The sequence below is a fragment of the Trichomycterus rosablanca genome, chromosome 6 (genome assembly GCF_030014385.1).
Source record: "Trichomycterus rosablanca isolate fTriRos1 chromosome 6, fTriRos1.hap1, whole genome shotgun sequence".
NCBI lineage: Eukaryota > Metazoa > Chordata > Actinopteri > Siluriformes > Trichomycteridae > Trichomycterus > Trichomycterus rosablanca.
In genome coordinates this window covers 28,110,176-28,165,493 of record NC_085993.1, presented here as the reverse complement: position 1 = coordinate 28,165,493, position 55,318 = coordinate 28,110,176, and the positions used below count along the sequence as shown (strand labels likewise).

General features: G+C 37.8%; 1 protein-coding gene across 1 annotated transcript; it reads right to left on the bottom strand.

Annotated features, from left to right (window-relative positions):
• Window positions 1–1,385: 1,385 nt before the first annotated feature.
• spega (striated muscle enriched protein kinase a) lies at window positions 1,386–51,135 on the bottom strand (the record flags this gene model as incomplete). Its single annotated transcript, XM_062997639.1, has 38 exons — window positions 1,386–3,097; window positions 3,877–4,026; window positions 5,296–5,371; window positions 6,681–6,904; window positions 7,010–7,249; window positions 9,446–10,046; window positions 10,185–10,349; window positions 10,459–10,581; window positions 11,917–12,084; window positions 12,159–12,275; window positions 13,475–13,618; window positions 14,716–16,918; window positions 17,006–17,074; window positions 17,982–18,024; window positions 20,186–20,338; window positions 20,458–20,484; window positions 20,574–20,746; window positions 20,830–20,907; window positions 20,988–21,045; window positions 21,128–21,328; window positions 21,428–21,530; window positions 22,805–22,973; window positions 24,961–25,073; window positions 25,591–25,763; window positions 26,671–26,794; window positions 28,722–28,928; window positions 29,553–29,657; window positions 29,742–29,861; window positions 31,314–31,543; window positions 33,516–33,705; window positions 33,800–33,958; window positions 37,591–37,851; window positions 38,218–38,393; window positions 38,540–38,628; window positions 38,771–38,904; window positions 45,299–45,481; window positions 47,510–47,653; window positions 49,815–51,135. Coding segments are annotated over 38 exons (9,261 nt in total), but the record flags the coding sequence as incomplete, so codon positions are not given.
• Between the last annotated feature and the right edge of the window lie 4,183 nt (window positions 51,136–55,318).

Sequence of the window (55,318 nt, the reverse complement as noted above, 5' to 3'; positions counted from 1 at the left end):
ATTGTTGCCACAAATTTCAAAGCATGTAGACCTGTTAACAATGGCCTTGGCCATTGTAGGAAAACACCTGAACTCAATAATTAAAAGAGATGTTCACATACTTTTGGCCATATAGTTATATCCGTGGATACAAAGCCCCTTTTTTGAAAATCTGTTTTCTGTTTTCCTACAGATGTGTGTTACACCTGAACTCAATAATTAAAAGAGATGTTCACATACTTTTGGCCATATAGTTATATCCGTGGATACAAAGCCCCTTTTTTGAAAATCTGTTTTCTGTTTTCCTACAGATGTGTGTTCTCTTGTTGCTAGAAATCATAAATTAGTCTAGTTTACAGAAACATATGCAGTGAAATTGGTTGTTTTGAAGAGCTCAGTGACCTTTAACATGGCACTGCCATACAATACCACCTTTCCAACAAGTAAACTGAATAAATGTCTGCCCTGCTGGGATGGAAAGCTGTTGCTGTAAAGTGGAAAAATCATTATGCACAATACCCCCATCATATGAAGACATGTAAAGCACCCTCACTAAACTGTGAAGCAGAAATAGCTTCTATTGAGTGATGAATTACACTTTACTATCTGGCAGTTTGAGGGATCACTCCTAAGACCAAACAGGCATACAATGTTAATGCTTCAACATTCAAAATTTAATTCCTAATAACTAACGTCAGGTGAAAAGCTGTCCAACAAGAGTGGCAGCTGTTAATGATGTTAAAGTGATGTTTGTGTCCTTTGCTTTGTTTTAGGTTTACCTGAGTGTTTTGTTTAATAATTGTGCCGTCTTGCTAACTGCTTTAATACCCGTAAGATATAAGGCCATTAGCAGGCTAATTAACAAAAAATTAAAAGGTTATGACATTATTACTGTATATCACTCTGTATCGACTTTGACAATTACTAACAAATCAGGCTTTGTTTGATTTGTTTCCAACTTGATTGTAATGTAATTGTGATATTTAAGATTTGGAACAGAAACTTGATTTTAGTCCGGATCCTGCATATTTATTGCAATTAAATTATTTAAAATATGTTAAATTAAGGCAGGAACTATACATGGCTCTGCTTTTAGAAAAAAACAGCACAGACCAGCCTTATCTGTTTGCTTGTTTCTGCTGCTGAATGATCTATTGCTGGTTCAGACTGGGCAGTGCTGCTTTTATGCTGGATTAACTGCTAAGTAAATACCGGTTTATGCTAAAAGAACAGCATAAATGTAGTGAAAAAGTAAGGTCACCAGCAATAAGCAGCAAAAATGTGTGCAAAATACAACAAAACCTAGTCACCATCAACACCAACCAGTGCTTACTTCCCAGTTTTAAGTGTCCAATTAAGGATAAGAGATAAAAAACAAGAGATAAAAATTCAGCACTGAAACCAGCTTTAACCAGCACCAAGAGGGCAAAGCCCTTTTTTAATGCATTTTTCTTATTTAGCACACTCAATTAGTCTTTTGCTGCTGAGGGATACCCGATTGCATCCGAGGAAAGCACGTCGCTGCACACGCCTCTTTCGACACATGCACAGCCCTCCTCTTCTCGTCTGTCTCTTCCGCCAATCAGGGTCTTTACACAGCGTATCAAGACCCACCCCCACCCTGCAGATATGGTGGGCAATTACTATCTGCTGCAGACAGTGGCAATTATGCCCACTAGATAGTGCCCAGCCGACCGGTGGCAACGCCGAGTTTCGAACCGAGGAGTTTAGAATCTGGGCGCCGCAAAGCCCATTTTTAGCAAAGGAGTTAAATTTACCACATATGCACAATCATTTTCTACAGGGATTTGATGTACTATTTAGACCAGTGGTGCACAAATTGGAAACCGCTTTAACTGTTGTAATTACTTTGGGATCCATCTTTAGGAGGCATAAATTGCCTTACAAATTCAGTCCTGCCTTAACAATACTTTGTTCCATCCATCTTTTAAAGACAAACTGCTTTCTACCAGAAAATTTTTTATTAGAGAAGACACACTACAAGACAAGCACCTGGATTATGCTGTTCTGTGCTGTTTACCATCAATGATATGATAAAAGATGGCAATACATTTATAAAACTATATAACATTTTAAGTTGAGTTGTGTACCTGCTTTATATACAGACCTGTTGTACATGTGGTTAAAATGTGTCTTTTTTTTTTTAGCCATAGACTAAATATATATTGTTGTGCCATGAGCTGTAATCACAATCAATTATTTTTGTACTGGAACACATAAACAGCTCTCTCCCAGCTGAGCAGTGTTAGGCTGCAATTACATGGACCCTGTTACCATCCATCAAAAACACACTGCCGCAATTGATTTCAGTGAAAGGTATCTGTTGATAGACAGATTTTTTTTTTAATCAAATTTTTTTGTTAAGTGTTTTTCCCTTTATTTTATCCAATCTAGTCCTGGCCAATTGGAGCTTATTTCTCTCATTGCTGCTGCCACCCCCACTACTGAGGATGGCCGAGGCTATCACACACCCCATCCAGCATGTGTGCAGCTGCCGCTTCTTTTTTTACCTACTGTAATTTTATATCTTATATTCAGTATTTAGGAAAAGCATTGATGGCTGTGTCCAGATCCACATTATTCTGTGCTAAATACGTGACCAGTTAGTAAATACTATTTAGCACTTTCTATGTGATTTAAAACACAAGTTTGCTAGTGACGTGGGGATTAATAAACTTCACCACCAACACACCTGCAATGCACATACTGTATATGCATTTTCTGATAGAAGCCAGTAATGTCCATGTAAATGCAGCCGAAGTTTAATATGCATGATATGTCGATCTTCTGTATTAGCATTTAGCAGATGGTATGGCAAAAAAAAAACATATTAACATGAAATAGGGGCTGTCACTGGGGGATTGATGTGCTGGAAGGATTAGGTTCCTTAGGTGAAGATGGGACTTGAGGTCCACCCTGGTAGACGCGCAGGAGGACCTTGTGTTTCGTAGCAGATTCCGATCGGCGACGCTCATGCTCTCCAAGGAACTCCTTCATTCGAGTAGTTGTGAAAGTCAGGGTCTGCCGACGCAGTTTGGTCAGGTATGAGTCCTGAAGCCACGCCAAGGAGAAGCAGTCTTTAGCAGTGGTCCGTGACCTGGAAAGTACCAAAAACACATAAACAACTATTAGTAACTTATAGAAGAAAAATATCAACACCTATCATCATTATACTGTTGTATGTAAAAAATATATATATAAATATTTCTACATACATTTTCTTACAGTGTGTTTCTGTGGAATCCAATATGAAATAGTTTTTACTTACATGCTGTTCTTTGTAAAATGCAATTAAAACAAAGGTCTGTGATTTTTTCTGTAATGGTTATTTAACAAATAAAAGGTTTTAAGGTTTTTACTGACCAACTTGATTGTATTTTTATTTTTTATTTGATGTCTGCAGCTCAAAATGAGGAAAGTCACAATGAGGGCAAAATAAAGAGTGAAACGTTTATAGAATTTTTAAGATACACTGTTTGAAACATTCCACAATAAGCAGGTGAATTGGTAACAGGTGAGGAAATCATGACTGGGTATTAATGGAGAATCTACCAAAGGCTCTGTCTTTGTCAGCAAAGATGGGTCATGGCTTACCATTTTGTACCAAATAGCCTGAGAGAATCAGTTTCTTCAAACCCAAACCTCAGCTGTGATGGGCTAGCTAGCATAACAGACAATACGAGCAAGGTACTTTGTCCAAATTATTTTCTAATTGAAAAAGGCTCTTGGTATTATAGTCCTAGAACGCCTGAATGTGCCCTCTGGTGGTGAAGCCACTTTGATAAATTTCATCCGTGTGAAATCATAGAAAACCAAATGAACCACATAATGTAAAATTATGTAGGTATGTAAAATAATAAACACATTTTTACTCACCATGGATAGACGTTTAATATTTTAGTGAGAAAAGCCAAGGCACTTTGGGAAACATTCGGGTACAGCTTAGTTGAGTCAAACTTTGCTGCAAGAATTTTGGTCTCTGTCTGCCGTGGGTCTTTTTCTTTAAACGGCAACCTGCCACTGAGCCTGTACGTGTTACAGTCCATCAGACAAAATAATGATCACTTATTTAGAAACTTATTTAGAATTAAATGGAAAAAAAAATGGCTGTTACATAAAATCATGTGGTATGGTGTTTTCCACTATATGGCCAAAATACAGTACACCCTTCCTAAAAACTAAGTTCAGGTGTTTCAGCCACACATACTGCTAACAGATCCAGAAAAATCCATTATATAAATGAAAAATGATATGATTCTAACTATGTGGCAACTGTTTGGGAAAGGCCCTGTTTAAGCATTGTGCTTCTGTGCACAAAAAAAGATTCATAAAGAAATACAGTGGTACCTTGTAACTCGACGTCCCTTAAAGACAAAGTCTTTGAAACTCGATGTTTCCCTTAAACTCGACATGTGTGCAACTGCCATTTTGGTCAGCGCTTGGTTTAAGGGGTGTGGTAAAATGCCATCAAAGTGCGAATATGGAATAAGTATGCATTTGTGTGAAATAACCATCAAATCCACTCTGAAAGCTCCACATGTATCTGTGTTTAGCTGGATTTTCCTACTGTTTCACTTTTAAACTTGTGTTATAGCTCAAGGTGCTAAGAAACGCTAAGAATCAGCTTTTCCGAGAGAGTATAAAATGCTTATAGTTAAAAAAAAAAGGTTAACGTGATGTATTAAAATAACAACATAGAAACACTAAACCGTTCTTAATTATTACTGCTCATAAGTTCTCTCCACTAATGAAATTCCTTGCTTGTTTTTATACTGTTTTTCAATTGTATTTCAGTGTTTTTATATTTTATTTGTGTTGTTTTTAGTGTATAAGTGTCAAAAACAACCCCATTATTTTACATTAGCCTGAAATTAACACATTAACATGTTTCCCATTCTTCCTTATGGGAAAATACACCTTAACACTCAACGCCTTTTAAACTCAACGCCATTCCCAGAACCAACTGACGTTGAGTTTCAAGGTACGACTGTAGTTTAACATGATTAGTATTGGAGAATTTTTAGTAGCCTGCACAAATCACTTTTCAGCCCCTTTTGTTTTAATTAAAGGGGCAAAATCCCCACAAAATCTTGTGGACAGCAGGTGAAAAAAAATGAAAAGGCTGGTAAAGACACAAAGATGGTGCTCAATATTGATAGACATGATTTTGGAATGGGGTGATAATGGTCAAGTAACCACATTTTTCAGGATATACAATGTAATAATGCTGTGCAATGCATATGATTTGTAAGCTGTGAATAAATAAGTAAGCTAACCAGAATAAGTCATACTCACATAAAATAGGTGAGAACTCCTAAACTCCACATATCAGCTGGAGGACCAACAACATCTCCTTTTAGTATCTCTGGAGCTTTAGCATGTAAGAGGCAAGAGAGAGGACAAGCAATGGGCAGTTGCATCAGACAGATATATTAATAAAAAAATTAAGTTTCCATAATTCCACTGACATTTAGTAAAGCAATAAGCCACGAGAGACCATGCGATTTTATCACGGGGAAGGATGTTTTGGCACGACGCAAAGTGTAGTGCCTAAAACGTGTTTCCCTGTGATAAAATCATAGCAGTAACGCACGGTCTCGAGTGGCTTACTGCTTTTATAAAACGCCGGTCAACATAAAATATAATGAAATACAACAATGTTCAATTTATAAATGTTTTTATTTACAAAAACACTTACAAAAAGCATTCTTCCGCATAGTTCATTAACAGTGTTGCTAGGCAACATGAGAGCGAACATAACATTCACTTTTTCTTTTCAGTGGCGTATTAATATGGAATGATGTGAGGTGGTCATAGGTGTGCATTTATCGGGGGTTATACAACAGTTAGTTTCGACCTTACAATCTGATTGGTTGAGAAGCGTTCTAACAAATCACAAATATCAGTACGGTCTTTTCACACCACAACTGTATTACTCTGCTGACACGTTGCCAGTAACAACAAGCTTCATGCACACAATCGCGCACGCAGGCGACAAAGACTTTTTTCCCGATCGCGTTTGAAATCCGTTATCTGATATACAATCTAGCGCACTGTGTAGGGAACATAACCAATTGTCTAATTCACTATCTAGTGCACTATGTAGGGAAGATAAATCCGTGATCTGATACACAATCTAGTGCACTATGTAGAGAACATTAATGTGTTCGTAACGCGAACAGTTAGCTTAATAGCCCAGTTAGCAGCTCCTAAAAGTTCTGTTATCAGTTCTGTTATGAGTTTTTGCAACTTGAGATGTCTGCTTTGTAGTGTTAAACTATATGCCTTTTTTAGCCTACTGTGTTAAGGCAGGGTAGGGAATTTTTACAGTTGCATAGCAGCAACTCATTCGTTGTGGAACTACTTTTTGGCGGAAGGTATTGTCAATATTAAAGCATATTTAATATGAAATTCAGGGCTTCTTTGATTTATTTTCTTTATTTTGTAAAAACTGTTGTATAAAAGCAATAGAACACTTGGGGTCGTATGTTATCGTGAATAACATCACGGCTGTAATGATCACAGCCGTGATGTTATTCGCGATAACACACTCCCTCTCGTGTTCTATTGCTTAATTTTACAACGACTTTCGAATGCGGCTCAGCCAATCAGATTTTAGGACTGGAACTATCCGTTTTATAAATATCATTTTGCAACTAAAGGAAACAAGACTAATATACCTGTGTATTCCAAAGTTCCCAGATCTCTGCTGCAGGGTTTGAGGGAGAGGGGGTTGAACTTCTGAGCACTGCCAAAGTCTATTATCTTAACAATACTTTGGTTGGTGACCATTATATTATCTGGTTTAATGTCGAGATGTAGGATCCGGTGGTTGTGCAAATATTCTAGACCCTGCAGGATCTGGACAAGTAAACCTACCACATCATCCTCGGAGTATCGAAACCTAAAATTGATAAATTCATACACATCACTAAGAACCATTATCATCTAATTACATATATAGATATAATAGAGCTTGAGTAGAATAATGTAAAAATAAGACACTGACCTGTCAGTAAGGCTGTAAAGGATCTCTTTGCCCATGCAATACTCAGTAATGAGCACCAGATAGCGAGGTGTGACGTAAGCTTCGTGTAAAGCTATGATTCTATCGTTATGAAGAGATTTGAAGATCTCATACTCCTGTATCACTGACTGCTTTGTCTCCTGATCATAGCACACTATCTTAGCCATGAACATTTTCCCTGTGGCATTTTCCCTGCAGTCCCGCAGCACGCCAAATCGACCTCTGATAGGAACCAAAAAAATGACACAGTCCACATATTTGCATTAATGTAAGCTTTTATGTTAATATTTCAAATAACAATAGTCTCTTGTACTTTTACATACATCAACATTGTTTATAATCAGTGTTATTTATGTATTTTATGATTTCCTTGAAATAGTATGGTATTGTGATTTATTTTACTTCTAGTTTTACACTGTACAAAAAAAAAATCAAGACAGTAATTTCGATTTTTTAACATACTTATTTCTCTTTTGTTCTTTAGTTTCCTTCCCTGTTCCACCTTAAAAGTAATTGTAAAAAACAAATTCGCTAAAGCAATGAAACATACACTGTCCATTGTGTATATGGTGGGAATTTTATGACAATTGTGGTTCCAAATTGCAACTATTGTCCCAGTTTTTACTACACTGATTTAATTGAATTACCAGTAAAAAAAAAAAAAAAAAAAAAAACTGGTGCATTATAATGCATTAGGATTATTATGCATAAAATGTTTAAGAAAACTTTACCCCATCAGACAGCAGTACATTTTTACTTGCTATGTTTATGCCCGTTGTTTCCATAGTGACAGTGGTCTTGTGTTTATTAAGCCAAGATTTCACCAATAATAATTTTACACATTCCTGTCTTCTGTACCCTATTTTTAAAATCTTACAACCAAATTTACAAACATTATTATTGTACAACTAGACTATATTGCAACAGTTTGTTAATTTGAATTAATCCTATTGTATTAGTCTGATATCAATTGCCCTGTTTTGACTATTATCGTCGATTATGGACTAGTAAAATGTGTTTAAACCTTAATCAAAGTTTATGATAATAACGGACTGCCATATCATAGTGCGTGAAAAAGTATTTGCCCCTTTGCTCTTTTTTATTTCTGCTAATTAAAATGTTTCAGATCTTTCAACAAACTTTAATACAGTAATGTATTCAAAATCTATCTCACCCATGTAAAAAAGTAATTGCCCCTAAACCTAATAGTGTGATGTGTGACTTCTGGCAGTTACAACTGCAACCAAATGTTTGAGATTACATGTGATGAGTCTTACATCGCTGTGGAGTGATTTTGGCCCTCTCCGCTTTACAAATTATTTTAAATTTGGCAATTGCAAAGCAAAGCAGCCCCAGTCCACACTACTGTTGGTATGATGCTCTCATTGTGGAATTCAGTCCACAGAATATTATCACATACGTCATTGGGGTCAGTTAGATGTTTTCTGGCTAATGCAAAACGAGTCCCTGTGTTTGTTATGGTCAGAAGAATAGAATGAAATACCTTTATTTGTCATATATACATATACAGATGTACAGTACAGCAAAATTCTTTCTTCGCATATACCAGCTTGTTTGGAAGCTGGTGTCAGTGCGCAGCATAAACCAACATACGGTGTCTCTGGGGCAGAGAGGGTTAAGGGCCTTGCTCAAGGGCCCAACAGTGGCTGCATTGCAGAGCTGCGATTCAAACTCTCAACCTTTCCCAGCTCTACCTAGCCCAAAGCTCTACCCACCAGGCTACCACTGTCCCAGTTTGCAACTCTCCCACTGATGCCATTTTCCCCAGTGTATTTGTTAGCATGAAATTGTGTACATTGACCCTAACTGATAATTGCTCTCACTGTAGTTTGCTAAAGTCCCAGAGCCTTAGCTATTGCTTTGTAACCCTTTTCAGACAGCTAAATTTCAATTAATTTGCTGTGCATCCTTATTTGAATCTACTTTTCTACTACCTAGCCTGCTTCACATTGCCAGACAGATTCTATTTAATTAAAATTAAGATTCAATTGGTCTGGCAATGATTGTGCCCAGGTGTGGCTATTGAAATCAAACCCAACTGTCAATTGAGTTTGGTTAAGTAGCTAAGGGGGCAATTACTTTTCCAGATAGAGCCATGTCGGGATGAACAAAATTATTCCTTCAGCAGATAAAATCATCATTTAAAAAACATGTTGTGTTAAGTTATCTGTCTAATATTAGTAGAAGTTTGATTATTTATAACATTAGCGTGAAATTTTTTCACAGCATTGTACATGTCACAAGGGTGTATAAAATTTTGAATTCAATTGTATTTTTCTTTGCTAACCCAAAACACACCAGTTATGTGATTTACCCTTTAGTTACTTTTACAGTTCTATAGGTTTGACACTTCCCATATGAACATCATAGTATTGAGCTTTATCAATAGTAGTTCACCTTGCTCTTTCATCCAGAAATGTGTACGGCTTTTGAGGAACTCCCTGTCTCAGAGCTGTCTCACTTCTTCCACTGGGTGTCTCAGATGCTGCTGAGCCTTCACTGTCACCTATAGGACTTATACTGTTAGCTAGAACCACAGTAGGAGTGACTGGGGGAGGAGCTACTTGAGCAGTGGTAACTGGAACGTATGAAGGAACAGAAGGCATTGGTCTTTCCACTGAAGGAGGAGTTGTGGATGGTCTTGGAGTTACAAACTGGATTTGTGTGATAGGAGGCACCACATTTACAGGGCTGTTTGGTTTGGAAGGGACCAAGGGTGGAACTGACTTGACCTTAACGGGTAACTGGGTGACAGAGACTTTAGTATCTTCAGGGATGGAAGAGTTATTAGATGGGAACTGGGGTGAGACTTTTGGGGTAGGGCTGGAAGGTTGACTTGTTGAGGAAGGTATAGTTGGTGTAGTGTTTGTGGCAGATGTTCTCCAAGGGGCTGTGGAGTTTTTAGTAGACATTAAAGGAGCTGTATTTATGCTTAGACTGGTAGCAGGAGGAGAGGAAGACACTGTCTTCACTAAAGCAGGCTGGGGAAGTACCACCTCTGCCAAACACATCAAGCATAACAGACATCCCTTATTAATGAAGTATACAATAACACATAAAAATAGGCCTAAACCTTTGAGGGTAAAGAGCCTAAAACTATTACCACAAAGAACAAAGCAGTAAGGATTAATCATACCTGGAATATCGATGCCAACTCTTTCTGAAACATTGCTGTAAGGGCCCTGTCCAGCTTTATTCACACATGCCACACGAAAACGGAGGTGTATGCCAGAAGGAAGGTCTGTGACATTATAATAACAATCAGCAATTCCTGTAGCTGCAATCAACCATTTGGAATCACCTGATAAAAAAGGAAATGTCATGCAATTTTTGAAAGCAGAAAAATATTGTTTATTAAAAATATATTTAGCTAGTCCATAAATGTTAGTTTATACAAAATATAACAATACCTTCAGTTTTCCTTTCAAGTGTGTAGGTGCAGGGAGTTTTGTTATCTGCTGGTTTCCATACCACCAGGGCTGTATTGTTATATGTTTGAGGAATCTCAGGAGTCCCTGGACATTTAGGAATACCTAAAGCAAAAGCAGTATGAAAAAGCAAAATATGTTTTAAACAAAACCACTTCACAGTTATTGTCACTTCTAAAAAGTCCTTCATCCATCTTCCTGTTTTACTGGGGTGTAAGTATTAAGGCCAAATTCTCTTCATAATTTATCAACAATAGAAAAATGAAAATGTGACAAAAACGACAAAAGAAATTACATATGTAAAAATGCCCAGTTAAAGCTAAAAAAGAAAAAAAGAAAAAAATAGTTAAAAAATAGTTTTTTTTCAGTTGGGAATTTGCAAAAAATAAAAAAATAAAAATAAAAAAAAAGTTAAAAAAGAGTTTTTTTCAGTTGGGAATTTGCAAAAAAAAAGGGGATTTTGGGATTACTATTTACAACTATTTAAAATGCATTTCTTTAAAAAGTGTAAGTGTAAAAGTGGTGAGAATAACCCCCAAGACTCAACACCTGACTGATTCTAGGCCCTGACTACCTTACCGAATGAGTATAAAAAATGACTCAGCACTGCACTGGTGTCTGGGCTTTACCTAAAAAGCCTAAAAATGTCCACTCAGCTGTGACACTATGGTTGTTACTGTTTTATAATCAATGTTTCAATAAATTAAAAAAGAAATAATGGGGTTGTACCATCAGGAACATGTTTAAAAAGCACAGAAAGTAACATGAATAAATAACTAAATATGAAGATCAGAGTCCAGGATTTAGTGTAGAGTCTTGGAAGTGTAGTTCTTAAAACACTACACTTGCGTCTACCCTCGCCTTTTTATTTTGGTGGGAGCGGACATGGCAGGTTGTGATGTTCACACAAAGCTCTAATTATTACTCTGTAAGTCACTTTTTACATGTGAAAACATGTACATGTAATGTTACTTTTCATTTTAATCTAAATAATAAGAAATAAGCCAATTAAAAAGCAAGGTTTTTAGTTTAGAGGTACCTAATTCCCAATGTATCAAATGTATGCATGTAATAGATTATAAGAAAAAAGTCATATTGAGTGATTTTTATAAGCAACAATTGCTTTGTAACTCCAGATCCTTTAAAAATTGCACTAAAGAAAACTAAATCAAATACTTCATTGTAAAATAAAATGATCTGTATCATGCAGGGGTAGAATTTAACTATATTTCTTAGGTGGCATTTTACCTTAGAAATCATGCATCCATTATGCCACAGGCTTTGCCACCACACTGATTCTTAGAGGTTTTTTCTAGCATTATAAAGATACACTAGCCCAGTCTTTTTAGATTTTTTTTTTATTTGGTTTCAATTAATAATAATAATAATAATAATAATAATAACAATATACTGCATGAACATTAATACTGCTGAACTTACTAGCTAATGACAGGGTGCAGGAACTGGTTGCAGAGGCCAGTTTATTTGTTGCTATACATTCATACAACCCAGCATCTTTTTTGCCAGTCTTCATTATCATCAAGAGCTGTCTTCCATCCGGGCTAGCCATCAGGTTCATTCTGTCATCAACTTCTAATGGTTTCTTATCTAAAGACAAAAATGGTGCTTAATACCTAACAACTCTTTAACAGGCAATTAAAGATAATGAGAATATTACTTACCTTTCATCCAGACAATTCCGGGTAGAGGACTGCCAGCTGGCAAACAACTCAGGGTAACTGGATCTCCCTCCAAAAGTATGTGGTCTTTCAATTTTATATGAAAAACTGGGGGGAAATCTAAAAAACAACAACAACAAACATTTAGATATATGGAAATATAAACTATATGACAAAGGTATATGGACATTGCTGCACATCTCTTTCCAAATATGTAGTTACCTGGCCCATTTTGATTTGACTGGAATTAAACCACGACAAGTTGGTTGAATAATTTCTTTTTTTTTTCTCCATTTTTGTCAAGATTTTTAGCGCATCCAATTTTTACCCAATTGCGTCATGCTTCCTCTCTACTGGTGCGGTACCCCGCCCCGATCTGACACATGCCCCTCCGACACGTGAGCAGTAGCCGACTGCATCTTTTCATCTGCACGAGGAGAGTTCATATGCCAATCAGCCTTGTGCACAGAGAGCCACACCCTGATCAACATTATTCCTCTCTGTGTGCAGATGCCATCAATCTCTAAAATCTCTAAAATAGCAAGGAGTGCTTGAAGGCAGCCTTGGTTAATACCTAGTGACAGTAATCCAAAAAGGGACAAACAGCTGGACATGAAGCCTATCACATCTGGTACAGAACAACAGAGAAATTACTGTTTCTGAAATTTCAGATTATTTTATTACAGATGATGAAGTGAATGTGTCATAACACACACTGCATCAAAAATTTCTGTGTAGTTTCTGGGGAGTTGCGTAATTACAGGCTAGTTAAAACTGCCCAGGCCAACTCCAGTTTTCTACTGAAAGTCCCTACAATGATCACACAGACATGAGAATCAGACATAGGAGCAACTGAAAAAGGTCGCCTGGTCTAATGACAATCCACCCCACAATGCACAAGTTAAAATGTCCTGCTGATAATGTCCTGGTACCAGATACCACAGAACATTTTGCCTCAGTGGTCCAGAAATGTTTTGACAGCATATTAGGCAGATGTTTATGATGTTTTGACTGTACAGTGCACATCTGTTAGCACTTTGTGTGACTAAAGTACCTGAGCTCAATAATAAGAATACATATTATATACATGCAGGCATGCAGAAAAAAATCAGTTTGCAAATACATAATTATTTTGACATTTTTAATTTAATACATACTTCCTTGGTATTTCTTAGAATTTTATTAACACATAATGTTTCTCAGAGTTTAATGGCACTATTTTATTAGGGTACTGTAGTACCATTCGTATTTCTAATGCCCTTGTCAACAGTCTATCAAGCCAAAAACATAATAAAAGCTTAACTATAATAATGACGTACCAGAGGCAGATCGCTGGTAAGAGGAGGCATGGTTACCGTCGTCTTTAGGAGATGGGGGAATGCTTGACTGAGATGGAGTCCTGTCCCTCTTAGTTCTTGATAATCCCCATCTGTCCCATCGAGACCTGCGATCACTTTCAGGGGCTGATAAAAAGTAATTACAAAAGTACTCTTTCAGTGTACCAGCAAGAACAAAACAGAACCTAAATAGTATTGACACTATTCAACACACAATAACATTTAATAATTAAGGTATATAACAAAAGCTCAAAAAAGTGTTGTATTATCTTATATGTGGCTTATCATGTGGTTGATGCTTTTTCTGTAAATAGGTCGTTTGTAGATATTAGAAGCCAACTATCTAAGTAACTTTCCATTTTTAGTTTTTAGTTAATATTATAACATTTTTAGATATATAGTGCTTTACTCCATTTATCTTAAAGCTCTGTTCTTGCTTGTTTGAAATCTGTTGCCAGACAACTCGTTGTACTTGCGTCAGAATGCTGCACATCTTTGTTTACTATTTTATTCTGCCAAATTAACACGTTTTCCAACCTGGTATTAAAGGTGTTTCTGAAATTACTAATAGAAACCTCAGAGGATCCATCCCAAACAGCACTTCAACTCATCAATATAAGCTAAGTACCTTCTTTATTTTTATAATGGCTCCTGCAGCAGCTCTGGTTCCCAGTGCTGAGTTTGGTATGTTTAGTTATTCTCTCTCCGTCATTAGTGATAATTAACTGTTGTTAGTCAGATGGAGGAGATTTTATAATTAGAAGAGCACATTCAGACTTTAGTACAGACTAGTGATAGTGAGAAATGCTTAGTGAGAAATGCTTACTGAGAAATGCTTAGACACACTGTTAGCAGACCCTAATTCCACTAGCATAGAGGTACATGGCATATAGCATGTATATGTCACAATTTGAAAGTACAACCAATACTACAAAACCAAAAACTGCACATTTTTAGGCAACTTTTGAAGCAAAAGCTTAAACAGTATATAAGGTGTTGAGTTGCCTCTTTGTGCCCAATTTAAATATTCTCAATATCCCTGTGTACTCTGGCAACCTCTGCCTCATATGTTGATTTTGCTGGCTGAGGAGGACTGGTAGCTAACACACGCCTTCTCCAACAAATGTTGCATGCATGCCTGCCACATCTTTATACTGGCCATCGGTAGCATGAAGATGAATATTAAAAGATAAATATGATTATAAATAAGAAAAACCACATACTGTGAGATGATTTTGTAGACTGGGCACTTGATGTAGAGTCTAGGGACTCTTTGGATATTGTGCAGGCTGTTTGTGTCACCAACAGATTCTCAGGAATGTCCATTTTATTTAAACTACTTCCTTCAGACTGAGACTGACTGAGCCCTGTTTTCTTTCTTTTATCTTCCCCACTCCGGTCTTCTGAGTGATTTCTTAATGATCCAAGAACCTTTGACTCAAACTTCTTGCGCATTGCTAGAACCGGTGAATCACTGACCTTCTTGATGTTCTGTTTCTCCTCATTTATTTCTTGCTGTGGTTTCCTACTTTCCTTTTTTTCTTGTGATTTACTACGTATTCTGTCTGATATACTGGAAACTTTTGATTCAAATTTGCGTCGCATTGCAAAAACTGGAGATTCAGGTACCTTTTTGCTTTCACTTTCAAGACTCTCTTTGGAGTCTTTATCAAAATCAGAGACCACAGCATCAGTCATTCTTTTGTCCAGAGACTTACTGCGCCCCAGAGCCCAAGTCACTCTTCGTCTGGAAACAGATGCATCTTGATTTTCATCTTTTGACTTTTTCTCTTTTCTGTCAGTGGCTGATAATTTCTTTGCACGCAAAGAGAACCTGCCTGTTATTCCTAGGCCAGCATCTCTGTCTATCTCTCTAAGGTCTTGGAATGACTTGGATTTTTCTTGCAATCCTCTTGACACAAACTCAAGTGGTGCACCGGTTGGCCCTGGTCGATAAACCTCTTCACCTGATTTCCGGGCAAAGACAGAAGATTTTTCCTCTGACTTTGTCCTGGTAAGGCGCTTAAAGCCACGTGTTAAAGAGGATTCTCGTTTCTTGAACTTCGATTCAAAGACTTCTTCTGAATCAATGTCTTTTATGTTAGTTCTGAGAGTTGGATTTTGTGCAGAAGCAACTTTAGCAAAAACAGCAGGGTGTTCTTTGGTGGATGAAGTTTCTGGTTCTGTGATTTTCAGGATTGGAGCAAGCTGTGCTGAATAACTTTTGCCATCTGTTTGCACCAAACTGGCATTAGTTGCGCCCAGGTCCTGCAGGAGTATAGATTCAGAAAGATATCTACTTTCTTTAGTTTGCAAATGTAATGGAGCCAAAACCTCTTTAGTCTTCTCCATTTTGATATTTTTGTCCTGCAACAATGACTGAGAGAAATGCTTATTTGGACCCATAGTATTGTTTATCTCTTCCACTGTTACTTGTTGATCTTTTGACTCTGGAAGATGTGATTTGATAGAAGTCTCAGGTAGAATCTTAGTTTGTGATTCTAACTTGGTTTGCTCAATTTCTTGGAGTCTCTCCTCAGAATGAGATGATGGAATCTCCAGTGGAGCCCCAAATCTTCTGTGCATTGACACGGGTTCAGGATCACCCTGAGTAAAGGAGAAGCTCTTCTGAAACACCTTGGGTTTGTTCTCTTCGCTTATGGTGGCACCTGTTTTAGCTTTTTGTAATTTGCGATCCAAAGAGGCAGTTTGTTTTTCATCATCAACCCCCAGAGTCTCAAACAGGGGACCCCGGAGCCCACTCATTTTCTTATCCACAGAACCACCTCTAAGCAGCCTCTGCCTTAGAAGTTCCAGTTTCAGGGCATAGTCCTCCTGCTTCAGTTTTCCAGGGCTGGGACTATTGCTCCTACATGGAATCTCCATAGATACTGCCTTTTTCATGCACTTCTGATCTTCTTCTGAAGCCTCATTAGCAGCAGTATCCTCAGGTGTGATGTGAAGAATAAGGGCACTGTCAGCAGAACTTCCCCTGCGCATTACTCGCCTTCTGGCTTTAGCTGAAGCCTGCTCTGCTTCTGCACTTAATTCGTTCAGCTCTGGTTGTTCAGAACTATCCACAATATCTTTGTGTTTAACATTCTTTTCTTGATTAGATGATTCACATTCAATAGCATTCCCATTCTGACGGAGGCTCTGGGAGGTGCCCTTACAGGCTCCAGCAACATTCTCCTCTTCATGGATCTCAGTCAAAGACATGCGGGAACCAGAAAACATCATTGTGAGAGGCATGGGTATGAAGGGAAGCTCATCAATATCTTCATCAGAGTCCGAGGAGGATGATAGGGGTGGTGAACCCTCTTTGTGATTCCTAGGAATGGCAAGGGACACATGACTGGAGGAATCATCAAGCAGCCCTGGGATGGATCTCATCATCATCTTGGACTTGTAGCTGATTAGTGAACACTGAAATAGCAAATAAACAGCAATTAGAAATTTTTAGAAGGTTATCTATATATCTTCATCATTTTCAACTAGAGGTTTTAAACTCACCTGCCATTTGCGCTTGGCCAAAACTTGCTTGTGTGCTGCTGTGCTGATGCTTTTTCCTTTTATCAGAGTCTTCAAAAGAAAGAAAAATGAGGGAAAGAAATCCTAATGTTTTACACTGATAAAGCTAAAATACTTGGGGAAGACCCTTTGCACTGCCCACTTCATTTTATCCAAGCAATCCCTTAGTTTTTGAGGTGGGGGAGGGATCTTTTTACCTAATTTTCTTTTAATGCAATCAATGCTAGTTCCAACCAAAACCTTACAAACAAGATACTCATGATCCAGCACATACTTCTTTTCAGATAGTGTTGCCACAAAACCAAATTTTTATTTGTTTTATTCTTAGTACAACAGTAATAATGCTTAAGAAAATAGATAATTTTGCCTACTGATCAGAGTAGAACTGGCATAAAGATAGCATTTTAATAACCATAAGAACATTTCATTAACAGTGAAACATGGTGTTGTTAGTGGTGGGGGGATGCTTTGCTACTTTAGAGCATGGGGACTTGCAGTAGTTGTTGAAATTATCAATACAGGAGTTATGGAATGTACTGGAAATTGTTGTAATGTAGTATTGTAGTTTAGTTCCTTATTGCACTCTCTGTAACTGTTGTTCTTGCTGTTTTAGGTCATCCTGCAGGTTTCCAGATTTGCAATCTAGAGAGACATGTTTTAAAATCTTGTCCCAAACACCTGTCCAGAGTTTCCACTTGCAAATTATTAAACTTACTGGACTGGCAAGGAAGTATATGGTGTTTGTGATTCTTGTTTAACAATTATTATTGATACCTATGCAAGAAAAATTGCTTATAAACTTGAGCTCACAGACACCTGACATTAAGTAGTGTTGCTTAATTAATAAAGACAAGAGAAAATTTCTTAACCAAAAGTGCAGGATGAATTATGCTATTTTGAACCAGTTTGCATGTTAATACATCTTGTTTATAAACACAATAAAGGATCTACTGCTTACCTTAAACCATGGATGATGGAGGCATTCACTGGCATCAGGCCTTCTGAAATGGAACAAATATATGAAGTGTAGTTGCATGACCAAACTCACCAACAAAATGTTAACCAGTTATATACAAAATGAAAATAAGTTATTAATACATAACATGTCTTAAGGTATGTCGACACCCCTAACAGCTAATATATTCAGATATTTTATTATTTGTATATTATTTGGGGGATGATTAAACCCTCTTCATTAAAAACATGTCATGTTAGCACTCGTTGTAAGTGTACTTTTAGAGACTAAAGCTATTTTCTTTTCTACATGTGTGTTTTCATGCATCTTCCTTTAGTCTTTGTCAGTGGACACTTTTCGATCACATGATGCTGTTGACTTATATTTTTGCTTTTAGCAATATTCTCCTCGCAGCATTGACACTGAGGTGTTTAAAAATCTCAAACAATGCTGCACCTGATACATCTATACAAAGACAGCACACACTACCAGATTATTACCACATTTTTACCCCATCAGTGTCACTGCAGTGCTGACAATAATCCACCACTCAAATAATATCTGGTCATCGGTGGTCCTTTCAAGAGTTGCTAGAATTGACCTCAAGTGTAAAATTTATTGCAAAGTGGAAACAGCTTGAAGCAACAACAGCTCAGACACAAAAGGTCACAGACACACTTAGTAAGAGATACCTGATCTCAGTTGCAACACTCACTGTGGAGCTGTCTCTAAAAGCAGGTTTGTAAATTAAATGTTCATGGGAGGTGTTTTGGGGTTTCCATGACTAATTATCTGCATACAAGCTTAAGTGCTAAATAAACAGTGATAATGTCAAATGTTGACTACAGTGGTATAAAATACATCATTTGACACTGTGGCAGTCGTTCACATGTGGCCATTCAGTGGATTCAGAAAGTATTCAGACCCTTGAGCTTTTACACACTTCATTATGATGTTAATTTAATTTTGAGTTGATTTAACAATCACCCATAAAGATGAAGTGAAAACATTTTTAGAGTTTTCTGGATATGACAGTCCGCTTAGAGTTTGCTAACTGGCTTGTAAAGGACATGAGCAAAAAGGTTCTCTGGTCTAATGAGGTGCAACCTGAACTCTTCAAACAGAGCAGCAAGTACTATGTCTAGTAAAACAGGTACATGATGATATCAGAGTGCTTCTTAACAGCAGGGGCAGGAAGACCCAAAAGAAGTGAGGGACTAATGAATACAGCCAAATACATGAACATCCTAGAGGACATCTTCCTTCTGGGTGCACATGAACTCAGTCTTGGGCAACAATTTAAAAGGCAAAACAACACTGGAGGGCTTTAGAGCAAATCTATCAACATTTTTGAGTGACACAGAAAAAACACAGACTTAAATCAGTGGCAAGATCTGAAGACGGCAATTCTCATATGCTTACCATCCAGTCTGGTGGAGCTTAAATGGATCTGCCTAAATCTAAGAGTGCAAAGCTTGTAGAGATCACTTGCAGCTGTAAGTGTCAAACACTGTCACAGGCCTCTACAAAGTACTTATTAAATGAATACTTTTGTAAATTTCAGTTTTTAGTTTATTTTTAAAAAACTTTTTTTTAAATTCCACTGGGGTGATTAAGTGTAGACTGATAAAAATGGCAAAAAGTGGCAATTATACCGTTTCAAAATCAAATATATAGAAACATAAGAAAGTGTGTAAAATGTTTTAGAACATAATTAAAATGTCTTAGATTATCTGTTAAAGCTCTGGCTATACAACATTACAGTGAGAATACACCTGTATGGCTAAACATAAACACATTAGAAATTCTGGAGTAGCCTGAGCTTAATCCTGATTTAAACTTAACAGATACTGGGAAAGAATTTAAAACAAGCAGTAAATGTAACTTTCTTGGCATTAATGTATCTTATTTAATGCAGTTTTGCCACAAAGATTGGGCTGAAAAAATGTCAAGGTTAAATAATAATAAATACAACAATAGTTTAATTTCTATTATATAACATTATAGAAAGTGATAAGTGACAATTATATTTATTTTTGCTAGAGGTGGCACCACGTTATGTAAAACCTTATGTTTTAAACAATGTCTTTTTACTGAAAGTAAAGTAAAGACTTTTGTAATAAGTTTAAGTAAACTAAAATAATTCTTTTTAACAACTATGCATTGACACAGTTCTGTAAATATTGTTATAAAGTACAAGTACTTACAGTCTGTCCACTACAAGTAGCTTAATGACAAATCCTTTTGCTTCTTTGCATAGGTCTGAAAACATGCTTTCTTCAAACGCCACATTAGAGTTCCTGATGTTGAGCAGTGTGTCTTTATCATTTTCTCCAGCAAATGGAGATACTCCAGTGAGGCTGCAACAGACACATGCTGCATCTTAGATATTTTAACATAAATTCTATTGACTTTTATTTATAGTATGTGTCTGATATAATCATCTATATATTAACCAAGAAAAAACAATAACACTTACCACAAATATGTAATAACTCCCACTGGCCTATGAGTAAGAACAAAGTCAGGTAAAAATCGTTAGATAAAAGTAAAAGCTCAATAATAAAAATAAATAAATAAAACTTAGCTTTATACCAGATGTCTGTGGCTTTGGAGATAGGTGTTTGATTGACAATTTCAGGAGCAATGAATTCAGGAGTTCCATATTTACAGTATTGCAGTTCATTTGGTGTGATCTTTATGGAGTTGCCAAAATCACAAATCTTAATCTGATCACTCTTTTGGTCTGCCATAAGAATGTTTTCAGGCTGAAATAACAAACCAGTATTTACTGCTTTATCATCATCAGTAATAAAAAAAAAAAAATTTGTTATTCTATATATTTTTATACCTTTATGTCTAAATGAATGATGTTGTTCTGATGTAGGTAGGAAAGTCCCTCTAAAATCTGCCTTATGCAGGACCGAATCTACAAAACAAGCAGCAAGACTTAATGAAAAATTGGATCCATATGGTTTAGCCATGTAGTGTAGTGTAGTGAGAACCAACATCAGACTCCAAGACAGTGGTCTTCTTTGTCAGTCTTTCTAAAAGCTCCTCGTGACAGCTTTATAGCAGTTAAGGTTAGTAAATGTAAAGAACCACTGATATTTTAAGTGTAACACAGCAGAAAAGAAGAACAAGGATACAGTTCAGTGATGATAACTACAACATTCTTCTTCTCAAATGCATCATTAAAGTAGACGATTCTTTCATGGTCCAACTCAGCCAAGAGCTGCATCTCTCTTAAGGCAGAGGCTTTCCTTTTGGCTCGAGCTGAGATGAACTTGGCAGCATATTCCAACTTTGCTTTTTTTGGGGTTACCCGCTTAACATATGAAAAAGCCCCCCTGAAAAAAAAAACCGCAGACATAATAAAAAAAAAACTTGCATGTTAAAATATATATTTTATTTTTTGTGTAATATGTAATATATAGCAGAGTCCAGACCTGCCGATTTCTTTGTGGATGTCATAATAATCTGTCAGCCTACGCAACCGTCTCAGGATGGTTCCCTCATCCTCCATCTGCTCTTTCTCCACGGCCTGTTTAACTTTATAACAAGAAACATGAATTTTAATGTTTTTGTATCCACTATCAAATTGTTGTTTAATTAGTTCTCTATCCACTAAATGTCTCACTATATGGCCAAAAGTATGTGGACATCCTTTCCTTCCTGAATTCAGGTGTTCAACTCTATTATATGAATTTTAACATTTACATGTTTTACATGCTTAAAATAAAACTACATGTTTTCCCCTTTGTAGTCCTGTGCACAGCGCAAGGTCTGAAAGGACTTTTCTATTTCCATGTTATTTGCAACAGACTTCAGTTAGGCTTGATTTTGTAGTGGCAATCCAAGTCCGACCACCACCACAAGGGCCCCTGAGCCCTGGGACCTTAACCCTTAATTGTTTTAATTGTACTTGGTCATAATTGTAAGTTACTTTGGATAAAGCATCTGATACATGCCATAAATGTAAAAAAATTATATTACAGTACCTACCACTTCAAGGTAGAACTATTTTTTTTGGGGGGGAAGGGGTTCTTGGATTAGTGATTGACCTCATAAATGATCATTTGACTAAATGTGCACAAATATGTAGACACAATCCAAAATTGCATAGAATTTCATCACAGAAGAGGTGCCAAAGGTGGTGCTTCATAATGTACCCAATAATAGATTATTTCAAACCACTAGCAATAATTTATGTTGAGTAACAAGTTTAGTATGTTTTGCCCAAGATAACTAAGATTTCATTACTATTTATGTATTTATAAATGTACATTAATATGCAAGTTTAAACACAGTACTGTCCTCCTGCCATCCCATAACATTAAACAGGCATGTTAATATCTACATAAGCTTCTATTTGTCACATGGAATCTTGACTCACATTATATTGTCAGTAATTTGCATAACAAATAACAAAATAACAAACAGCAAAAATAACACAAACACTATTTAAGAAAAAAGCAGATAATATGTGAAATGCTATCACAGTAAGTAGGAGCATTGTCACAGCTGGCACATACTGTCACATATTGTGACATAATGGCAAGAAGCATGCTGCATGTCAGGTGTTTGGAACGTCTGAGCTCTGTGGCTTGTTAGTTTTTAAAAACAAATATTGAACATAACAAATATGAAGAAAATGTAATGGTGTAGACAGTAAATTCTTATTATCTTTCTTTATTGTTAATTTGCTAGTGGTCTCTAACTTATGCCTGTATGTATTTACATTTAAACCTAATTTATAAGCATTTAAACGAGGCTTTGAATAAAGGGTGATAAACTATTGCTATTTATTTCTGAAGATCAGTTACCCTCATGGACGGTGAGTTCAGCCTTGCAGGAAATTTCTCCTGCCAGGTTCTTAGCTGTGCATGTGTAGACTCCTGAATCTTCAAGCTGGGCGTTAAGGACCACAAGGGAGCACTCTTGGTCGTCATACACAAAAGTGAAATGACTGCTTTCAGCAAGTAGTACATTGTCCTAAAATAAAGACATACATAGTTTACAAACCCCATTTCCAAAAAAGTTGAGAAATGCAGTGAACAATAAGCAGGCGAACAGGTAAGGGAATCATGATTGGGTCTAAAAGGAGGATCCACCAAACGACATTGTCTTTACAAGCAATGATGGCTCATGGCTCACCACTTTGTACTAAACGTCAGGAGAGAATTGCCAATCTGTTCAAAATAAACATTTCTCAATGCAAGATTGCAACTAGTTTAGTCTCTCAGCATCTACCATTCATAATACTGTGCTATTATGATTCAGGTAATTTGAAAAGATCGCAAAAACACAGTTGAATGTGCAAGGTCAGTGTTACTATTATCAGTGAAAGGTGCGAAAGCCAATATATGTCATAGTATGGGGGTACGCGTCAGTGTCCAGAGCATGGGTGACTTGCATGTGCACATCAAGGCACATTTTTTCCTGGAAAACCATGATTATTTTAGCAAGACAATGCCAGGTCTCATTCTGTACAACAGTGTAGCTATGTAAACAGACAGTGGCAACCATGGTTAAGCAGCTGAAGTCTCATATTAAGCAAGAAAAGAGAAAATTCACACTTGGCAGATTACAGCATTTAGCGCTTTTCTGTTCAGGTTTCTTCGAACCTTGGTGTTTTGTAGAGAACCAACGCGCGGTTCCACCAGTTTTTGGGGACCAACCATGCGTCATCAACGGTGGGCGTTACACAACGAAAGTAAAGAGTAGTTTTCGCTTTCACTGCGACCCTCAGTGCAAATAGCCAATTTGCTCAGCGCTCGGCTTGAGCAATAAAACATCGCTAAAGTTTTACGACACGAACATCCATTTGTGTAAAATAACCTTCAAATCAACTTTTGCCACTCGGGGTTCTAAATCCGCTTCTCGGGAGAGTTGAAAAAGCTTTAGGTAAAAAAAGAGTAACGTGGCTTAATGTACTAAAATTACAACACAGGAACACTAAATTTCTCTCGGTTATTACTGGTTATAAGTGCTCTGCACTGCCAAAATGAATCGGTCATTGTTTTAGTACAACAAGCCACATTAAGCTTTATTTTTCACGTTAAGCGTTTTTCGTACTGTCCGGGTCACTTTTACCACGTCAAATCAAAGAGTTAATCGCTTTGAAAATATCAGTGAATATCAGCGGCAAACTGGCTCAAAATTTAATCAGGTGAACTTTAAAAGATGAAGGTTTAGCGCCAAAGCAGCTTAGCAGCTTCTCATATGAAAGCACCCAAACCTCTACACTGTGACACGCCCACAGATGACATCACGGTTCACACTGAAAATTAAGTATTCTGTGGTGCCAGATTAGAACGCTAGCTCGCTGTTTGAAACCTCTTTTTTTCGGTGGAAACACGCGGAACTGGTTCAAAATGAAGTTCGCGAACTGGAACGGAGCCGGATCCGAGTCGGTGGAAAAGGGTCCTCAGTTCCCAGTCAATTAAAAAGTCTCTTTAATAAGAAATATGGTGGAAGGCAGAGGTAAACACAGGCATCAAATTCTAAATTTGTTTCTATTTACAAAATACTATAAAGTTAATCAGTGAAAACATTGGAAATCTTTTTTATTCCTGCTTGGGTCAGTTAAAAAAAATCAAGAGAATGATCAAATCATAGATTCTTCTTTTTTACACAACGTGTTTTCTGGAAATGGAGTTTGTACTATTATTGTCCTATAAATGCATGTACAACAATCATTAGCTACTGTATGTACAACACATAATGGGCAAGCTTTTCCTGTGCAGAACATGACAAGCACCAACAACTTTTATAGCTCCCATTATGTAGCGCAGGCAAATAGTAAGGCCTGAATCATCCCTTTAAAACATGTTTCTTTTGTTTACAGTTTCAATAGCAGTGTGGGTAACACCAATCAAAATAACACTTGCCATTAATGAAAACCCTATTCATGGTCTACATAAGAGAGAACAATTTTTTTCACCATGTAATGTAGTGGTAGCATAGCGCAAAAGCTCACCTTGTACCAAAGGATGTCTGGTTCAGGTCTACCATTGACAACCACAACTAAGCGAGGTGTTTCACCAACACACACATCCAAGTCCTCCATGATGGTTTCAAAAGCAGGTGGCGCTAGAGAAACAGTACCAAAAATCAATTATTTACAATTATGGCCAAAAGTGTGTTGACACCCAACCATAAGCTTGTTGGACACTTCTTTCAAAATTAATTGGAATTAGTATGTCTAAGAGTAGTAGTATGTTTTTAGTATGTTCCAAGAGAGCTTTAACAGGGCTTTTAGTGTCTGTGGAATTTTAAATTTAGTCAAAAGAACATTTGTATAATCAAACAGCGATGTTAAATGGAAAGACCTCGCTACCAGTCAATGTTTTAATTCATTCTAAAAGTCTGACAAACTGGTAAAACTATGCTTTTTTGGATCTCGCTTTGTATACAGGGACACAGTATTGCTCGAACAGAAAGATGTTAGAAATGGTTGTAGCTAAAAAGCATGAACTCAAAAATTAGGAGGCCATACAGTACCATACCATAAGGTGTAAAATGGCTGGGTGTGTTTGGGAGCATATTGGAATACATGCTTTTAGGTTGTTGTCACAGCTATAGTGGTATGAATGTAAAGTTGTTTTACCTGCTCTTGTAAATGTGACAGTGCAAAGGTCACTTCCATACTGGTTGTTTGCTGTGCAAATCAGCTGCCCAATGTCTCCTGCTTTCACCCTGCATATCCTTAAAGCATGTTGGTCATCATCTGGCATAAATATCTCATATGCACCAGGCTTGTTCAGAAGTTCATTGCCTCTCCTGTGTAAGCCAACAAATAAACCGTACAAATAAAAAGTACAATGGTTAGGCCTAGACCTGAAAATCATTGGCCTGGCATCAGAATGGAATCTAATGATTAAAAAAAAATCTTAATTAAAATCATTCTCATGTAACTTCATGGCACTTAAAATCAAATCAGTTTTCACCCTTGTAATGTGGATAGATACTACTGTCAATGGTAACTTCACACATATGCGAGTCACCCGTAGCATGGACACTGATGCACCTACATACCATGACAGATGCTGACTTTTGCATCTTTCTCTGATAACAGTCTGGATGGTCCTTTTCATCTTAGGCACAGAAATCTCGAGGTCCATTTTTCCCAAAAACAAGACGAACTGTTAACTAATCTGACCATGACACACATTTCTGCATAGAATTGATGTTCAGCTTTCTTTTTGCATTTCTTGATGCAGTGACAAACTGTGTTATGAGCCAATGGTTTTCGAAAGTACTATTGATCCCATATGGCTACAATTTATCAGAGTCTGCCATGTGAGGGCTCAAAGGTCACACTCATCCAACAATGGTTTCCAGCTTTGCCCTACATAGACTAAGATCTCTCCAGATTCCCTTAATCTTTTCAAAATAAAGAGTAAATAATGTTTTTTTTTTTATGTTGGCAATTGTCTCCTAAAGTTTGGCACAAAGTGGTGAGCCACAACCCATTACTTCTTGTAAGGACTGATCTATTGGTGGATCCTCATAGTATACCCAATCATAATTCCCTCACCTATTACTATTTCACCTGCTTATTGAAAATGCTGTAACTCTTTACATGTGTTTCTGTTTATATTATATAATGATCAAACAAATCTAGAGTGGAAAACACTGACTCAATTAACACACATTTTATTTAAAATTAAACACACAATTAAATTACCTTTTCCAAGTGACTGTTGCTTGGACATGATTGAGAGTTACTGAAATGGTAAGAGGCTGGTTCTCTACAGCATACACAACATTAGGCTTGTCCAGTATGACTGGGGCATTGTGCAAGTACTGTCCTGAAATAAATAAAAAACAACCAAACATTTTTATAGCATATTACATATTTATAGCATATTAATTTTTTTTAATGTTTTTTCTTTCTTACAACCCCAAAAAAAAAAAAAAAAACTTGAGACAGTATGGAAAATGCAAATAAAATATAATAATAATTGAAGGGAGAATCACCCAGGACAATTCAACACATTCCAGAAAAGTTGGAATGAAAGCAATTTAGGGCTAGTAATGGGTTTTAAAAAAATTGGACAAAACATGAAATACATTGGGTTCATACTGTCTGCAGTGAAATAAAAATTTAAGTAATCATGCCGCTCAGGTGGCGCAGCGGTAAAAACACACGCTGGAACCAGAGCTGGGATCTCGAATACATCGTATCGAATCTCAGCTCTGCCTGCCGGCTAAGGCTAAGCAGCCACATGAACAACGATTGGCCTGTTGTTCAGATATGGGCGGGACTAAGCCGGATGGGGTCTCTCTCCCATGACTGGTGCAATTACGACATCTGCTGGCTGATTGATGGCACCTGCACAGAGATGAGAAAGAGTGCTCTCAGGGTGTGTCTCTCTGTACACAACGCTGAGCTGCACTGCACTCGTCAAAGTGCAGGTGATAAGATGCATATGGCATGCTGCCCACGTGTTGGAGGGGGCGTGGGCTAGCTTTGTTCACCTCAATCAGAGCAGGGATCGGCATTGGTGGAGAGGAAGCATGATGCAATCGGGCAGTTGGACGTGCTAAAAGGGAGAAAAAGGGGGAGAAACTGCATAAAAAAATAAATAAATAAATAAAGTAATCATAAGAAACACTGCATTTTGTATTTGTATTCTTCACTCTGTTCCAATTTTTCTGATTTGGGGTTGTATAAAAATACAGTACATGATTCAACACTGTGACATTTCAAGCTCTGGTCTGAATCATTCAAAAATAGGCCACAGTTGACTCATAGATGGGGCTGAAAATGTCACTTAAAAAATTGGATAGCCGCTCAGGTGGCGCAGCGGTAAAAAGAAACGCGCTGCAACCAGGGCTGGATTCTGAGAAGCGTCGTATCGAATCCAGCCTTGCTTTACCGGTTCGAAGCTGAGTGGCTATATGAGCAACGATTGGCCGGTTGCTCATGTGGGGGGTGGGACAAAGAACCGGATGTGGGTCTCTCTCTGTCAGAATGCGATTGCGTTCTCTGCCGGCTGATTGGAGGCGCTTACACAGAGATGGGAGAGGGTGCCCTTAGGGTGTGTCTCTCCGCATGCAACGCTAGGTGGCGCCAAACTCGTCAATGTGTGGGTGGCAAAGATGCATCTGGCTGCTGCTCGTGTTTCGGAGGGGATACGGGTTAGCTTCAATCACCTCCGTCAGGGCAGGGTTCGGCATAGACAGAGAGGAAGCACGATGCTAATTGAACAATTGGATGCGCTAAAAAGGGGAGAAAAAGGGGTAAAAATTTTAAAAAATTATAATAATAAAACTAGAGCCCAGAGTGTGAAACCAAATCACTTTCAAACCATGACTCAGATGTTTTTTGTAGAAATAATGTTTAGAAATAAAAACATGTTGTAGGAAGTACCTGTACAGCATTTAGAATTATATTCATACATTTTATTCAAGCCATAATAAAAGACATCTACTTACAACAATTGCATTTTTGTGTTTTTGAACGAATTATTCAGGCTGAAAAAATAATACACAATGTGGACATCTCTCCTAGTTAGTATGTCTAGGTGTTTCTGCCATTGCAAACAGTTGATTGACTAGGACATCTCTGGGATGAATTTAAATGTCAACTGCAAACCAGACATTCTCATCCAAAACCAGTGCCTGATTTCAGAACTGTTTTTTTTGTTTGTTTGTTTGAATGAACACACTTCAACATCCTACGGACACACTTCAAAATCTCATGGAAAGCTCTGTTAGAAAGATTTTTAGTACCTCTGTCGAAAAGCTGAACTAGGTCAGTAGGTTGAGAGGGTTTGCTGAGAGCTTTTCCTGTGCTGCAAAGGACTCTGAACGCATATCGGACTCCTTTTGTAAGAGATGTCAGTCTGTAGGTGGTCTCTGTCAGACTGGATGCTACGACTGTCCACTGGATGGAGCCCAAGGCCTGCTGCTGGACAGTATACACAAGGGAACTAGGATCTATAAGTGAAAGTTGTGAGAAAACAATAGTTAAAAGGATACACCTTCATGAATAGAATTTCAGAGCTCTGTTCAGTTTCGGCAATGACATGTATGTACACTGACTTGCAACCATTAAATTAATATGTGTCACATAGTGACTTCACAAAATGTACTTGTTTGTTCTAAATGCTTCTTAAGCCCTGTGCTTACTATGTACATGTTGATATTAATAAATATGTTGCGACTATGATCCTGCCAAATGAGTGTAATGACAAATGCTACAATTACTTTTGCAGATTATTTATAATAGAATTGTTAGAGCCAGCTGCAAACTGCAAAACAAAAACATGGGACCTACGAATGATTGATTTACCTCTATGGAAAAATACTGTAAGAATAACAACTCAAAATAGAAAGACCATTTTTAGATAGATACACACTTAATTTATCGAGGTATGTATATGTATATAAGTCATAAATCATAGATCGTAAGTCATAAAATAATCATAAATCATTTTTTCTACTTTACTAGGGTTTAAAATGATAAAAAGCAAAGTAAAGATTGACTGTACTAATAAAGACTTATTTAATACAAAGGGCACAAAAGTACTAATATGACATAATATGTAATGAGAAATTTACCAATAGATGGATCAAGATTTTTCGGTGGCTTCCAGCTGATAGTGATAGTTTTTCCAGTAATGCCTTCAACAACTGGAGTCCCATCAGGCGGGTCAGGAATTATATCTATTTAAGAACATAGTTTTAGTAACCTGAACCATTGTAGATTTAAAGATTTTGGACCATGACTCAATCAGAGTGCCCACTTACCTGTTACATACAGATGGGCATAGCAGGTGGACTTTCCCATTTTATTGGAGATTACACTTTTATACACGCCACTGTGACCGTGACATACTGAACGAATGACCAGACTGTGGACATCCCTGTCTAGAGAAGGTGTATGAAAGAATGAGCATTGGTTAAATGGCAACATAGCATACATAAATTAAACAAAATAACAGAAGATAAGAAAGAGATTGACCTTAAATGGACTATCTTGCAATTCCATACACAGAAAACATACAGTCAGAACAACAATTATTCAACCACTTTTGTTTTTTGTATATAATTTATTTAAATAATATATTGTAGTGTATATATCCACTGTATGCACTGGACACACAAGGTATTTTGACTTTGTACTTTTCATTAATTTAGGGGAGAAGTATGTATTTATATATACTAGGAAATCAACATAAACAATAATAAAACAACACATTGATACAGAAACAGCTATTCAACCACCACAAATTATTAATATTAGTTGTTGGCAATTACACCTTATATAGAAAAAATGTGTTTTGCAGCATTGCAGTTTAAGTTTGCCCATTGTTTCGTTTACTAACTTAAAAATATAACATACTTTATACATTTTCTATTGGATTTTTTTCAGGAGATTAGTTAGATCATTTTAGAATGCAGTATTAGGTTATTTTAGTTTTAATTGGGGTTGTTGTCTTTTTACAACCACTGTTATGGGGCTGATCGCACCTCGCTACTAAAGTCTGAGGTAAAGCACCACACCTGCAAGAATGAAAATAAACGCAGGTGACTGTCAGTTAAAAGAAACAGACATGTCAATTATAAGAACATGATTGTGTAATCAAGCCAAGTTGCTGATCTTCACGTCAGTCCTCCATTTGTTTAGACATACAGACATAATCTGGTGTAGGGGGCACAACTAAGCAATAGGAAAAAAATATTATGATCTGATTTTTTAACTTTTAAAATATTTCTATACCTGGAAAGATCTATGTTTGTAGGAAGCCAGTAAACGCCTTTAACCCTCAATGTCTGCTGCCATGCAATATATTGATTGCTTAACAATGCTGTATAAATGCTGTTTCACACTTGTACACTAGCTAACATATTTTTCTGTTCTGAAACAAAAATTCTTCCACACATAATGCTAAAATGATTAGTGGTGGTTTAATGAACACTTGGATGAGGTCAAGTGCTTTCCATGGCCCCATTCCGAATCTCTCTATCACCAAATTTAAACATTAATGAACCTTAATGGGAAAGTGGAAATTACACACTGGTAACTAGATATTTATCTCATAATTGCATCTAGAAAATGATATATTTTCCTCCTAAACAATGGTGTATCCCTAAAGAAAAAAAACATTCAGGAAGTGTATGACTGATTGTTTTGGAGGCAATGGGTGATGCCTTTTTACTGCCTACTTGATATTAAACCAATTCTTGCTGGTTTTGGTTATCTTGACATTTTTTATCTCTATGTTTTATCATAACATTACTGATCCCTTCTAGTTAAAACTACAGGCTGCAAGTTGATGTGGAGTTAATGTTTTTATAAAATGTATACAGTTGACTTACACTGTGTCATCTTCCTGTCTTCGGTGTTGTCTATCTTCTGCCCATTATGGTACCAGGTGATAGTGGGATATGGCATGCCTGTGACTTTACACTGTAGAACTGCATCTTTACCCTCAACCACCTCAAGGTCGCTGAGAGGCTTGACAAAGTCAGGCATGGTCCTGCGCTCCACTTCTCCCTCCAGCATTTCTGGCTCCTCCGGAATAGAAGGCATCTTCTCCAAACGCGACCTAAAACCCAAAAAAGGTGTAAACAGAATGGATAATCATTTGTTGGATATAGCACTGTAAACAAGTATTTGCCCCTACCCGATTTCTTCTATTTTTGCATATTTGTCATTTATATGTTTCAGATAATCAAACTGCTTTTAATATTAGATAACCAACCAATAAACCAAGTAAACACTACACACTTTTTTAAAATAATGATTTCATTTTTTTAAGAAAAAATATTGATCAGTCCTACCTGGCCCTATGTGGAAAATTGCCCCCGTTGCTACTAAACCAATTAAACAGACCATTTAACCCATTTCAGACAATAACTGTGGTTAATTTCACTAGCCACACCCAGGCACGATTACTGACAGTAATCTAATATAAACTCCTAAGAAAACATGTCTGGCAAGGTTAATAGGGCATTGTTGTGAAGAGATTCAAATTCAGGAAATGGAAAAGAAGGGGTCACAAACCCATTGATAAAACTCTGGGAATCCAGTAAACAGTAAACTTTCTTTGGATAGGACAGCCTTCTAAAAGTTTACTAAGAATGCACCAATGATTCATCCAGGAGGTCACAAAACAATCCAGTGGAACATCTAAAAAACTGCAGGCCTCACTTGCCTCAGTTATTTATTCATTTATTTATCTATTTATTTATTAGGATTTTAATGTCATGTTTTACACACTTTGGTTACATTCATGACAGAAGACTCTCAAGTTTAATGTCAAACACAGTCATGGACAGAGAACGGAGGAAACCCACATAGACACGGGGAGAACATGCAAACTCCACACAGAAAGGACCCAGACTGCCCCACCTGGGGATCGAACCCAAGACCTTCCTGTTGTGAGGCGACAGTGTTGCCCACTGAGCCACCGTGCCACCTGGGGCAGTGTACATGATTCCACAATATGGAAAACACTGGCTCATCTCACATTTGTCAAAACATTATCCCCAAGACTTACAGCACTCACAGCATAATATTCTGTGGACTGATAAGTCACATTAACTTTCTGGAAAACACAGGTCCTATCACATCTGCCATAAAGTTACCATCGTAGTACCTAGATAAATGTCATAACTGATGGAACCATTCATTTCAAAATCCCTAAGAAGAATGTCTACCCCTCAGTTTGTGAGCCAAAGCTCTATCTCTGAATGGCTGAGAAAAACTAAATTAAGGTTTTGGAAAGGTTATTCACCAGGACAATGATCCAAAGAACACAAGCAAGTCCACCTCTGAATGGCTGAAAAAAAATAAATTAAGGTTTTGGAAAGGCTGTGTCCTATCTTGAATCTTATTAAGATGCTGTGGTTAGACCTTAACTGTGCAGATCATGCTTTAAATAGAAGAATAAAAAATAGAAGAAATTTAGTACTGTCACTACTCTGGCATTCCTGAAAATATTACACAAAGAGCACAACATGCAAGATTAAAGGAGATGAAACAGAGTACACCTCAAAATTTTCGAGAAATAGCTTAGATCTTTGTTCATGAGTAAATCATTAAATAATGTGTTCAGTAAGGAGTAAAAAGTGCAGCTGTTTGTGTTCAGTCTAAAAGTATGTGTCTATTTTATATTACTTTGTGGACTTTATATTACTAAATTACATCACATTTTATGAGAAAGCAGAGCAGGACATGGAGTGGAGTTTGCAGGCCACTAGGGTTCCTCTAGAACTTATCAACTTGACAAACAATGTCTTTTAGGATTTAACTTGGAGCACAGGGGCACAGTCTAGCCGAAAAAGGAGGCTGTGGCTGCAAATGTCAAAGCTTATATAAAATTTTTATACAGTTCATTATATAGACTTGTTGGCAATATTGTTGTCTACATATTTATGCCTATATGGTGCAGTTGTACTGGTAATGTAAAATAATCAAAACATGATAAAGCAAAATTATATTTGTTTATAATATATGTTTTCATATAATTCTACATTGTTTACACTGATTAACCCTTGATATGGAGAATATCTTACATGTGAGATGATATTACTGGTCGAGGTTCCTGTACGAAGAGTTCAGCTGAGCTTTCAACGTGGCCATGGACATTTTGAGCTACAGTCATGTAAAATCCCTCACACTGCTGGGTAACATGAGCGATAAGCAGGGAGTGATGACCACCCTCAGTGAGAAATCGAATGTTTTCACTCTCCACCACTGGTTGTTCTGATGAGGAGAAAAAGCAGAAAAAGCAAATACTTTACCCAGAAATGCCAGTGCTAATGTATGAAAGCTAGGAAAGCAGCTGTAGTTTTCTTACCACAGTGGGTCCATGTGACTTCTGGAGGTGGTGTTCCACTAACTTTACAGTCAAAACGTGCCGACCGGCCTTCGATAACTTCCAGTGAATCCAGCTTGCGTGTAAAAAGGGGTTCCTTGGATGGGATGACAGTGAGCTTGGCACTAATAACAAGTTCCTCTAAACATTAAAAATGAAGGAAAGAATGTAAATGCAAACTAGTTTATGTCAATATACACCAATCAGCCATAACATTAAAACCACCACCTTGTTTCTACACACATTGTCCATTTTCAGCTCCACTTACCATATAGAAGCACTTTGTAGTTCTACAATTACTGACTGTAGTCCATCTATTTCTCTGCATGCTTTGTTAGCACCCTTTCATGCTGTTTGTCAATGGTCAGGACCCCCACAGGACCACCACTGAGCAGGTATTATTTGGGTGGTGGATCATTCTTAGCACTGCCATGACATTGACATGGTGGTGGTGTGTTAGTGTGTGTTGTGCTGGTATGAGTGGATAAGACACAGCAATGCAGATGGAGTTTTTAAACACCTCACTGTCCCTGCTGGACTGAGAATAGTCCACCAATCAAAAACATCCAGCCAACAGCACCCCGTGGGCAGCGTCCTGTGACCACTGACAAGCCCGGAGTGGCTAATCGGGAGATTCGGGAGGATTCCCGATGGGCCGGCTCATGTCAATCTCGAGTTTGGGCCGGTTGGGAAAAATAATTTTGACACATCTGTCACATTTCTATTTTTCTTCTTGCATTCATTCTTCTGACAGCGCAGCCCCTACATCACAGTAGATCAGATGGGTTCTACCATCTGAGGGAATCCCCCCCTTCCCAAAGTTTAAGTTGGTTTGGCCCACGAAGCGTCTTTTCTGGAGCGCCGGTAAACCATCAGTCGGACTCGGTGGTGATGGAGGGCAGGTAGAGGCCAGGTGGAGCCGAAAAAAAACAGTTAAAAAAAGGGGGGTTGGAAGAAGATGCTGCCGAATGTGCCAAATTAACAGACTTGTTTTCCAGAGGACAGACCCCATGCAGCCGGTAAAGAGAGATATGGACATTTGCAATGTCAACTTAGTGTAGTTTATTTTGTAGAACCCAATACACACCATTAATCACAAATATCCAGTTTCAAGCTGAAAATAAGAAACATAATTTGAAGTGTAATATATTAAATAGCCTAACTCATTAATGGAATGTTTTTGTTCCGACGCTACTGTACTGATGATCCATGACTACTGAAGGGACAGGTAGATGATAGTCTAACAGAGTTATTTAAAATAGGGAAAATTAGGCATTTATGTGACATATCAAACTGTGAATGTATTAATCGCTTAAAACATTTAAACCATAAAGGTCTGTTTTGCATAAGTACAGAGCCACTAAGTAATTACATGTTAAACTTTGCAATGCATGTGTAATGTTTTTTTAGCAAAACTTGCACCCTGGGCTTGACAGTTTATCCAAAAATCAGACCTCTCACACCTATGAGAACCTTAAAGCAACCCATTTAAATATAAACCACATCACAACACTGCTGTGTGCTCTATTACATAAAAAACTAGTAACATGCAGCGTAACAGCTAAATGCTGCTTCACCATGTTTAGTTTACTTGACTAGCTGACCTAGTCTATGGATCTAAAAGATCTATTGGGTTTATATTCTCTAAACATATCTGAGATATATTCTGAGCCAAAACCGTTCAGTGATTTATAGTAATGAAGAACAGGAACAAATATCAAGACATGAAATACTTCAGCATTTAAAATAATTACCATAAACAAACAACCCAGTAGCTAGAGGATTATTACAGTTAAAAAAACTAATTAAGACATACCTACTAAGTATTAAGACAGACCTACTCTTAAAATTAACCCCATGGCAGACCACTGCCTGTATTCGGGCACAGGAGAAGTTCAGCCTATTTTGTTTATGTTACCTTGAATACCTAAAACACTGTAGTTCTGACAAATTACAGTGTTTATATTTTGTAATATTACAGGGCTGTATTTGTAATAATATTGACAATTTTTATATCAAACAAACCAGCAGAATCTCACAATCACATTTATATTGTCCGTAGAACTACAAAGTGTTTCTATATGGTAAGTGGAGCTGATAAAATAGACAGTGAGTGTAGAAACAAGGAGGTGGTTTTAATGTTATGGCCGATCAGTGTATGTAATATAGATGTTTAAATATACACAGAATGGGGCAAAAGTCTGAGATCACTAGTGAAATATTTATATTTTTCTTGAATTTATGCCAATGCTTTCATTACAAATCTAAACCCTAAAGCTTTGCAACTACTACTTGAAGACCTGTCAATAGAAGAAAATCAGGGGGTGCTGATTGTCTGAACTTTCCCTCACAGTCACCAGACGCGAACTCTATCAAGTGATTATAAAAGATATTACATTTATTAATGTAAAAATGTTTATTTAATTACTTGTTATCCCCTTTTTACCCTTATCTATTTCCTATTAATTATATGCCAATTCCAACCAACTAGCTGGGTTTCCCTTACAGTTAGTCAAAAGCTTACATACATGGTTAATGTCTCAGCAGCTTAAATTTTTATGAATTTGAATTGTTCCCCATATTTTGTTAAAAAAACACACAAAAACAATACAAATACAAGTAAGTACAAAATTAAGTCTTTTTATTTTATTTTTTGTGGATTTGTGGATAAAAGGATTTTAAAAGTATATACACATAAATACACATACAGCACTCTTTTAAAATTTTATTATGTCCCTTAGCAGTTTTCACCTTGAGTAGCTGCTTTTATTACCACATTTCAGGCACAAATTTGGGTTGATGTTTGACCACTTTTGTGGCAGTTTTAATAGAGCTGTTTTCTGGCACAGACTTAACTTTTTAGCACCGCACACATATTCTCAGTAGGTTTAAGCTCAGTACTTTGAGAAAGCCATGTAGGCCAGCATTGTGCCATTGTCCTTCTTGAACACCCAAATGCAGCCAGCATACAAGAATTTTGTAATCTTTATTTTTTAAACGTCTATACTATCTTTGAGGAGGACGCCAGCTGAGGCAGTGTGTTGCTCTGGGCACTGATCTGCTTGGAAACCTTTGGTAGTTGCATTAATATTTATGTTATCATGACACGAACCACCTACCTAAACATTGTTGCAGATTAAGACCCTTTATGGTATTACTCTTGTAGCCAGATAATGTGACACTGCAACTCGTTTAGGAATGGTTTGAGGAACATGACCAAGAGTTCAAAGTGTTGACTTAACCTGCAAATTCCACAAAGCTCAATCCAACAGATCATCTGTGGGGTGTGTTGGACAAAAACAAGTCCAATCCATAGATCCACTGATTGTTAACATGTTGGTACCAGATTCCACAGGACACTTTCAGAGATGGAGTTCACATAAGACTTATATTATAGGTTATAGTTGTTTTGCTGGCATGGGGGGCCTACACAAAATTTGGCAGGTGGTTTTATTGTTGTGGCTCCAAAATGGATATGTACCTTTTAGCATTAATGCTATTAGCACACACACAACCATGACAGATGCTGGCTTTGAAATGTAAACACCTGCGTATGTCTAGGCAACCTGATTCTGTATGTTAGTCCTCAGAATGACATTTTATTTAAAGAACAAAACAGTTATTGTCTCTTTTACTGAGACTAAATTCTAAGTTTTTCCGCTGCAGCATTCAAGAACTTGAAGTAAGACATGTTTGAGTTATTAATAAAAGTTTTCTACAATTAATTATTAGTCTTGATCCAAATAATGATAACACTCTTATGGCAAGCTCACCTTTTGCAGTGCTGAGTTTGCAGGTATAAACACCGCTGTCATCCTCATGCACCGATTTGAGCTGCAAGCGACACCTCTTTCCATCAAACTGCATCTTACAGTCTAGCAGAGCTGGCTGGATTAGTTTCCCATTAGCCAGCCAGTCCACTTCAACATCATATGGTCCAGTCATATGGCATTCAAAGAGGGCTGTTCTGCCAGCTCTGACCTTGAGGTCTTGCAGGGGACTGGTGATAGTTAAAATCTCTGGATGTGGAAAGGCTGGGGGAAAAAAATGAAGATGATGTTAGATAATAGGTCTACTTCACTACTTCTTAGTGAACTACTAAGAAATTAATTTAAAGGACCTGCTCAAGAGCTGGTGTAGTAAGATTCAAAGCTTTAACACTGATCAGCAGTTTAGTGCCTTAACCACCTAGCAACCACTGCCCTCATTATTATAATTATTATTGTTATGTTGTTGCTATTAGTAGTAGTAGTAGTAGTATTAATTAACCACCTTTCCAAAAATTGTAAGTTAATTACTGCTGCCTGTCCTGTCCAGACTATATTTCCACCTGGCATTTCTGGATGGCACTGGACCCACTTGGACACTGACCAAAGCTGCTAGTAAAAATATGATCTCACCTTTAACCTCCAGCTGACATTCCGTCTGTTTGGTGCCATATTCATTAAGGATCTTGCACATGTAAACTCCAGCATCAGATTTTTCTGCTGATTTAATTTTCAGCTCACACTTTCCATTGTCCATCTCAGTGAGCTCATGCTGTCCACCAGCTTTGATTTTCACTCTATCCTTAAACCTAAAATAAAGTTTTCATTCTAATATTATTTTTAAACAGAGGTTTGACAGATTTACAATATGCAATCAACAACATTTTCTGGAAATAGGAAGGAAAACTTATGGGAAACATGCAAGCAAAAACAAAAGAAAAAACAAGTTTCTTACCAGCAGACCACTGGTTTAGGCTGCCCACAAACCTGGACATATAGATTTACATCCTCTCCCTCTGTGACCATCTGGTCACTCAATGTAACCTATTGGAATTGATAAATCTTAGTATCAACTGACAATTATAACAAGTAACAAAAAGCAAATTAATAATTTATTCTTCAAAACACATGAATAATTGGTTTAAATTGTTTATTCAAGACTACGATGACAGAAATAGAGGGTGACCTGGAATGTTGATGGTTCTTTAAAACATGGACTTTCCATCCTCTCCTCCATGGGGGTCTTCTCATCAGTAAGCACTGAACTAAAGGGCTTTTTCAGCGGCAAGCTCAAAGACCCACTCTGACTCTGAACAGATTCTGAGAAAGACACAAATTAAATGAAATTAACACAATTTTTACCCATAGTGAGCAAACATCTGGTAAACTGTGGATTTAGAAAGTATTTAGACATATTGTTCCACTTCAAAATTACTGTGGTCCTAGGAACACTTAAAGCCTTAATGCTCAATCAATTTAAATTGCAATGCAGCATGAACGCTGAAGAAAAGCATGTGTACATGGTAGGTAAGAATCCACCACTGACTGGTTTAAAGAAAACACTTGCTGTAAAAAGCATGTGCTAGCCTGCACGCCTTCTCACCCAGCAAGGTCGTCATGCAAACAGAAAGCGCCAAAGTGCAGGGAAATTGAATATACCTAAATTAAACAAGGCGAAAGGGAAAGGTCGCCCTCCCATCACATAGACACACATATACACACACACACACACACACACACACACACATTTCATACGGCTTTTTTTTTTCATCTTAACCATTTGTAATGCTGGATAATGGTATTGATATGTATTTATGTTATTGTATGTATTTGTGCTGGAACCCTTGGTTTTAGTGGGAAAAAAAACAATGCTAAATGTGAAATTTTAGGCAAGTGTGCTCTCTTTAAGACAACAGTTGTTTTCCTATTTTACCATGTTATTGGCCAGGGTACGAAGAGAGATTCATTAAAATTATTTGCTGGTGGCCGCTCAGGTGGCGCAGCAGTAAAAACACACGCTAGCGCACCACAGCTGGGGTTTCGAATACAACGTATCGAATCTCAGCTCTGCAATATGGCTGGCTGAGCGGCCACATGAACAACAATTGGCCTGTTGTTTATATAGGGGTGGGGTATTAAGCTGGATAGAGACTCCTCGTCAATGATGCACTATGACCTCTGCTGGCTGATTGATGGCGCCTGCACAGAGGCGGTGATAGAGTGCGGATCAGGGTGTGTTTCTCCGTACACAAGGCTGATTCGCATATATGCACTCACCTAGTGTGGGTGACAAAATGCATATGGCTGCTGCCCACATGTGGGAGGGGGCGTGGGTTGGCTTCGCTCTCAAATCAGAGTGGGGGTCGACATTAGTGGAGAAAAAGCGTGATGCAATCGGGCAATTGGACATGCTAAAAAGTCGGGAGAAATGCATAAAATATAAATAAAAAATTTATAAATAAAAAATAAGTTGCTGGTGTAGAAGGCTCTAACTGGAAGGCACTGAGCCCTGACGTCAACCTTATTAAGCACATCTAAAAAAAACTACAATAAAGAATGGCTTTTGGCTCTGTGAATCTATCACAGATGATTGGCTATTATAGCACCGCTAAAGATCCGTACTAAGCACATATACACTATATGGCCAAAAGACTGTAGAAACCCCACTATTTATTGGGTCCAGGTGTTCCAGACACAAACATTGTTAATATGCTCAATGTGTATAAAGCAGGGTCCATAAAAACAACAAGCTTATAGGCAGGTGTCCACATAGTTTTTGCTATTTTATGTAATTATGTGATGTTTAGGTGTCCACATACTTATGGTCATAACAAATAAACACAGACATTAAAACAGATCCTTATTCATCCCACTCAACACCATAAGTGTAGCCTACACTGCCACAGTATTGCCTTTTTTTCTTTTACCACGACGGGTGTTGCCATGGTAGCAAGACTTGGAAAGTGAGGAGACAGATTCGAGAGGGTAGTGGGTGATGAACACAGGCAGATGGTGAAGAGAGTGAGCTCTAACTGACCACAGCTGGAGACAAGTGATTAATGTATCGCTCCCTAATGGTTCAATCAAAACTGCTTCGCTTACAGAAGGCACCACTGAAGCAGAACAAACTGCACATGAATGGAAAATTCCAGAAATGCTTTATAAGAGTAGTCTGACTGCACTCGACACAACAATAAACATCTACAGCCTGCTGTATTGTGTTAGGAGAGCATTAAACAGCATGCATGGAAACATCTAATAAATACTCTGTATAGTCAAAAGTATGTGGACACCCTTCCTGACAATAAGGTTCAACGTGGTTTCAGCCACACCATTTGCAAAATAGGCAGTGAACACCTGCTTAAAGATTCCAGACTCCACCTCGTGCTTTGTTTATTAGAATTTTAACGTCATGTTTCACACTTTTGGTTACATTCATGATAGGAAATGGTAGTTACTCATTACACAAGGTTCATCGGTTCACAAGGTTATATTGAACAAAGTCATGGACAATTTAGTATCTCCAATTCACCTCACTTGCATGTCTTTGGACTGTGGGAGGAAACCAGAGCACCCGGAGTAAACCCACGCGGACACAGGGAGAACATGCAAACTCCACACAGAAAGGACCTGGACTGCCCCACCTGGGGATCGAACCCAGGACCTTCTTGCTGTGAGGCAACAGTGCTACCCACTTAGCCACCGTGCCGCCCCCGCCCCTGTGCAGAAAACAAAGTCCATAAAGCTATTCTTAAATGAGATTGGTGTAAGGAATTCCAGTAATCTGCAAAGAGCTTTGACCTTAACCCTACTGAACGTGTTTATTTTTTCTGAAATTTTTTTCCCCCAGTATCCAATTACCCTGACTGCATTACACTTCCCCTCCACCCTCTACCGATGCTGACCTCCTGTGCTGACTGAGGAACGCCGCAACTCACACACACCCCCTCCGACATGTGTGCAGTACCGACTGCATCTTTTCACCTGCACATATGCGGGTTTATATGCGGATCAGTTTTGTGTACGGAGAGCCACACCCTGATTAATGCATTATTCCTCGAATCTGTGCAGGCGCCATCAGTCAGCCAGCAGAGGTCGTAATTGCATCAGTTATGAGGAGCCCTGATCCGGCTTCCCACCCTGTATGAACAACAGCCAATCGTTGTTAATGTAGGCACCCAGCCTGCCGGATGCCCAGCCTCTCAGCTCTGGTGTGCTAGCGTGTTTTACCACGGTGCCACCTGAGCACCTACAGGTCCTTCTCAAAAAATTAGCATATTGTGATAAAGTTCATTATTTTCCATAATGTAATGATAAAAATTAAACTTTCATATATTTTAGATTCATTGCACACCAACTGAAATATTTCAGGTCTTTTATTGTTTTAATACTGATGATTTTGGCATACAGCTCATGAAAACCCAAAATTCCTATCTCAAAAAATTAGCATATCATGAAAAGGTTCTCTAAACGAGCTATTAACCTAATCATCTGAATCAACGAATTAACTCTAAACACCTGCAAAAGATTCCTGAGGCTTTTAAAAACTCCCAGCCTGGTTCATTACTCAAAACTGCAATCATGGGTAAGACTGAACGATTTCTGAACGAATAGGCTGTTCCCAGAGTGCTGTATCAAGGCACCTCAGTGGGAAGTCTGTGGGAAGGAAAAAGTGTGGCAGAAAACGCTGCACAACGAGAAGAGGTGACCGGACCCTGAGGAAGATTGTGGAGAAGGGCCGATTCCAGACCTTGGGGGACCTGCGGAAGCAGTGGACTGAGTCTGGAGTAGAAACATCCAGAGCCACCGTGCACAGGCGTGTGCAGGAAATGGGCTACAGGTGCCGCATTCCCCAGGTCAAGCCACTTTTGAACCAGAAACAGCGGCAGAAGCGCCTGACCTGGGCTACAGAGAAGCAGCACTGGACTGTTGCTCAGTGGTCCAAAGTACTGTTTTCGGATGAAAGCAAATTTTGCATGTCATTCGGAAATCAAGGTGCCAGCGTCTGGAGGAAGACTGGGGAGAAGGAAATGCCAAAATGCCTGAAGTCCAGTGTCAAGTACCCACAGTCAGTGATGGTCTGGGGTGCCATGTCAGCTGCTGGTGTTGGTCCACTGTGTTTTATCAAGGGCAGGGTCAATGCAGCTAGCTATCAGGAGATTTTGTAGCACTTCATGCTTCCATCTGCTGAAAAGCTTTATGGAGATGAAGATTTCATTTTTCAGCACGACCTGGCACCTGCTCACAGTGCCAAAACCACTGGTGAATGGTTTACTGACCATGGTATTACTGTGCTCAATTGGCCTGCCAACTCTCCTGACCTGAACCCCATAGAGAATCTGTGGGATATTGTGAAGAGAAAGTTGAGAGACACAAGACCCAACACTCTGGATGAGCTTAAGGCCGCTATCGAAGCATCCTGGGCCTCCATAACACCTCAGCAGTGCCACAGGCTGATTGCCTCCATGCCACGCCGCATTGAAGCAGTCATTTCTGCAAAAGGATTCCCGACCAAGTATTGAGTGCATAACTGAACATAATTATTTGAAGGTTGACTTTTTTTGTATTAAAAACACTTTTCTTTTATTGGTCGGATGAAATATGCTAATTTTTTGAGATTTGAGATTTTGGGTTTTCATGAGCTGTATGCCAAAATCATCAGTATTAAAACAATAAAAGACCTGAAATATTTCAGTTGGTGTGCAATGAATCTAAAATATATGAAAGTTTAATTTTTATCATTACATTATGGAAAATAATGAACTTTATGATTACAATATGCTAATTTTTTGAGAAGGACCTGTATATGGCTTGACCTCACAAATGTTCCATTGAGTTAATCAGCACAAATTCCCACAGACACATAAAATCTTGTGAAACATTTCCTAGGAGTGAAAGTGAAGGCTGTTCTAGTTGCAAATCAAGGGCAGATGCATATAATTGTCCATTGTTTTAAAATAAAATGTCCAACAAGCTTAGGGTCAGATGTCCACATACATAGGTCTAACATAATTTATTTAACAACCCAATCTGCTGAGCGAACAATGTTTATACAGCACATTAGATGATTCATTTGGTAGAATAAGTTCTATAATGTAATTGTACTTTTTGATATTGCCACTTAATTTCTTGTTAGTGATTAAGACTAGAAAACTAGGGTTAATTTGTCTGCAGAAAGCAAATGTCATTGAAATCTCAAGACTGTCATGACATGCATATTTCTTACAAGTGTATGTAAACTTTTGACTTTTACCATGTATTCATCCTCAGTAACCTATGCATGAAGTTTTAAACTTGTGTGGAAAGTTTACTTTGCCTCGTGGCCGAATTTTCTGGCTATAAGGACACATTTATCTTACAGTGGGAAAAGAAAACAGGCTGCAATTATTTCAAGGAACAAGAGCCACTATAAATATACTGTGTACCTAGTGACCTAAAAAGGAAACACAGGCCTGGCATCTGCACTAGTCCCAGATAGCAAGAGCACTTCCAAAAACAGCTGCAGCTTTATAGAAACATAAAGTGACACATTTAGATACATCTGGATCCTGAAATTTTGTGAATACAGCATTTATATAAAAGTTGTAGTAAATACAGCAGTAACACTAACTAATATACACTGATCAGCCATAACATTAAAACCACCTCCTTGTTTCTACACTCACTGTCCATTTTATCAGCTCCACTTACCATATAGAAGCACTTTGTAGTTCTACAATTACTGACTGTAGTCCATCTGTTTCTCTGCATGCTTTGTTAGCCCCCTTTCATGCTGTTCTTCAATGGTCAGGACTCTCCCAGGACCACTACAGAGTAGGTATTATTTAGGTGATGGATCATTCTCAGCACTGCAGTGACAATGACATGGTGGTGGTGTGTTAGTGTGTGTTGTGCTGGTATGAGTGGATCAGACACAGCAGCGCTGATGGAGTTTTTAAATACCGTGTCCACTCACTGTCCACTCTATCAGACACTCCTACCTAGCTGGTCCACCTTGTAGATGTAAAGTCAGAGACGATCGCTCGTCTATTGCTGTCGTTTGAGTTGGTCATCTTCTAGACCTTTATCAGTGGTCACAAGACACTGCCCATGGGGCGCTGTTGACTGGATATTTTTGGTTGGTGGACTATTCTCAGTCCAGCAGTGACAGTGAGGTGTTTAAAAATTTCATCAGCATTGCTGTGTCTTATCCACTCATACCAGCACAACACACATTAACACACCACCACCATGTCAGTGTCACTGCAGAGAATGATCCACCACCTAAATAATACCTGCTCTGTGGGGGTCCTGACCATTGAAAAATAGCATAAAAGCAGGCTAAAAAAGTATGTAGAGAAACAGATGGACTACAGTCAGTAATTGTAGAACTACAAAGTGCTTTTATATGGTAAGTGGAGCTGATAAAATGGACAGTGAGTGTAGAAACAAGGAGGTGGTTTTAATGTTATGGCTGATCGGTGTATATAATCCTTACTTGGCTGCCTCCTTGTCAGTAAAATGCTTTGCTGTTTGAACAATGATCAAATACAGGACAGAAGTGTGATTTATTTCATTAAGGACAGAGAGCTCTTTTTATCATTCATCGTGACAACCAATAGGGAGCCTAAATAACACTCTTTCATTTTAGACTGTACTAAAAAGACATGGTTAATAATTACAGTTTAAAGCATTACTTGTAGAACAGGTAATGGGATTTAGACACTCTATTCACCTGAATTAATTGAAAGCGTGGCCCAGCAGGATGCCTGTCCCATTTTGCTCTTGGCTGTGATGGAATAGGTTCCTGCGTCACTGGGTCTCATCTGGCTGATCCGGAGACTGTGCCGTCCCCCCTCCTCTTCTATGTCATAGCCAGTACCATCCCCTAGCTGCAAGTCACCTTTCCTCCATGTCACTGCCAACAAGTAGTCTTAAATCAGAAACATGCAGCGGCCATAGAAACATTTATTCACAAGCCTAAATTGATTGTTATAGACTTTATAATGTGATCAAATGCAATTTAAATCCAAAGACATTTTACATGTTAAAAAAGGTGTCTAAAAGGTTATCATTATCTAATCAGAAACCTTTTATCTGACAGCTCTGTTTAGTGTCTGTAAAACACTGGCATGTTATCTGAGGTCACATACCTAAAACACTAAATTCCTGATACTGTTTACTATCTACACTGTGTCTTCCTAATTTTACAGTCAATTTTTTACCATGTTACAATAAATATGCATTTTGTACTTTGAAAAACCTCTTCTTGCCTACATAACATCACTAAGATCTCGATGTAGCAAGGTCACAAAATGCAATACAAATCTGCAATCATAGTTTATCTGGAATTAGTGTTCAATGTATTAAAGCTGCAGCTATGCAAATTGCATTCTGTCATTTTAATAAGAAAATTTTAACATAATCAATCTTCAAATATCTTTTTAAACAGTATGATTAGGGTGTCAGCCCTGTAAAAAGCAACCAAATAGACATTGAGTTTATAGATCATTATACAACTACTTCAATGTATGTAAAACACCTGTCACGAATCAAGCCTCTTTGGGCTCCCGGATTGTTTATGTACCACGCCCCTTTTTCTGGGCGCACATGTTAGAGAAGTTTTGTTTTCAGTGTCAAGCCAACGCCCCCTCATTATGATTGGTCTCCTGCTAATGATCCACAGCTGCACCTTGTTAGGTGTAATGCTCAGAGCATTTAAGCAGGCAGCTGTGGATCCTTGATTGGAGACTTAGGGTCAAGTATAGTTTAGTCATGGGTCTAGATTAGCAGAGCGGAAGCACGATGCAAATTGGATGCGCTAAAGGGGGAGAAAAAAGGGGAAAAATTTATTTAAAAAAATAAAATAAAATTTTTGTTATACATCTCTGCGTGTGTGCGACGCCCCCTCTTGTCCAGTTAGCCCATTCATTACAACACCCAAACCATAAAACCAAAGTTTGTGGTTACTTAAAAGGTAAACAATGGACCTGGCAACCACTCTCTTTGGAAAGACGAAATAAGTTCATGCACAAAACTTACTGCTGCTGATTGCCCTGATGTTAGTAAAACAAAAAGAATACACACTCACTTACACAAGCACTTTATTAGTTACACTTATCTGGTACATACATTATTTCATAAGCTATAATTATTATACAGAATAACTATGTGGTTATGCAATTATGAACACTCTGAACACTTTCACCTGTATCCCATTCGTCAATTGTGAGTGAAACCCCCATAGGGCCACTAGCGACCAGATGCTATATGGGTGGTGAACCATTTTCAACACTACAGTGACCTGCAGTAACATGGTAACAGTAGTAGCATGTGTTCATAACAAAGAGGCCAGTATGTATGTAAAAATCCCCAAATACTGCTGCACCTAATACACTCATACCAAAACAAAACCCAAGTCATTACCATCTTAGTGTCACTGCAGTGCTGAGAATGCCACAACATTCAAAAACATTTGATTAGCTGGGGTCCTATGGGGGTCTTTTTCAATAAATGGTGTACAGGGAGGTAACAAAGTGTGCATAATAACAGATGGGCTACAGACAGTAATTGTATATATAAGTTTATCTGCATCATATTTGTAGCTCATAAAATAATCAGTGAACACACATACCGAATAGGTGTGCCTAATAAATTGCAAAGTGCTCGGTGAGTAAATAATTAGCCAACCATCCAAAATCTTACCCTTTTTAAGATTTTTGTTTAAATCTTAAACTAAACTTACATCCCACATTTTCCTCATTTGCATATGCATAACAGAGAGAGGCGCAATATGCATCCTGCTTATTATGGAGTTTAAACATGGTGTGTTTTATGAAATGCCATTACTGATTGGTGGAAGAAAAACAATAATATTAAAATTATGCCTCTAATTTAGAATGTTTAGGAAGGGCCTTAAATGCTTCATTTTTCTGCAAATTTGTACCTCGGGAGGTTTTTCCTGCAATGATACACTCCAGTTTCACCTCAGAGCCTTCAGCCACAACAATGTCCCGAAGAGGAAGTTTGAACACTGGACCTCCTGCTGCATCCTCTTCTGCAGACATGTAGGAATCATCAGAGGAGTCCTCTGGAAAAGCAGAGGATAAATGGGTTTTGCAACAGCAATTAAGAAATAATCTGAACTAATTAGATTTTTTCAGATTTTAATATAGAGTTGCAAGACAGCAAGTGAAATTATTTTTAAATGACCTAAAAGTATACTTAAATTCTCATAAAAAGTGGCCTAATACCTGTTAAAGTCATAAAAAATAAACTAATACATTCCTTCCTGAACTAATAACACCAAACAATGATACTTTCCATGGCTTTATTACACACACTGAATACATTTTCACAGACTACACTGAAGAAGAAACACTATTTCTATTTTTGCATATTTGTCATACTGAATTGTTCCAAAATAATAAAAACACCACCAACTAGCTATGCATGAAACCACTGTGTGGGCAATTATCTTCGAATGGAGAGAACCTGTGGTGAATGGAGAGAACAGAAGAACCAAAAATCCTTGAAGAGCACTTCTAGAAAGTCTCAAAAAGCCCAAACAAACATATAAGAAACTCACCTGCCTCAGATCTAGTATATAGTTAATGTTCATGATTTTATCATTAAAAAAACCTAGTCAAAGACCCAAATTAGAGCCTAATGCTGCTGTTGGGACAGAACTTTAAACACGCAGCTCATTTTTAAAAACCCTTTAATGTGGCACAGGATTTAATTTAAAAATTAGGATGCAATTGCTTTTTTTATACTGATATACTGTAGGTGTTGCATAAACATTTTATCATTTTATTTACAAGTTAACAAAATGATTATTGTCAAATGTTCATTTTTGTCATTTGTTACACCTCATGTGAGAATCTAAAACCATTTAGTATGACAAATATGTAAAAACTTACTTTTTTAAGTGATTGTCTTATTCCGTCTTCTAGCTTCAGGCGTCCGCTACCCTGACATCATTGTTCCCCTAATTGATGCAAATTTTTAGGTTTATAAGGTGATAACGATGCCCCTCAGTATGATGCTCCCACCATCATGCTTTACAGATGGAGTCAGGTTTGAAGTTGGTGTACAGTGTATTTTTATCAGTCTACATAAATTACATGTATAACCACTTTTAGGTGCAATGCATCTATATTATTTGAGATAAATATTAAGTGTAATGTATGATTTATGTAGGTTTTTCCAGATAGAATTTTTAAACAGAGGGATGTTAAACACAAACCTTATTTTCAGAAAAGCTGGGACATTTTATAAAATGCAGTAAAAAAAAAGTTTTCTGTGAGTTTAAAACACACCCAAGAAGAGTTGGAACAGAGGCATGTTTATCACTGTGTTATATCACCTTTTCTATGTACAGTATTACAGTTTTTAATCATTTGACAGTCTCCTCTTTATGTTACAGTAAATTTTGAATACAAGACAGATCTGAAGTCCACTGCAGACAGGCCAGTCAGGCAAACGCACTCTGTGCTGTGCTATCATTGGGGGCAGCATGGTGGCTAAGTGGGTAGCACTGTCGCCTCACAGCAAGGAGGTCCTGGGTTCGATCCCCAGGTGGGGCAGTCCGGGTCCATTCTGTGTGGAGTTTGCATGTTTTCCCTGTGTTTGCATGGGTTTCCACCGGGTGCTCCGGTTTCCTCCCACAGTCCAAAGATATGCAAGTGAGATGAATTGGAGATACAGAATTGTCCATGACTGTGTTCAATATAACCTTGTGAACTGATGAATCTTGTGTAATGAGTAACTACCGTTTCTGTCATGAATGTAACCAAAGAGTGTAAAACATGACATTAAAATCCTAATAAACAAACAAATGCTGTCATAGTGCATTCAGAATAAGGCCAGGCATTGTCTTGCTGAAATAACTATGGACTTCCCAGCTTTTTCAGTGCTTTCAGGCTAACCCGACTTTACTTTTCTCCTGACATAAGATTTGTGTCTTTTAAGTTAGAAAAAAAAATTTTGTTCTCTTTTGACTTAAACCATACTTACTATAGTACATAATTATTGCATACACCTAGCTAATTGCAGCTGGCTGATATTTTCATAACAGTATTTTTATTGGTGTCATTGCAAGTCACAAAAATGTGTCATATTTAAATGTTAAAATGTGTTATATTCCTCCTGAGTTCTGCTAAATAGGAGCATGCAATGTTATTTTTATCTTATTCTTAAAACAACCTGCCCCCCTTAAACCTCGCATTTAGGTGAAATGTTTTTCTCACCTTGCTCTGCAGACTTTGATGGCTTCTGCTTATGCCTTCCTTCTTTTTTCTTCTCATCTGTTTGTTTTGCATTCTTTTGGTCAAACAACACTTTTGTTTCATTTACTGGCTTATCTTCAATTACAATGGTAGGGATAGACATTTTGAGTGGTAAGTGGAGTGTTTCTTCACCTTCATCAGATAACCTTGGAGATGTGGAAGCAGTTCCTAGCCTTGGGGGCTTTGGTGGTGCTTTAATCGCTTCATCTTGAAAATTGGACTGCTCTTTCTTAAAAGACTTTTGGTCCTCCTTAGGTAATAGCTGTTCTGGATTTGGGATTTTCAGATCTTTTTGGGGTTGTAATGGTAATGTGCCTTTCAAAGTGTTTCTCATCCGCTTTGGTAAACTCTTTCTGGGTACTTTGTTTACTAGGTCTTTCTCCAAGTTACCAGTGCCCTCCTTTAATTGGCAACATTCTAAGTCTTTCAGCGACTGGTTCCCAGTGCATTTAAACCCAGTTCCTTTGTTATTAGGTTTAGATGCTTCGTGTACCATCTCTGCTTTTGCTTGTTCTGCCAGATTTTTCACAGGCAGCTTTGGCAGCTCCTCTGAATCAACTATACCTCTGCCTGTTTTTTCATCTGCAACTCTATCAATGATCTGTGGAATTGGCTCAACTTTATCCAATGGCTGCATGACTCTCTCAGCGAGATACCCTGTAGAAAATGCTTTCTTGATGTTAGGCCTTCCAACAAGTTTTTTGATTCGCTGAAGTTCCTCTGAGAATTTACTTTGAAAAGTCTGGACTTTCTGAGCGTAGCTGGGCCGTTCCTCCAGGGAGGATGCCCTTTGCTTGTAGATTGACCTTTTGAGAGCCACATTGCTTATGCGCTCATCACTGGTCCTATTTGCTTTACTCCCTCCATCGTCAGAATCACAGGATCCTTTTTGGCTGAAGCCAGCCCATGAGATCCCAGATGTGGGCACTTTTGGTGTGTCAATGCTGTGCCTGCGTTCCTCAAAGGCTCTTACCTTGTCAAGGATTTTGGATTTTGTTCTAGAAAGTTTTGAAGGCTGAAATAAGGCTGATTCCTGGGAACCACTACTCTGAGATGATGTAGAGGATCTGGAGGACTTGGTTTTACCTGGAAGCTCTCCTTCTTCTCCTACCTTTTTGCTTCCATTTTGGGCTGTTGTGGAGTCTGCATCGCTAACAAAGGGTAAGGCAGATTTGGCGCTCTCTGCATTTTGGGATGGCTGGGTTTGGACAAGTGGGGGTGCTACCCCTGTACAACAGTCCAATTGGTTCCTGGAATGGGGGTGATTTAGGGAAATGTAATGTTATGACAAACAATAACATAGCAGGACACTAATAAAGTGTTGCATCACAGTCTTTATGTAAGTGGGTTTTGAAATATCAAATGTCAATGATTTTTTTTTCATAACAAATTAAGCAAAAAAAACAATTAAACAAATATTATGAAGAAAAAACCAAGCAGTGCAAGACAACAAATGCATGCAAAAAGGTGCTGAAAACCATTAATGCATGCAATTATAAAATTTCAAAAGATGAATAACAAACCAAGTGGAGTCTAAGGAAGGCAATTTTAAAAAATGAAATAAATAAATAATGAGTAAAAAATAAGGACTAATGAAAAAAATTAAAATAATGAAAATGTTTTTTGTAAATTTGGTTTGTGCCCATTTAAACCACAAAGTGTTGTGCTGTGTTATCGCAAGAGCCAGTTTTACTCCTGGACACTGTATATAGAAAACGTCCTTTGTCGATAGAGGCTGAACACGCTGCCATAGTAGTCACTGGCTAAGGACATACTTTCCTCGGACCCCACCGCTGGGTAGTACACACTGATCTGAGAGGCCCGCACAAGGGCTTCCACACCCAGATGTCTCACTGGGGGGCTCTCGACACACCCAACATTTGCTTGCCTGACAGAGTGGAGGGGGTCTTGTAATCCTGGGGCTCTTGAGCCCAACGCCATCATTTCTCTCTCCACTATGGGGCCATCACATGGAGTGGGAATATGAGCCACCGTTGTTTTTCCACCACCTGAACAGACATCCTTTATTACTACGGAGACAAGATTCATGCCTACCCTGATCAAAATTACTAGTGGACATCTTTACCTGAGAGCTGACTGCTGGCTTCCTTAGCCTGTGTGGCTCTGGACCTTTCTTTTGTCTCCATGGAGACCTGAGACTCACCATTCTCATCATCTGTGTTGTCTGAGTCTGCAATGAAACAAAGGAGGGCTAGTCAAACAAATATAACTTTAACAAATGTTCGTTTTCAAAAATATTCAAGCCTAATAGGTGAGCAAATAAAAAAGATGTGCAACTTCATTCTATTTGCAAACTATATGAGGAATACCCTTGTTCATATATAGGCATGATATTTTTGTGTAAATGTAATGCAAGAACAATGGTACAAAGTGGTAAATGGGTATCACAAAAGACTAATTATCAAAGGAGGTCACCAAATTTGGAAGTCTGTGGCAAAATATGGATCACTGCGCTAATAAAAAACAGTCAACGTGCAAATTGATATTACTCATAAAAGTAACTGCAGCCACAAGCCATTGAAAACATCAGGTCTTACTATAGGATTTTATGTTTAATGGATGGAAATTGATTCCAAACAAATTATTCATGCAAGCAATTAATAAAAGATGGCAGGATTTCAGCATGGTTTAGACTACAATTCAGATTACAGTTGCCAGCATACAAAACAACTCACTCTTAAATATTTCAATAGTAATCACTGTGATAAGCAATTTCAGTGTAAATACAATTCACCAGAGAAAGCACAGTTTTGCCATTTGTTTGCCTTTTTTCGTCCATAAAGTCTATAGTGTTTCAAGAAGTGTAAGCACCAGTTTTAACAATGCCTTTTGGCAACACTAGTACAACCCTAAATTCAAAAAAGTTGGGACAGTATGAAAAAAAACACAGCATTTCTTACATTTATTTTATCTTTCATGTCATTGCAGACAGCATTTACTACTCTGCCATTTGCTATTAAACAACATCCATTTCTTTCAAAAAACACCTTAAATAATGCTTCGTCTGACCAAAAAACACATTTTCACAGTGTGATGGTCCATCCCAGATTCCTCAGAGCCCTGAGAACTCAACAGTGCTTCTTATTTTTTGCACAGTACAGTTTTAGGTAGCATTTGGTAATGTAACTCAGAGATGAATCAGAGGTCAAGGGTGTTTAGCTTAGGCTTGCGTTCTTGCCTTTTATGCACTAAAATTCCTCCACATTTCTTGAATCGTTTAATCATATTATGGACTGTCGAGGGAGAAATATAGATAAGATTCCTTTATTGATCCCCATGGGGGAAATTCGAGTGTTACAGCAGCTCTAGTACAGTGTAAGTACAGTAAATAGAGTAAATAAAATAGAGTAGGATAAAATAAAAAATAAGGACATTATAAAAAAAAATTTGCTATGCTATGCAATTACTATTATACAACAGTATGGTAATTACTACAATATAATAAAAACACTATATATTCTATATGTAAATATATACATATGTGTAAATAATGAAACATAGAGTCCAGTGCTGGGAAAAAAGGTATCGGGGATCTTGAGTTATATATACAAATCCTTTAAAATCTTTTTTTGAGGAACACTGTTTTTTAAAGATTTTAATAACCTTCTCACACATTTCTTGACAAAATGGAGAGCCTCTGAAATCACATCAATTATTTTTACTTCATTACTAGTGCTTAATTGCCCCTGTCCCATTTTTTGGGAATGTGTTCTGGTCTGAAATGAAGGAATGGAGGTATATTAACAAATGAAATAAAAGAATGAAATTTGACCAGGCAAAGCATGAAAACATGAACATTTTGGGTTCATACTGCCTGCAATGAAATAAAAATAAATGTAAGAAACACTGCATTTGCATTTTCCATACTGTCCCAACTTTTTCTGATTCAGGGTTGTATAAAAACAAACAAAACACATGAAGTTCAGTACGTTGTTCAGTATTATGTTTAGTAAAGACAGCTTTGTATTTAAAGAGGTTTCATTTACTTTACTTATTGTCTGCCACTAAAATATGAGGACGACAACAATTTCACAAGAAACGAACAAGTAAAGAAAGCATTACCATTGCTTTGCTTCCTGCACAAGCGAAAAACTTTACTTCCATAGCGGCAGAAAAGAGAGGTAGACAAGAAAGCACTGTTACTATAGAAACAAATGTCTATCTGCAGGCATGTGCAGCTGCACAAGATAACATACGCATACAAATACACACAACTGACACATACACACTCATTCACATACTCATCTTTCATACTCACACAAATAAATGTTGTTGCGTAGTTCTAAAAACCTAACTGATATTTAAATGTATTGGCATCTGCCAGAGAATTAGCCAGATGCTTTTTATCATTATCTTTTTCTAATTCTCTTTCCATTTACAAAACAATCACTTATGCTATAGGCACAGCTATCATGTCAGACAAGCACATTTAATCTTTTACTGCTTTCTTAGATCTAAACACACCATGAGCGAGTCTTCCGAACATCCAGCTAGTGTGTCCAGCTCTCTGGAAACAACAAAAACAACAGTTAAGGATGTAGTAAGCTATGAATTATGGACGGTTATAAATGCATTAAATGAACATGCTTTGACCCTCAAATCTTAATTCAACGAGGCAGCACTAACTCAGATCAAATACATGATGGAAAGATAGCAAAAAAATGCATGATCATAAAATGTTTTTTTTTTCTTTGCTTAGTCAATATTGTTGGTTTGCAGCATTTTAAACACCCTCCCATCTTGCTACCAAGGCAACAGGGTAATTGATCCCACAGGCATTCTCACATTTGCTCTCCCAGTAGCACAAAAAATGTTTATTTACAAAGAGACGTCTCACATTACAAGTTCTAGTGGACCTAAATATGGGACTGTTACTAAAATAATTTAAAATTTCAATAGAATGTAAGTTGTTAGAACTATTAAGAAAGCTAATTAGATGTCATTAGATCAAGGTTAAGGAGATATAGGAGTGAAAAACCTATATGGTAAAACTACCTAAAATGTACTATATTTCAGAAGAACCACATGTAGAGCTAGACGACTCACCTGAAACCTCTTTTTGGACCAGATTTTCTTCATGGCCCCTCATGAACTTAATCTCCCTTACAAAGCGTGCATTTTCCCGTTCACCTGCATGTGCTGAGACAAAAAGCACCTAAGTGTAACCTGAACTGGATTTATGGCTCGAAAACGTCAGCCAGTTGAATCTGTCAAGTGCAGAGCTTTTGTAAACAAATTACGAGGTGCACATACCAGAATTTTCAGTCCTGAATAAGAAGAATGATGCTCAAGATCCACCCATGTTTGTAATGCACTGGCATAAGAAAGGCAGCATGCCTCCAACCACGGCATGTAAAAATAACATCCAGAGAAGAAATCCAAGTGAGCAGAGATTCCCGATAGCACGAAGTCAGATCCCTGGTCTAAATCAAAACAGTGATTTT